The following is a 72,089-nucleotide window of genomic DNA, read 5'->3' as shown; positions in this document are numbered from 1 at the left end:
AGCTTAATACTTTGAAGAAAAAGCATAACTAAAAAGAGAAATACAAATCTTGTAATTTGATATTTTAAAACTTTTTAGTAAATGAACAAGAAAAAATACAAGACCTAGGAAATTTAAACAACTGAATGAACATTACACCCAACCTAATCAGAATAAACATTTTCAAGTGCATTTGAAATATTTAACAAATGGACCATTTGCTAATCTAAGTAGGTAATGTACATAGGTACATTCCAAGGAATTGGAATCCTAAGGAGTATATTCTTTGAATACAAGAGAAACTAGAAATCAACATAAGATTATTGGAAAGTCTCTAAGTGTTTTGAAATTAAACACACACTACTATATAACAGATGTGTCAAAAAAATCACAATGAATTATATTTTAAATTGAATGAAAAAAATCTGACATATCAGAAATTCTGAGATGCATTTAAAATGGTGGCCAAAGGGAAATTTTTAGCTCTAAATTAGTATATTGAGAACAAGGGTTGAAAATCAAGGTTCCAATCTACTATTTCGAGAAACTAGAAAATTAACTATGAATTAAACATATTTAAATATTCCTTTAAAAGTAGAAGGAAGTTAATAAAGATAACAGTAATTAAAATTTCAAAAAGCAGACATAATTTTTAAAAAAATATTCTATTTATTTATTTATTTATTTATTTATTTGAAAGAGAACAAGAGCAAGAATGAGAGAATGAGAGAGAGAGAAAGCACGTACCAGCAGGGGGAATGGCAGAGGGAGAGGGAGAAGCAGCAGCAGAACCCAAAGCAGATGCGGGGCTAGATCCCAGGACCCTGGGGTCATAACCTGAGCTAAAGACAGACACTTAACTGTTTGAGCCACCAAGGCACCCCAAAAAGCAGACATAATTTTAAAGAAAATAAACACAGGAAAAATTTTTTCTCAATAAAGATTAATGAAGTATTTTGTTAATAGCAAGATAGTAAAGAAAGATAAAGGATAGAAATTATCAATATCATAAGTAATAAAACCCAGATATTACAAATCCTAAAGATACTGAAAACAGAATTAATGTTTATTAACAAATTAATACTAATAAATTTTATAAGTTAGATAAAATAAGCAGATACCTTTAAAACCACGTATGACAAAACATGAATAACTCTATCATTTGAGGAGTCCAGGGCAAAATGAGGAGTTTCTTTGTTCAAAAATTAATAAAAAATTTAAAGATGGTGACAATAAAGCATTAAATTATGTGTAAGACATTTATAAGTGGATATGACTTCATAGGCTCTATGCCCATGAAGCTGGCCTTGCTTCCAAAACTGGCATAAAAATAGAAATTCTGATCATTCCTATACCCATTAAAGAAACTAAAGCCACAATTTTCAGCTTTCCAGAGATTTAACATGGAATAATCTCAATTAGCAAAATCACTTCCAGCAAATAATTAAAATAGAACACTTCATATTTTTTGTTTCTCAATAGGTAATAATTGGTATTGCATTGCAAAGAAGAAAAATTACAAGCCAATTTCTTCCTTGTGAATAGATGCACAAAACTTGAACATATATTATCAAATCAAATCCAGCAATATATAATACTTTATGACTAAGTGAAGTGTATTTCAGTGGCATAAGATAGTTTTCAACATAAGAAAAATCAATAATTGTAACTGACCACATTAACAAAATAAGTGACAAAAATCATACAATCATCTAAAGAGATGCAGAGAAGGCATTTGATAAAATTGAATGTCAATTCAATGACAATGATGAAAAAAAATAATCTCAACAAATAGGAATAGAAGAGATCCTCTTTCATCTGCAAAGCATGTCTACAAAAACCTATGGTTAACATGGTAACTAATAACGAAATATTGAACATTTTCCCTATGAGGGTGGAATAAGACAAATTGGTCCAATGCCATCAAGTCTATTCAAGTTTTATTGGAACTCCCAAACACTGTAAAAACTCAAGAGAAGAACATAAATTCTATAAAGACTGGATAGAAAAAAGTAAAACCATCATAATTTTCAGTAACATATTTGAGTATCTAGAAAATATAAAGGAGCCTACAAATGATTAGAATTTATAAGTGAAGTTAACAAGGTCACTGGATACAAGATCAATATTAAAAATAAATTGTATTTCTACATTCCAGGAATAAGGAATTAGAAAATGAGATATAGAGTTACATATAGGAGTTTCCAAGAAATTAGATGCTTAGGAATAAATGTAACACGACTGAAAACTACAGCCATTGCTAAGAAAAATTAAAGAAGACCTAAATAAACAGTGATGAATCAATTGGATACCCATTGGGGGGAAAAAATGAATCTGAACCCCTATCTTATGCTGTAAACAAAAATCAACTGGAAATAGGGCATACACTGAAATGTGAATGGTAAGCTATAAAGCTCTCAGGAAAAAATGTAGGAGAATACCATCAGGACCTTGGGGTAGTTAAAGGATATAGGAATGAAAAACACACTATAAAAGATAAGTGGTGAATTGGTGAACTTTATAAAAATTAAGATGTTCTATTCATCAAAAGAGATTTTACAAATAAAAAGTAAACCGAACACTGGAAAAAGTTATTTTTAGTGCATATATCACACAAACAACACATATGCAAGCTATAAAAAAATTCTAACATATCAATAGGGAAAAAGCAATAAAAAAATAATGGGACAGAAATATCAACAGACTCTGTATAAAAAAGAATGTACAAATTGCAGGTAAGCATATGAAAAGGCGATCAACAGAATTAGCCATCAGGAATACATTTGAAAGCCATAATAAAATACTACTACACACCCACAAGCCTGACTAAAATTAAAAGAACTAAGAATATCTAGTGTTGGCAAGGATGTATTGGAACTCTGGCTATCATACATTGCTGGAAGGAGTGTAAACTGATAGAATCATTTTGGGCAATTCTTTGGCAGAATCTACTAATGCTGCTCATGTGTGTACCCATATTACCCATCAATTATACTTCTAAGTATGCATGCAACAGAAATATTGCATATGCCTATCAAAAGCTGTGTAAAAAGTGGTCATTTTACATTTATTCATAATAGTACGAATCTAGAAACATTTCAATTGTCCAACTTGATAGTGAATAAATAATACCAAACTGTCTAATGGTATATAGATGGTACCTAGTAATGGGGGGAAAAAAACCAACACAACTACTAAACACATTATATCTAGCAGATATAATATTGAGGCAAAAAACATATATATTGTCTAGTTTCATTTATTCATGGTCAAGAATAGGCTAAACGAATCTATTGTGATAAAGATCAGAAGTGTAGTTACTCTTTATTTTGATAAAGGTCAGAAGAAAGTGTATTGGCCTTAAAAGGAAATGAGGTAGACTTCTGGGCTGGTGATAATAGTCTATATCTCAATCTGGATGGTGGTTATGTAGGGAAATAAATTAGTAAAAAATGACTTTTTTGTACTTCCCTGTGTGTTAAAACTCAGTTTCAAAAAGCATTCAAACTTGAGATTTGCAAGATGAGAAGTTAGAACCGATTCCAAGGGCTTTTGTTGTTGTTGTTCGGTTTGTTTTTTATTTTTGGCCTACAATTTGGAAGGATAGCATTGTCATTAATTGAGATAGGGAATGGTATGGATGGAACATTTATTATAAGTTAGATTGAAAGTTCACGTTAGGCATACTGAGTTTGAAATACCTATTAGATCTCCAATTCAATGTGTACTTGGTAATAGAGGCCTGGTGTTTAGGAGCAAACTGTCTAATGGTATATAGATGACATTTTTAGCCTTTAGACTGGATGCCATCACGAAAGGAATAAAGTAGATAGCAAATATTAGCAAGGATGGATCTCTGGTGTGCTGTCATGTCAAAGAGTGGGAAGAAGGGAAATGCAATGCAAGGTAATGGAAACTGAGAAGGTGCAACTGAGTGTTATGTCCTAGAAACCAAATAATGAAAGTGTATCAAGGAGATGAACATGATTAGCTTCATTAGATGTCATTCATAAGTAAGAGGAGCAATGAGAATTGAATATTAGTTAGCAATATGGATACTACTGATGACCTTAGAAAAAGCAGTTTTAAGTGACATAGAGGGAATGCAAATCTGAATGGAGTAAATCTGAAAGACATGTGTTTCAAGGAGTTGTAATGCAAAGGAGAGTGAGGGAAAAGTTATGCCACCCAGAAATGGGATGTAGCATTTTCCTTTTTTTATATGTTAGGAGAAATGACAGATATGTATATGCTGAGGGGAATGATCTAATAAAGAACTGATACAGGAAATAAAGAAAATTTGACAAAGCTGTATTTTTGGGTAGGCAACAGCAGACGGGATTTAGAGCACAAGGGGGGAGATTTGTCTCCAACTGGCTCGTGGGTAATTGATCTGGAGTAACATACAGAAAAGCAAAGTATGTGAGTGCAGATACTTGTAAGTGAGGAAATATGCTGTGGTTGTAGTCTGTGGAAGTTCTCTTCCAGTTGCTTAATTTTCTCAGTAAGGAAGCATATCATCAGCTGGAAGTGAGGAAAGGAGAGGAAGTTTAAGTGGTTTCAGGAAAGTACAAAAGATAAGCAATGGTCCTCCAAGAGAAGAGGGGGGTGGCTAGACTTTGACATGCATCTTGATGGTCTGATAGCATTCATGGCTCACCTGAAGTGTGTGGTCATGAATATGGTTTTGAATTTTTCTACAGTTATTACCAGCTCATGGGGTTTATATAAAGCAAGAGGAGAGATTAAACTGAGTAGTGATTTTTTTGGAAGTTAGCACAACACTCAGTTTCACAGGATAGAGTTATGGAACTGAGAGAAGAACAGATGCAGGATATATGGAAGGGCACGACTATAACTACTATCTATGAAACTTAAAATAGATGAAGAAAGGAGAAAAAAGCATTAAGTGGAGAAAGAGGGAAGTGTGGTAGGATCAGTTGACTCAGTCTATTGTAAATTGCTGTTGAAATATATTGCTGGGAAGGAAGATAATAAGGATTAGAACAGAAATAATCGATGTAGAAACTAAACAACAACAACAACAGAACAGATCAATGAAACCAGAAGCTGTTTCTTTGAAAAAAAATCAATAAAATTGATAAGTCTGGCTAGAGGCTGAAAAAAAGAGAAAGAACTCAAATAAATAAAATCAAAATAAAATCACAAATGAGAGAGGAGAAATAACAACCAACACCACACAAGTACAATCATAAGAAATTATTATGAAAAACTATATGCTGGGGCACCTTGGTGGCACAGCTGGTTGAGCATCCAACTCTTGGTTTCAGTCCAAGTTGTGTCCTAATAGTTGTAAGATCAAGCCCCAAGTCAGGCTTAGCATGGAGTCTGCTTGAGAGTCTCTTTCTTGCCCTCTCCCTCTGCCCTTCCTGCTCACGCTCTCTCTCTCTCTCAAATAAATAATCATAAAAAAGGAGAGAAAAGCTATATGCCAACAAATTGGACAACTTCTTAGAAGAAATGGATAAGTTCATATAAACATATAATCTATCAAAATTGAAATGGGAAGAAATAGAAAATTTGAACAGAACTAATAACAATATCCAGCAAGGAAACTGAGTCAGTAATCAAGAAAGTCCCCAAAAAACAAAAGTTCAGGATCAGATGGCTTTACAGGTTAATTCTACCAAACATTTAAAGAAGGTTTAACTCCTGCACTTCTTTAAACTATTCCAAAAATAAGAAAAGGAAGGAAAACTTTGAAATTGATTCTGTGAGAACAGCTTTACTTTAATACCAAAACCTGATGAAAAAAAAAAAAAAAACAACACTAAAAAAGGGAACTACAGGTCAATATCTTTGATGAACAAAAATGTAAAAATTCTCAATAAAATACTAGCAAACCAAATTGAACAATATTATTTAAAAAAATTATTCACCACAATCAAATGGGATTTATTCCTAGGTTGTTAGGGTGGTTCAATATTTGCAAATCAATCAGTGTGATCCATCACATTAATAAGAGAAAAGATAAGAACCATAGGATCATTTCAATTAGATGCAGAAAAAGTATTTGACAAAGCATAACATCCATTCATGATAAAAATTCACAATAAAGTATGTTAAGAAGGAACATACCTCAACACAATAAAGGCCATCTGTGAAAACCCCACAGCAAATATCATCCTTAAAGAACTGAGAAACTTTCCTATAAGGTCAGGTACAAGACACGATGTCTACTCTCACCACTTTTATTCCACATGGTACTTAGAGTCCTAGTCACAGCAATCAAACAACAAAAAGAAATAAAAGCTATCCAAATCGGTAAGAAAGAAGTAAAACTTTTACTGTTTGCAGATGATACTGCAAATAGGAAACCCAAAAGACTACCAAAAACTCCTAGAACTGGTAGATGAATTTGATAAAGTCACAGGATACAAAATCAATGTACAGAAATCTATTGCATTTCTATACACCAATATTGAAACAGCAAAAGAGAATTAAGAAAACAATCCTATTTACAATTGCACACAAATTTATAAGATACCTAGGAATAAACTTACCCAAAGAGGTGAAAGACCTGTATTCTGAAACTATAGAACACTGATGCAAGACACTGAAGGCTACTCAGAGAAGTTGGAAAATGGAAAGACATTCCATGCTCATGGATTGGAAGAACAAATATTGTTAAAATGTCTATACTACCTAAAGCAATTTACACATTTAATGCAATCCCCATCAAAATACTAACAGCATTTTTCAGAGAACAAACAATTCTAAAATTTGTGTGGAACCACAAAAGACCCCGAATAGCCAAAGCAACCCTGAAAAAGAAAAGCAAAGTGGGAGGCATCACAATTCCAAACGTCAAGTTATAATACAAAGCTGGAGCGATCAAAACAGTTTGATATTGGCACAAAAAGAGACACACAGATCAGTAGAACAGCATATAAAATTCAGAAGTAAACCCACAATTATATGGTCAATTAATCTTTGACAAAGCAGGAAAGAATATGCAATGGGGAAAAGACAGTCTCTTTAATCCATGGTGTTGGGAAAACTGGACAGCAACATGCAGAAGAATGAAATCAGACCACTTTCTTAAACTGTACACAAAAATAATTTGCAAAAATTCAAGATGGACTAAAGACCTAAACATGAGACCCAAAACCATAAAAATTCTAGAAGACTACACAGGCAGTAACTTTTTGACAGCAGCTGTAGCAACATTTTCTAGATAGGTCTCCTGAGGTAAGGGGAACAAAGCAAAAATGGACTATTGGGACTTCATCAAAATAAAAACCCTCTGCACAATGAAGGAAACAATCAACAAAACTAAAAGACAACTGAAGGAATGGGAGAAGATATTTGCAAATGACATATCCAAAAAGGGTTAGTATCCAATATACATAAGGAACTTCAAAGCTAAACAAAAAACCACAATAATCTAAACCAAAATAATAATTCAAAATAGGCAGAATAGACATTTCCCCAAAGGAGACACACAGATGGCCAAAAGATATTCATCATCATTTATCATCAGGGAAATGCAAATCAAAACTATAATGAGATAACCCCCTCACCTGTCAGAATGATTAAAATCAACAACATAAAAAACAACAGGAGTTGGCAAGGATGTGGAGAGAGGAACCTTTGTGTACTGCAGGGCATGCAAACTGGAGCAGCCGTTCTGGAGAACAGTACGGAGATTCCTCAAAAAAGTAAAATTAGATTCACCTTATGACGCAACAATTACATCACCGGGTATTTACCAAAAGAATATAAGAAAACTAATTCAAAGGGATATATATGCACTCTTATGTTTATAGCAGCATTATTTACAATAGCCAAATTACGGAAGCAGCCCAAGTGTTTATCACCAGATGAACAGATAAAGAAGAGGAGGTATAAACATACACAATGGAATAATATTAAGTCAGCAAAACAAACGAAATCTTGCCATTTGCAACTACTTGGATGGAGCTAGAGAGTACAATGTTAGGCGAAAATAAGTCAGAGAAAGCCAAATACCACATGATTTCACTAATATGTGGAATTTAAGAAAGAAAACAAAAGAATGAGATAAAAAAGAGACAAACCAAAAAACCAGACTCATAACTATGGAGAACAAACTGATGGTTACCAGAGGGGAGAGGGGTGAGGAATGGGTTAAGTAGGTTATGGGAATTAAGGAGTGTCATTGTCATGATGAGCACAGGGTGATGTATGGAAGTGTTGAATCACTAGATCGTACACCTGAAACAAATAGAACACTGTAAGCTAACTGGAATTAAAATAAAAGCTTGAAAAAAAAGAAATATATTGCTGGTATTTTCCCCTGACAATTTTTTTGCCTGAAGCCCCAGAAGGTTTTTAATCTAAGAGCCTATTAACTTTACCAGGTAATGTACCATAATTGACCAAAATTTAAATTTCATAGTGTTTTTCTTGTTGTGACAAATATTTATACACATATGCTACTTGCCTTGCTTGTTTTCTGTATCTAGAGTTTTTCTTTTGAATACTTTTCTCTCTTTCCCTCTCTTGTATTTTGTCTATGTTCTCTTGGCTCTTTTCACTCCTTATTCAAATGTTCCTTATTTTACTACTGGAGCTATTTTCTGTTGAATAGTTTGTAACTCTCTTTATTTCTAAAATGCCCCCCCCCACACAATTTCTTTCCTGAGTTTGGCCAGTTCTATTTTTTCCAACTTTCTCCATTTTGTCATTTCTATTCTTTCTTATTCTTATTCAAGCCATTTCTTATTTTTTCTGTCTTTGTTTTTATGGTGTATTCTCTAATCTGCCATTTCTAGTTTAGTTTTATGGTCTTCATACCTGAGTCCTGAGTTACAATTTTTCTCTGCTACATTTTTAGGAATATTTTCACCCAATGAAAAATTACATCTTCCTTTCTTTATATTATAGCCTAATGAGGATGTTGTCTGACTTTCTGATCACTTTTTTTTTTTTTAAAGATTTTATTTATTTATTTGACAGACAGAGATCACAAGCAGGCAGAGAGGCAGGCTGAAAGAGAGAGAGGAAGAAGCAGGCTCCCTGCCCAGCAGAGAGCCCGATGTGGGACTCGATCCCAGGACCCCGGGATCATGACCCGAGCCGAAGGCAGCGGCCCAACCCACTGAGCCACCCAGGCGCCCCCTGATCACTTTTTATATGTCTTGGATTCTCCTAAGTCAGCAACCACCCACATCCCTATGGTGAACTATGAGGGGTCTGGGTACTTATTAGGTTTCTTAGTTCAAGAACATACTCTTCTGTTGGTACTCAGAAGTATAAAGTCTGCAGTAAATGAGAACCTTTTTGCATGATGATGTGTCTTCTACTTTCTGTGACTCTTTTACTTTCTGAGATTCTTGCTTTCCATCGTTTTCTTCCTTCCTCCATTCACTGTCAGATCATCAAAGAAGATCTAATTTGGGCTGTCACACTGCCAACCTAAGCACTGCCTTCTCCAGATTGCCACCTCTGGTTCTACAACTTCCTACCTCTTCTCTCTCCCAACTCCTTCCATGGCTGTGGCTTTGATCCATGGGGCCTCAGACTCCCGTTGAGGTAAAGCCCTCTTTTGTTGGGGGGGGGGGGTAACATTATCATATTTCACCAACTGCAGGATCATACTACACAGTTTTCCTGCTTAATCTTCATATTATTTTCCCCAGTTATAAGTACGTGAACATTTGTGTGTTCCCTTTCTCTTAATTTTGCTCTATATGTGAGTTGTGAGTGGAATTACCAGATCTCTTTATGGATCTGTACAGTCCCCTTTGGAGTGTAAATCAAATCATCCACCTTCGGAGGGTGTGTGGAGACATTACTATTACTATTTAAGTATCCAGGATGATCCTAGGGAAATCTGAAGTCCAAAACATTATGTTAAAACTAAAATAATATTTTAAATTTAAAAAAAACCATAGATTATTTTCCTTTTCTCCTTTTTAAATCTACTTTTTTATATTCATATCGCTTAATGCTTGCAGAATATAAATTATATGTTGACACTACCTTCAGAGCCTAAGATCCTTAACCCATGAATGCTTTTGTAACTTTAGCTTATTTAGCATTTGATGCTAATAGATTTTTCAGCAAAGACATAAATTGATGTAGTCCTAGACTAGAGCTTTGCATTAGAGGCCAGCAGTTCCCTTCTGAGACTAAAATGGAGGTTAATCTTCTATTAATCTTACATGTTTTGCTTAGACAATTCTTTTGATATTTGATACTGAAGAGGTCTGCCCTTTGTTCTTAGCCATCCTCTTCAGGAAATTTCTCATCTGAATCACAGCACTATAATTCTCATGACAAACTGATATTCTGCATTGTGTTTTAAAGCTAATCTTTTCAGGTAACTTTTACTTGTAAAACATGGTTTTTGTTTTTGCTTTTGTTTTTGTTTTTTACAAGAATAAAAAAATCGTGGAGTTGTTCAGCTGTAATTTTTTAATATATTCTTAGTCCTTTTATATTCCTTGAATTTACTGGAGCTAGATGAATGATGGTATATCACCAGTTTAATTATTACCTGCTAAAAACAAACTTTTGTCTCAAATATATTCTACAATTTTAAGTGAACAACCAAAGCTATTTACAACTTTTTAACAAATATCCTGTCTATAATAAAATATGGTAAAATGTTATTTTTTAAAATCAACCTTTTATATGTAAATGTCACTTCTCATAACTAATAATCAAGACTAGCTTAATATTAAGTGTTATGCTTCAAGGAGACAATTATCTTTTAAATCAGGATATTTCTAAGTTGAGTTAATAGTCCCAAGACATATTAAAGTATTTAACTACTAAAGGCCAGGTATTTATTCTTCTTTAAAAATGGACAAATGGCTATTTCTTGACTTTCTTTTCTAAGGCTTTGTGTAAATTTTTATAATAATATTGCAGTGTTTTATTTCTTTTTAAAAGTAATTTCTTCACTATTTGGATATGTTTGTTCTTTAATTTTAGAATCTGCTTTGCATCTTAAAAATAATCCCATACCATTAAGTGGATTTGCATAATATATACATAAATAACATAAAGGGTACAGTTACGGTCATATTTCCATCTTCTTTATTTTATCAAATCATATTATGATGTTTTTCTAGAACCTACCATCAACACAGGTGGAAGGTCCAACACCAATCTATGAAAATTCTTTCCCTTAACTTGGGATAATTTAAGATTATTGGGAGCTGACAAACTTCTTCAGTCACATATGATAGCTCTAGACATTCAACTTTAAGAGTCAGGGAGAAGTCGCCTCCCTGTCCACAGTACCTATTTATCCTTTTATGGAACAGGACGGACTGTCAGCAAACATCTGCACTCTGCTATGCTTCTTTGGGGTGTAATGGGGTTATTTTGCTTAGCCACTTGACCAAATCAACTGCTCCTACAAAGGACGTAGGCACCCCTTGAATCCATATCCTGCTTACTAATGTTGGAGTCAGGAATATTCCTTACTCAGCCACACCCAGGCCTTACTGACTCACAGTCACCTTCTTTGGAAGGTGTTCCCTAAAGGTGTTATGTGAAAAGAATCAGGCATGTTTCAATTGGTATGTGTGTAACCCTTGCCCTTTCGCCTGTGCCAGTAATTCCTCAGGATTCCATAATTTATTACACTCTATGGAAATAAAAGGCTAAAAAATTATTTCCTGTAATGTAATCTAACATTCCAAAAATAGCTACTATAAATCCATGGATCTCACTTCCTTTTAGGGAAGACAATCCTAATATCAACCCCTGTTTCTTTCAAAGATGAGCTACATTGACTATCTTAAAGATGAAGATCTTTCCTTTGGATCTTTTTTGTTAGGTGTTATATTAGAATAACAAAGGAAAAAACCCATTCCTTAGTGCATCATGATTCATTTAAATCTTTTTTATTTAAAATTGTTTCCATTTTAAAAAAAGTTTTGTTGTTTGTATTAGTGGAAATGTTTTAAAAAACATATACTCTAACTCATAATTATTATTAAATAGAAAAGCTATGATTTGGGGACCAGTTATTTTCTGATTAATCAAATATTAAATCTTTTTTAACCAAAATAATATAACAGATGAGTTTTAAAGTTTTTCCACAGAGTGAATCATAAAATTTGCAAATAATAATTATATCTCCTGTTGCCAATAACTAAACAACTTATTCTTTTCCTTGCCTTGTTGCATTGGCTAACATTTTCAGAAATAGTGATACATAATAGTGAGGAAAGTACTTTTGTTCATTTCTGACTTTTATCAATATACCTTTTGTGTTTTATAGTTAATGATGCCATTGACTACAGGTTTGAAATTAGTATTATTTATCAGATTATTATTTAATCATTTTTCTCATTTACTAGATTTTCCTTATATCAAGAATACATCATGGATCTAGTTATACAGATATTCAGCATGTAAATATGACATTTTTCTTTGATATGACAGATTATCTAATAGATTGAAACAGGGTCTCCTACTACTCCACCATCTTGCCCCTCCTCCTAATAGATATATCAATATAGGCTTATTTATAAATTCTAAAACATAAGCCTTATATGAATAGTAAAACTTAAATGTCATGCTGAATTCAATTTGATAATTTTTTTAAAAGATTTTATTTATTTGTTTGACACAGAGAGAGAGAGAGAGAGACAGAACAAGCGTGGGAGCAACAGAGAGAGAGAGAGGGAGAAGCAGGCTCCCTGAGCAGGCTCAACAGGGAGCCTGACATGGGGCTTGATCCCAGGACCCTGGGATCATGAGCTGCGCTGAAGGCAGATGCTTAACTGACTGAGCCACTCAGGCACCCCAATTGGATCATTTTTATAAACATTTGGTCTAAATTCTGTTTTTCTAATGCTCTGTCATATTTTGGCATTATTATACCAGACCAAAAAAAAATGTTCTAAAATATTCTATTGTTTTTCTGTGCTATGGTTTTTAAAACCACATTATACGGTTTATTTATTTATTTATTTTGGTTTTTGGAGGATTTTAATAACTCATACCTTAAATTGTCTAAGCCTAGCACTCTGTTAAAGGAAGTTCTTTGACTTTTTCTATTTTATTTATGACTTTTAATTTACTCAAGCTTTCTGTATCTTCTTGGGTTGTTTTAGTAATCAAAATTTTCCTATAAAGTAATATTACCATCTAATCAAAGCAAGACTCAACCAATTTTAAGTACTGGTTATCATTTAAACAACATTCTTTGAAAAAGACACAGTTAAGTTAGTTGTCAGCAATAAAAAGTTAACTAGAAAATCACTTTTGTTTGGAAATTTAGGAAAACACTCATGGATCAGAAAGAAATCATTTTAAATTAGAAAATATTTTGAAATGAATAATGATGAAAATATTACTTATCAAAATATTACTTACTTAGGAAAAAAAGGTTAGTATTGAATTCATGTGTTAGAAAATATGAAAGGCTTAACAAGTTGAGCATCCAAATTAAGGATTGAGGATTGGTGTCAAAGTAATCTTGAGAGAGATAAACAGAGCTGGAAGTATCACCATCCCAGACTTCAAGATATACTACAAAGACACAGTAATCAAAAGAGTATGGTACTAGCACAATGGATCAGGATCAATGGTACAGGACAGAGAGCATAAAAGAAACCCCATACTTACATGGTTAATTAATCAATGACAAAGGAATTAAGAATATACAATAGGGAAAAGACAATCTTCAATAAATGGTGCTGGGAAAACTGGAAAGCCATATATAAAAGAATGAAACTGGAACTCTTTCTTATACTATACACAAAAATGGATTAAGGACCTAAATCTAAGACTTGAAACCATAAAACTCCTTAAAGAAATCATAGGGAGTAATCTCTGGACATTGGCCTTAAAAACATTCTTCTGTGTATGTCCTCTCAGGCAAAGGAAATAAAAGCAAAAATAAACTATTGGAACTACACCAAAATAAAAAGTTTTTGAACAGTGAAGGAAACTACCAACAAAATAAAAAGGAAATCTACTGAGTGAAAGAACATATTTGCAAATAATATATGTAATAAGGGGCTAATATCTAAATATATAAAGAACTTCTACAACTTAACACCAAAAAAAAAAAAAAAAATTCAATTAAAACCAAAGAACCTGAATAGACATTTTTCTAAAGAAAAATTCAGATGGTCAAAAAACACATGAAAAGATGCTCAACATCACTCATCATCCAGGAAATACAAATCAAAATCACAATGAGATATCATCTCATACCTGTCAGAATGGCTAAAATAAAATAATAACAACTGTTAATGAGAATGTGGGGGAAAAAAGGAACCCTCATGCATTGCTGGTGGGCAAATAAACTGGTGCAACCACTGTGGAAAATAGTACAGAGGATCCTCAAAAAATTAAAATTTCTACTCTTGCACATTTACCCCCCCCCAAAAAAACCACACTAATTTGAAAAAATATATGCACCCTCATGTTTCTTGCAGCATTATCTAAAATATCCAACAGGGCACCTGGGTGGCTCAGTGGGTTAAGCCGCTGCCTTCGGCTCAGGTCATGATCTCGGGGTCCTGGGATCGAGTCCCGCATCGGGCTCTTTGCTCTGCAGGGAGCCTGCTTCCTCCTCTCCCTCTCTCTGCCTGCCTGTCTGCCTGCTTGTGATCTCTGTCTGTCAAATAAATAAATGAAATCTTTAAAAAAAAAAAATAAATAAAATAAAATAAAATATCCAATATATGCAAGCAACCAATAGATGAATAAATAAAGAAGATGTGGTATACATATACAATGTAATGTTACTCAACCATAAAAAGAATGAGATCTTGCCATTTGCCACAAAACAGAGGGACCTAGGAAGTACAGTGCTAAGTGAAAAAAGGCAGATGAGAAAGACAAAGGCCATCTGATTTCACTTACATGTGAAATGTAAAAAACAAGATAAATGAACAAACAAAAACAGAAACAGACCCACAAATACAAAGAACTGGTGTTTGCTAGAGAGAAGGCAGCTAAGGAGATGGGAGAAATAGGTGAAAGGGATTAAGAGATGCAAACTTCCTGTTACAAAATGGATAAATCATGGGGATAAAGGTAGTATGGGAAATATAGTCAATAATATTCCAGTGGCTTTGTATAGTGAAAGATGGTGACTACACTTATCATGGTGAGCCTAGCTTAATGTATGGAGTTGTCAAGTCACTATGTATTAATATACATTAATATAGCATTGTAAACCATACTTCTATAAAAAATAATTTTTTTAAAAAGGATTGGATTGTCAAATCAGCCAGACACAAATAAGAGATCAAACTTTATCAATAATATTGAGGATGCAAATAATCAAAAAGCATAGTCAATCTGTGGAGAAGTCTAGCACTTCAAGCTGAGCATTCTCAGGTCTTTTTTTAAAACTATATAAGAAATTCTCTAATGCAGAACACCCATGTTGAAGGAACTTCTTAGGTCATAAACCATCTCTGCTTTATACTCAGATAGTTATAGCTTACATGATATTTTTCAGGCAATTATGTCCTACAAATCTATAGATTCCAGGTTCTCTGGAGCATTTCTAAATGGCCAGGTACATCCTGCTAACAGCCTTTCATAACAAGACCTCTCCTTCTACAAAACCATTTTGTCTATTTGCTATGAAGTCTGTCACTGGTATGTTTACACAGAGATTAAACTAGGGTGTTTGCCTTCTTTCTTTTCCAGGGCATCTCCTCCTCTGGCCAGGAGAGCAGATGCATTGCAAACCTGGTGTTTTAATCATTTATTTCCCAAGACACCAGTCAGAACAATGCAATAAGGTTAAAAACAAAAACAAACCCTCAAAACTCAAAAAGTAGAAAAACACAGAAGGATTAGTGGTATAGAAACAAAGGTAAATGGACAAAGTAAATAATGCCAAACAAACGGACCCTGGTTAATTGAAAATATCAATAAAATTCATAAACTTCTGGCAAGATTAACAAAATAAAAACAAAGAAACAAGACAAAAATAATCACTGTCAAAAGACCTAAGTACAGATATGAATACAGGTTATACGGATGATAAGAGCCTATTTGCTACCGTTTTTATGCCAATATATCAGAAATCTTAAATTGAATGGACACAATCCTAGAGGAGAATCTTTAACCATGCATGTAATAAAGAGAAACATGAGGAAAAGGATTGATTGGAGCTCTGAAAGTTATTAGCTGAGAATTTAAGACTGAAAAGTGAGAATAAGGGTAACAGATTGGAATGACTTCTGCTCAGTCAATGTAGAAATGAAACAACTAACAAAAATCAGGAGGCAAAGGAAAGAGAAAGTGGAACATGGAATCAGCTGTGATAGCAAGACTCAAAGGATACCACTTACAGCTGAGAAATCAAGTACTTGGAACAGTAACATATTCACAAATATACACTTAAGTAAGATCATACTGTTGAGTAAAATTATGTAATTAAATTACCAGTGGAGGGTAGAAGTTATGAGTTAATTTTCTTGTAGCTCATAGTAGGGAGCAGACACTTAAGGACTAAAAAAGGAGGGGACTGAGGGCATTTGATAAAAGTAAAATTGTAAAGTACCAGTAAAAAAGAAATAGCAGACAGTTGGAATAAAAAGCAAAGAAAACAGGACACCTAGTGAAAGATAAATGCTTAAAAAATAAGATAGACTTCTGGCTTCCAGTCTGACTTTTGTAAAGAGCTTGAAAATTGTCCTTCTGTCCTCCCAACACCCAAAACAAACAAAACCATCAACTCTTCTTAGATCCATTAGATTATTGATGTCACAGGGTAAACTATCACCCCGAAAAATAAACAGAAAGGTGAATACAGAGAATCACGGCTTACCAGGAGCAGAGAGGCCCAGAAGCAGAAGCTCACAATGAATACCAGAAACTGGTAGGCTATAAACTGACTAATTGCTAGAGGCTGCGAATGAGCCAGTTTGAGAGATTAAAAACCCCTGAGAGCCCAGCCTTACAAAGTTAAATGTAGTTTTACAATATGATCCAACATTCATGCTCCTAGAAGTTTCCCTAATGAGTTGAAAACTTAAGTCAAAACAAAACCTACACACAATTTATAGCAGCTTTATTTATATTTGCTAAAAATTGGAAGCTACCAAGATGTCCTTCAATAAGTGACTGAATAAACAAACTATGGATCCATTCCATAGAATGGAATATTATTAGCAATAAAAAGAAATGAGCTATCAAACCACTAAGAGATATGGAGGATATTTGATGTTCCTCATTAAATGCTTATTGCCAAGTGAAAGCAGCCATTCTGAAAAGGCTACATCCTGTGTGATTCTAACTATGTGACATTCTGCAAAAGACAAAACTATAGAGACAGCAAAAGCATTGGTGGCCGTCAAGATTTTGAGGGGTGAGAGAGAGGAATAAATGCATAGAGCACAGTCGAATTTTAGGGCATTGAAACTATTTTATATGGTAATCCATTGGTGGATACATAACATATATTTGTCGAAACCCTTTGAATAGACAACATGAAGAGTAAGCCGCCCTAGTGCAAACTTCAGAATTTAGTTAATAATAATAACCAATTTTAGTTAATTAATTGTACCACATACACCACACTAATGGAAAATGTTAATAATAGGGGAAATTACGTGCAGGAGAAGAGGGGATATATATAGGAACTCACCTAATGTCTGCTCAATAGGTCTATAAACCTGTAACTTTTGAAAAATAAGGTCAATTAATTTAAAGAAAACCAGACTAAACAATGTAACATACTCTAAAAGGACTCAAACATACCTGTCAAATCAGTGAAGATAACTTGTTTTAAATCACATGGATTAAAAACGAGGTTTAAATAGACAAAGAATGACGAAAATAATGTTAAGGGATATGACTCATAACGAAGATAGAGCAGTGCACCTATAACAGAGAATCAGAGAATCAACCTTCATACAAGTGAAATAATAGGAGATGGGGGAGCGGGTAGTAATTAACTACCCCATTGGTTATAAATGTGAAGCCAGCAAAATACATACACTAGCTCTTTGCTTCAGTTCCAGTCTTCTCCAGGGCTTCCTAATTGGTATTTTCCATGTGACATCTGAAGCTTCTGGAGTTTTTGAGACCATCTTCGGGTAAAAAACAATTTAGAAATTCAAAATTAGGTATGAGCATACTTATTTTGAATGAGAAAAGAAATGACAATAAGATATTGAAGCCGAGGAAATCCAAATCCCTTTTTACTAAGGTCTTATGGAAAATTACTATAAATGCTTATACAGATATGCTTCCTGATTGCAGCCTGGCTTTCTTCTCCCTTCAGAACAGCTTTTAACTCTCAATGAAACCCAATATGCAAAATGCTGAGTAAGTGAAAACACAGTAAGTCTGCGTCTGTCATGTGACTATTATTCTCCAATAACTATAAGTCCACAGGACATGAGGTTTCAGGAGCACCTGTTAGCCCCAAGCTTCATGATCCCGGTGTCCTGGGATCGAGCCCTACATCCAGCAATCTGCTCAGCAGGGAGCCTGCTTCCTCCTCTCTTTCTGCTTGCCTCTCTGCCTACTTGTGATCTCTGTAATCAAATAAATAAATAAAATCTTAAAAAAAAAAGACATATAATATTTGAAATGTCTATTAGATATCCAGGTAGAGATATTTAGAAGATGTAAGCATTTGGAATTCAGAGCTGAGGTAAAGACTATACACAAATGTGTATGTGTGTGTGTGTGTGTGTGTGTGTACACTTAAAATCACATAAGAAGAAAGTTCAGTTAGAAAGGAGTTCTCAAGGCTGAACTTTGAGTCATTCCACTTTTAATGGGCAGGTAGAGGAGAAGGACAGATTGAGAAGGAATAGTCAACTAAGTAGGGGAAACCAGAAGAATGTGGAAAAACTAAAAACTAAAAGAAAAGCATTTCAAGAGTGAGGAAGAATCTGAAATGGTTAAATACTGCTGAAATGGAAAAACATGGTCCCTGGTGACCTCAGTGGCAACAGCTTTGGATGTTGTATGAATTGAGAGGTCCAGTAAGATGTGGCAATAGGATGAGGTGCCCTTGATGGGAGCACTTCCTGTTCTTCCTCTTCCCAATGTGGAAGTTGAATCAGAGTGCAATGGGGTGGGGGGAGATGAGGAAGTGGAGGCAGATAGTGAAGATAAGATTTCTGCTGGGAAAGGGAGCAATGAAATAAGGCTCTAACAAGAAAGGGGTGGAAAGTCAAATATGAACTTTAAGTTTGGGATGGGAAAAAAAATCAGAGATAGAAATGGAAACTATTGAAAGAACGGATGTTACAGAGGAGTGAGAGAAGTAAAGTCCTCTAGAAGGCAAGAGGTGAAAGGACCTAGGGCAGTAGCTACAGTGTAGGTGTCTGGTTCGACCAGGGCATGCCTTCTACTGTAAGGGAAGGAAAGAGAGTGCCAGACATCCTGCTGACCAAAAGGAAGTTCACACTTCTCTGGCTCATTCAGTAGACCTAGTCCATGCTAGTGTAGTCAACTCTCTTCCAATAACACCTTTTAGTTTGACTCAGTTTTCTTCCTTGGCTAGTAGCCAAGAGAGATACACCCCACCCCCAAAGAAATAGTAAGAGTCTTAGGAGATACATTGCCCTTTCAAACTGCAACTATGGCCTCCCCCTGCCCCCAAATGGTAGGTTGGACGCCCCTCCTGTTTGACTTAAGAGATGAACGCTTTTCTATATAAAACTAGAATAAACGAGCATATGCAGGGTTTATGACAGACACGTTAGTAAGTATTGTATAACTAACATGAGATTTGGGCTAAGGTATAAAGAAAGGACAATATTTTTGTAAGAAAGAGTGTCTTTATACTTGAAAGGTCAAGCTCCATTACTTTCTGCTATATATAACCCTGAAAATAAGGATTTAGTGATTAACTCTCTCAATCCTCTAATCTGATTATTAACTTTGGCAGGTGTTTCTCTTAGAGCATTATAGCAATGTATTTAAATTGCAGTGATCTGTTTGTTCTCAATTACAAACTTCATGTTTGAGTGAAAAGGAAGTCTGTAATCTAGCTGTCCAGGTACTGAACTGAGGTCATGAGCACATGTTATATATAATAAACCCGACTTCGGGCCCCACTAATATGTAAGAGAAATACATTTGTACAGGGAATGAGACCAGTGGATCAGGATTCCAATGGCCTGAACTAACTGTATAGACATGGCGCCATCATATATTCACCTTAAGTTTCAGTGCTCATTTGCAGAGTGGGAAGCATAAAGTATCACCCTCAGTGGTGATTGTGGGAGATGTAAACTCTCAATAAACATCATATTCATTATTATAGTGCTTGCTATTCCCACATGATATACAGGAGTTAGGGGCAATTTTCTATGTCTCTCCTCCCTTCTTGACATGCCACTCTCTGGTGGATTAGTAGCCCAGGCTAGAATTCTGGGCAGGTGGTGGTGAAGCCATACTGTGCTAGGAAAGTCTTGGATAAAATAGTCCAAACTTTGTCCCAACATTTTGGGTGCCCTACATAGTTAAGTATGCAGCAGTGTGAGTAAGAGAAAAGATGGTTTGCCTCTTAAGTAGGCATGATAGCTGGATGAACATACATCTAGGTAGAAGAGAAAGGGGTTTTTTGAGATTCTGCCTTTCTACAGAAGGCAATGCTTTGCTAGAATCACAACACCTAAAAACAACAACAACAACAACAACAACAAAAAAAAAAACTGACCTAAGCAAGCAGCTGTTTAAGGAATGAGTCTCTGTCCCGCAGGCATAAAAGTTACAATGTTAGATATGTTTGTGTGGATTGGCTTTTGTTTTGAACTGAGCTCTTACCAAAATTTTATTTCCTCCTCTATAATCCCATAAAACCTAGTACATATCTTTAATATTGTACTGAAAATGCGATATTGCAGTTGGGTTGTGATGTCTACTCCTCTACTCTATTATGCTAGGAGATCCCTTTATGTATTTGTCTTTGAATTCCAAAACGCCTAGCAGAAGGTTTGGCACGTATTAAATAGTAATTCTGCTTATTTTTAAAATATATGGATGAAGAAATGATCACGGTAAGAGACACATTAAATACCCTATTATCTCGTTCCCCTAAGGAGAACAAGAATAATAAAATTAGGCACAGGGAATGTCTCATCCTCTTAACCTGTTCCACCTTATTATACACTGCTCACAGATGCACTCTCTATACGACAGAGGGCGCACTAGAGTAAACATTTCCTACGTGACCCAACTCGCTAGAAAAACACCTTGCAGGTGAAAGAGTTGCCTAAACTTGAACAAAATCCTCGTGATCCCTAATCTCTCAGAAGAGATGAACTGCCTTTCTTATCAAACGTGTAAAATTCTTGTTCGTGCCAGATGGACTCACTTCAGATTTTATTTTGACGGGACTTCGCTAACATGCAGCAAGAATTTTGCTTATTGAGGAGTTAATCAATAAGTGACTATGATATATAATATATATTCCCAAATCACCGGTTCAGTTAATTCACCTCATTCATTTATGAGCTAGACATGCCACTTCTCTCTGAGGTGTCTGACAGGGAGGAAGACCATCTGTCTTAATCCTCTTGTTAAACTCATAATCACCGTCCAAGCCTGTGTGGCTCTCAGAAGATAGAACATCTTACTTGAGACTTGGGACTTCTAGGAACTAATGTGTTCCAAACCAACTTAGTCTCCATTTTGGGGGAGGGCATGTGGGAGATGGTGAGAAAGACCTAGAAGCAAGGATCTGACACACGCACAGGTGTTCCTGAAGCTTCCGTGTGTTTTCATTCTGATATTTAACGTTCCACTCTGAGGTCTCCATGCAGTAAAAGGAGTCCAGGTACGGGGATGTAAGGAAGAATACAGGGCTGAATACCAAGAACTAGTCTTCAGCTCTGTCAACAACGAAGGTAAGGAAACATGGCAAGATCTCAATACAGAATTCTGTAAAATGAAAATAGTGGAATGGAGAATATTTATAGTTCCTTCAACATTCAGATTATAAGAACTCCATGCCTTATTTCACAGAACTCCGAACTATTTTGAAACTCTATTTTTAGCCACAGCCACTAAAGTTAATACTTGGTGTAACAATGACAAATCAATCTGGGTGACTGTTCTTTGTGGTTCCCTCCAGCCTTCCACTTCCTGTTGATTTTGGATAAAGGACTTCTTTTCCTTTGCTATGTGGTAAACTTTTGGCCTAGATACTGGTTTAAGATATGGATGCACTGTGACAGCCTTATGGAGGCTGGTTGCTGTGATCACATGGCTCCTTCCACATGATGCTAAAGATGAATTCAGTAATTTAAAATAATCCCAGAAAATTTAGATTCCCCTTACATTGGAAGATATGTTTTTCATGGATATAAAGATACTCAAGTGGTTTGCAATTAAGAGGCATAATTTCCTTCCTGATAACTTGGCCTGATCATCTCAAACTTCTAACTGGCCCCATTTATTGAATTCTTCTTCCCTGTCTCTGCTCAGTGGTCACAGGGGTGTGAAAGATGCACCTGATTTGGCATAGAATAAAGGAAGGTAATTAACATTTCTTGAGTGCCTCTGAACATGAATTTTCCCTGTGTCCATAGACTCTACACCTGGGGGGTGAATGGCCTGATTTTGGCCCTTTCCCCATTCTCCTTCCCCTCCATGGGAATGCAGCATCCTGTGTCCTTACTAGGACTAAGGCCTCTGCTCTGATTCAAAGAACCCTAAGCTCATTTCCCCAGAAGAAACCATCCCAAAGTTATATATGATTGTGTGACACCTTCCTAGGCAGAGATGGCACCACAGAGCTCAGCCAAAGAGGAGAGCTGATGAGAGCAATGTCACAGGCTTTCATCCTACGAGGCCAGTTCATGTTGCTCTTTCCTGGCTGTAGTTCCATCTTAATGTTTTGGGCCAAGGCTCTCAATTGGACTCAAAACATGGACAATCTGTCTGGATCCTGTGCCTGTGTATAAGGCACTGAAGCCTATCTTTTTGAGTGCTGAGGCCCTTGTCCTTTAATCCTCACAACACGCATGTAAAAATACACTCATTATCCATTTTACAGATAAGGAAACCAAGGCTTAGAGAGTTTATGTGACTGTCCAAAGGAGCAAGGGATAAAATTCATTTTCCCATTGCATCCTGCAATTTTCCAAAATCACCTCCTCTAATATAAGATTCTTCTTTTTATATGAAGCTTAAAGATGATTAAGAAGTACCAGCACATGAGAACAAAGAACAAAAATGACAATAGTCAACGCTGAATGGCAAGTTTGAATCAGTCCTTGAATTTATTTTAGTCCACATGGGAGATATATTTAGTCATATTCAGAAGAATGAAAATCATATTCAGAAGAATGAAAATTTGAAGCTGAATTAACTTTTCTCCTGAAAGTGATACTGGCTGTTTGGTAAAACTTTCCTTCTCTCTTAACGTTTGGGAAGGGCTCATCTGATTCTCCTATGAATGTGTCTTTCCAAAACAGCTGGCTGTTGCAGTGGCTCACATGCTAAAGCCAGTGCATGCCAGCTCCAGTGAACTGATTGTACCTATCTATTTCCAGTTCTGGTTGTTTGAAATTGGCCGTATCGGGAGTACTGACAAACCATGGAAATCAGTAGACTATACAAATCAGCAAACACTTCTAAGTTCCCCTCCTGAGAGCTGGTTGTTAAACATTTGTCCTCACATCTTGGACTGTTAATCATAGATATCTGGTAACCTGACAGCATCAGTGAACACTGAATATTTCCGGGACAGGCTAGTTTTCTTAGGAATAGGATTCTACGGCATGACATCAGAATAACTGAAAACTGGCACAAGGGATCTAGTGTGCAAAATGTCCCGGACTATTAACTCTCTGTGAGCATAGGGTTTCTCAGAAACTTTGACGGGGAACTCCTGAAAACTCCTTCCAGGTCCTCAGGAGAAGCCAGGAATAATTGTTCTCTGGAGAATATTAAATACAACAAGAGGAAAAGGGGGAGGAAGACACATTCATCAAGAGAATCCATTAAAATGTTCACCAAAAGTATCTTCAGTATTTCATGTGAAATCCAAGCATAAATAGCTTGTTTTGTATGAAGAAAAAATCAGACCCAGGCTAATATGTCAGAGGAGCAATGAACGTTCATGCACTGACGATTAGGAATGGGCAGGAAGGGATCCCCTACAGCCACCTTCCTATGGAGTTTCAAGTTCCAGCTCAAAAAACACAGCCACAATACTAACACAGGGCTGATGAGGGGTGGGGAGGATATAAAATGATACAATCATTTTGGAGAAGTGGCAGTTTTTTTAACATTTATATATATTTTACCCACAAGTAATTAAAGCTTAAACAAGTATGTACGGACTAAGCAGCTTTATTCATAACAGTCTCCAACTAGAAACAACGCAATGACCAGTAACAGGACATTTGTAGTATTCATACGTTGGACTCAGCATTTAAAAGAAATGAACTATTCAATAACATGGTGCGTCTTGAAAACAGTAGTGGAGCAAAAGAAGTACAAACAACACACACTTTATGATTCCATTTTTCAAGAACAGGCAAGACTCTGGTGGTAGGTGGTTGCCCCTGCCTGGGATCAGGAGGACTGACTGGGAGAGGGTATGAGAGAATGTTCTGGGGTGCTGCAAGAGTTCTAATTCTTGTCTGGAATAGTGCTGTACACTTAAGATCTATCATGAGCCTTTTATTAAATGTAAATTAAATCTTGACTGAAAAAAGTACGTATGCATAAATGTAAATAAATACACATAATTGACTTTCTAATCTTTCTAATCTAATCTAATCTAATAATTCGTTGCAAGGAATTAGGCTCTCCTCAGCTGAATTTCACACTTGCTCTCTGCCTTCAAATACTTGGACTCAGTGCTTTCATCATGGAGATTCAGGCTTCCCTGTGATGCTGCAAGTTGGAACCTTGTGCAATCACCCCCAGGTCATTTCCCTCTAGCTTGTGGACTTCCTATCACTCACATAATGTCACGTCTAGTCACTCCCTCAAAGCTAGAAGAAAGTTTGGGAGGCAGGTTCTACCTGGTGGGGAATCGCCCCGCCCATCCCCCAGTCCCCGCACTTTCCTTCACAGGGCTGTGATAGGTCACAGCCTGTGGGGCATGAATCAGCCTCCCCAGCTTCACGCAGGCATGCTCCGCCCCTGTCCGGGGTCCGAAGGACAATCACCCTACATAAAGCAGGCACCCACCGCATCGGCACCCAGGCTGCCTGGAGACTGGACCTTGTGCACCCTCTTCCTGCCTGCACATTCAAGAAACGCCTCGCCCTGAGGGCCACTCAAACAGGACAGCATGGACTTTATCACCGACTTAGGGGTTACACTTGTGTGGTTGGTCCTGTTGATGAGCGGGCGGGGAGTCAATGCTCAGAGCTCTCCAGGTACTGCCCTTTCCAGGGACCCCTCCTCTTTGCGCCGGGCTTTTGCCCTGGGGTAAGCAGGGGTGGTGCTGCAACTGTGGGGTTCCGGACTGCACCCGCTCTCTCTGCCCTGCTCTCTCTGCCCGCTCTCCCCAGACCCCTGTCGCACAGGACGTCTGGGAGCCGCGGGAAGATATACTCCTGCAGAAGTTTGTACTTTTCTCTCTGCAACAACCCTTGTGCGGGGAAGCAGAGGGACAGAAGTCCTCGGGAAGCCTCTACCTTCCCGGAGACGTGGCAGGCCTCCTTCCCTCTCTCAGGCACTCCTTCTGCTCCTCCAGAAGGAAACAATGCCGACATCTGCCTCCTACCCCCTGACGAGGGGATCTGCCGAGCCCTGTTTCGCCGTTACTACTATGACAGGTTGACACAGACCTGCCGCCAGTTCTTCTATGGAGGCTGCGAGGGCAATGCCAACAATTTCAGAACTTTGGAGGACTGCAATGAAGCTTGCTGGAGGATAGACAGTAAGTGGCCTTGCTCAAGCTCAGATCTCCTCGCTGCTAGTAACTTAATTTCCCAGATCCCATTTTCTACAGTAAGTTTTAGCCTTTATTTTCTCAAACATTAAGTAAGGCTCGCTTATTATTTCCAGAAAGTAATCCCATGTTTACACTGGCTAACAAATTTCTCTCCTAAGTGGCATTTATCATAATTCAGGGTCTGTGCAGGCTCAGAGCAAGAGTTCATCGTAGGGCATAATAATGCAGGGGTGTGATGTATTGGGTACCACATAAGTACTTTTCTTTATCCTTAGTTCTAAACCCATGTGTTTTTTTTTTATGCCTCCTGGAGAGCCCTGTTTCCTCCTGTCGGTTATCCATCAATCTGACAAACTTTTCAGCAGATTTTATTGTTAAGATGTGATTTAGCTAACTGTAACTTTTCCTTTTGTCCCCTGACACCCAAACTTGTTTTGGGTTAGTACAGGGATATAGTAGAGATCCATGATCATGGTTTCTATTTCATTTTAATCATATTTATTATATCTGGTAAGGCCAGTAACAAAACATGGGACTTCGCCATTCAAGGAACTAAGCCAAAGAAAAATGTGTATGTATTCCTATGAATAAGTCTGATTAACTTCCTATGTAGAAAAATCAGAACACCCTGAGAGAACAGAAAGACTTTCCACTGTATTTGGCTGACTCGGGTCTGAGGCTGCTACTTTAAAAAAAAAAAAAAAAGAGCTAAATAACTGGATGAAAGAAAAGTCTTCTGGGGATTTACTATCCCGGTACTAAATGTGATACCGTTTTCTCCCCAGTTGTTTCTGAAAATGCAGTAAAGTTCTGAAGTAATGCTAAGGAAGTATTACTTACTAATTACTTCAGTAACTTATTAATTAGTAATACTGAAAGTAAGTAATACTAAGTATTACTAAAGCTAATTTTTGACTAGCATTTTTTATGCCCTCCTTTTCCTAGAAGTTCCTCATAGATGCAGGTTGGAAGTCAGTAAGGGGCAGTGTGGAGTACGCACAGGAAAGTACTTCTTCAACCTAAGTTCCATGACATGTGAAAAATTCATATCTGGCGAGTGTCCCAACAATAAGAACAGTTTCCCGGACAAGGATACTTGTATGGCCTACTGTGCACCAAAGAAAAGTAAATACTATTTTTATGGGGTTTCTGTTTCATTTAAGATTTTAGGATGGAAGAAAAGTAATACTTTGATGTGTAATTACATGCCTTGTGTTCTGATGATTTCACATATAGTAGGGTATCAAACCTACTATATATATATATATAGTATTATTATTATTACCCCATTTACATACGAGAGTACAGGCTACCAGAAGTTAATGACTTGCCAAGTTCTCAGGGCTAGGAAGTCACAAAGCTGTGCATGATTTAAGTTTTTGCTTCCTGTTTGGGATTGTTTCTTTAGGATTATTTCTCATCTTCTCAGTTTACATATAAAAATTACAGTATTCTGGGGGCGCCTGGGTGGCTCAGTCTGTTAAGCATTCAACTCTTGATTTAGGGTCAGGTCATGATCTCAGGCTCCTGGGATCATGCCCCAAGCATGGAGATTAAGTTTTCTCTCTCCCTTTCCTCTGCCCTCTTCACTCTCTCTTGCTCTCTCTCTCAAAATAAATAATACCGTTAGGGAACCTGGGTGGCTCAGTTTGGCTCAGGTTTTGATCCCAGAATCCTGCATCGGGCTCCCAGCTCCCCGAGGAGTCTGCTTCTCCCTCTGACCTTCCTCCCTCTCATACTCTCTTTCAATGCCTCTCTCTCAAATAAACAAATAAAATCTTAAAAAAAAAAAAAAAAAGGAGAAATCTTAAAAAAGAAATCACAGTATTCTGAATGCCATGAATTCAGGTTTATATGGAATCACTTGTGTATAGGATGTAGTAGAACATATCCAGACCTCAGATGGTGAATCTTGAAAATTTCTGTCTAAGGTTTTTGGTTAGATTTCTGTAACCTTTAGTAATTGCAAAGTGTAGGACAAAGACCTCTCCATCCTTCTTTTTTCTGCTCCTATTTCTTACCTACATCCCCCCCCCACCTCCTCAGTCCCTGAAATAACAGGTTACTTGGGCAATATTTCTGTAGAGAGAGGCAATACAGGCATTCTCCCTAGGCATAGCAGAGACACACATACAGAAAGACACATAAATTTAACAAACAAGGAAAACTTGCTCTGGAAGAGATTTGAGGAAGCTCTATAATTGTCCTGTACGCAGAATCTCGAGTTAATGAGAAGATGGTTTTGTTGCTTGTGTTTCCTTAAATGTTTTATATAAAGAAAAATGTTCCAATGACTACTTGGGAATTACATAAATGTATACTTAATTAATGATGGAAGGAGAACTGATGAAAACGTTTAAAATAAATCTACCAACACAAGGAAGTTTACTAAAGCATGTCATACATCAACCCTTGAAACACAACCAATTTCTACTTGACCGTATCTGCTTTTTGGGTTTAATTTCTTAACACATTCAAATGATACAAGGACATAACTTCAGAAGAAATTCTCTCCAGTTTATAAAAATTTTAGAATTAACAAACTAGAGCATGCAAGCTTTCTTGAAAATTGAGACACACTTTTTAAATGGTTTGGTATGATATTCTGAATTCAGAATGAAGTTTCAGTAATTAATTTTGGTATTATTACATTTCTAATTTTGTTTTCCCTTTCATCAAGGTCCATCATTTTGCTACAGTCCAAAAGATGGGGGCGAATGCTCTGGTAATGTAACTCGCTATTATTTTAATCCAAGACACAAAGCCTGTGAGGCCTTCACCTATACTGGCTGTGGAGGGAATGACAATAACTTTGATAACATAGAGGACTGCACACGTGTTTGCCTAAAAGGTAGTAGATTTTTTCTTATTCAATTTTTAAATTAACTTTATAAATAATTCATTAGCAAAATTATATTTTTATGTATCTGTTGTCCTAATAGCCATTTCTCTGGAAGAGATTTGAGGAAATCTCTTATGTATCCGTTGTCCTAATTGCCATTTCTAGACCATTTCTATGTAAATGGCACTTTAGTACCAGTCAGTTTTGTTAAATACTTGTAGTGGCTAGCTTCAACAGGTAGTAGCTGTATCCTTGCATTTTAAAGGTAGAAAGTTATTAACTTGAGTGGATAGTGAGTAAAACTGACTTTATAATCATTAAAAATAGTTGAGGTGAGTGTGTAAGCATATTGGAAATGTTGATTTAAAGTGAGTCTATGGACTGGAGATATGTGATATTTTTATTTTGTTGACTTTAGCTAGAAAGAAAGAAGGAAAAGAATGAGAAGATACCCGACACTATTTTGCCCATGGAAGATAACTAACTTGGAAGAAGTAATTTTAACCTTTTCCCCTGTATGTCATCTTGTGGATGCTACTGGCTCTGTGGTTATATCTGAAGAATAATATGGTGATACAGGGAAATGAATCATTAATGATTTATACATCAGTTTTTATTGCTACAGGTTACTTTTTCATGTATTTTTACACATAACCAGCTGCTATTCAAATGTGAATCGATTATTTTTAATTTACCATTCACCTATATTTTAATGTAGTTGAATTGCTGCTGTGCCTAAGATATAAAAGCAAATAATGACTCACTCATTTCTTGGAGTTGTTCTTCCTGATTTCAGCAGTGATCATAACTGAAAAGAAAAGACGATATAGTCATGTTCTCTTAACACATATGATCATAAAAAGGACCAGCAAATACATTTTATTCTGCATTTAAAAGTTGGATTATATTTTAGGTCCAAGGAAACAAACTTGCAGATTTACCAACAGTTTAGAAAATATTACAAGTGCTATTATATAGACATCACTAACTTTTATATCTACTGTGTCACTTAGAGGATAATAAGATAACTTTTGAATAAAAAGTTGGTAAATTGATTAAAATCTGAAATGCTTTCTTCCAGGATAAAATTCTCACCTCTTTTCATCTACCTTTCCACCCATCCATCCCCACTCACATTATGTATTTCTTTATACATAATAGATCTTCATTACTTCCAAAGACATAATAGACAAAACACTAAAATTGTTAGAGCTTTTGAACTGAATATTCAAGGCATTTACTTAAATTAACCACAGACTATACATGAATTTGATAATTTAAATTCTACTAATGAATTATTCTTGATAAATATGATCATTCCAGTTAAACAGTTTTTTCTTTCCACTGTAATAAAAATGTTTTAAAAAATTCCTACATTTTCATGGTAAGGTCCATATATTTAAAAGTATACCCCCCAATCTAGCAAACTTATAAGTGCATTTGCATTTTGCTTGAGCAATCCCTCTTTTAAAAATCTATCTCGAAGGTATTGTGAGAAAAATACAAAATGGTATAATCCTGAGGGCATTCATTGATGTATTATTTAGAAAAACCAATAACAGGAAATAAACCAGATAATCATAACCAGGGGATTAAAGATATGAATGTAAAAATAAACAAAATACCTATATATGGATATCATCTGATCCTCAGAATACATTTTTAAAAAGGGTCTAGAGCAACATGAATAAATACACACATTACAGAGGACATAACAATATTAAAATAGTTACCTTTAGCAGGAAGGGGAAAACAGGATGGGACAGGCATTTATGTGAATGTACCTCATTATATGGCTGTGATATTAGACCATGTAAACATTTTATATAATAAGAAAACAAAATATAAAGAATAGAAAGCATTCCTTGTACAACTGGAAACAAACCAAAACAACTCAACCCAAATGAATAACAAATAATGGCCTAACTGCAGAAATCTGTAATTATTTCTGGTGACTTTCAAAGCCAGTATTTTGACTCTCTTTTAAGGGATATAATCTAAGGGTCAAGTAAATTCTGAAGAAATCTGAAAATGCATTTAGTAATCTTTTTTTTTTTTTTAAAGATTTTATTTATTTGGCAGAGAGAGACACAGTGAGAGAGGGAACACAAGCAGGGGGAGTGGGAGAGGGAGAAGCAGGCTTCCCGCTGAGCAGGGAGCCCGATATGGGGCTCTATCCCAGGACCGACACTTAACCAACTGAGCCACCCAAGCACCCATGCATTTAGTAGTCTTATTATTAACACTGATATTTTTATTTTGAACTTAACACAGAATGCTACATTTTACTATATATTCTGTATGAATATATAAGAATTTATTTCTTTAGAAGTCAAGATTTTTAGTGTTAAGTGAAAAAGTATGGAAATTAAGAAATTAATCTCTTTCGATTTTAAATTGGAATATAAGTATTAGCATGAAATCAAAATTTATTTTCTCTTTGGGAAAAAAAAAAAGTATTTTCCACCCTCCCACTGAAATATCCTTGAAGCAATGACAATTCAGTAGCAGTAAGTGTACCTCCCATTCACACGGTGGTCTCTAAATATGATTTCTCAGTAGAAGGAACCAGGGAACCAGGGTTCTTAGGAGAAATCACTGAATCCAGGTCTGGAAGAGGAAATACATAAGATGAACCTGGGCCATCTTATTCCAGAGAATAAGGAAGCTATTTGAATCATGTCACAAAAACAGGAGAGTAACATTAAGGGCCTTTCAGTGATCTAAAATAGGGTGATATGAACATAAAAACAAATAATGACTGGAATATATATGAATATATTAAAATGAATACAGAATGAGTTAATAATTACACACCTCCTTGGTCACTTTTGGAGGTTGTTAGGGAACTCTCTCATTACTTTGAAAAATGATAAATTAAAAGAAAGAATAAAGCATTTATTCTATTTTGTTTATCCTTAAAATTTTGCCAGGAAACTAAATAGTGTATGAAAGTCATTCACAGAGAATCTCAATCACACACACACACTGAAATGTTAGAAGGGAGCTCTCATGAAAGTATACATCTGGACAATGATCATCCTTGGATGCTGAAATCAAGACATGAAAGGTTGATGCAGGAATTAGGCTATGTCTCTGAATCCATGGATAATTTTAACATTAATAAAAATGTGCCACCAGACATTATTTACTTCTTGATATGATGCAGTAAGTATTACACACCTACTCCCCATGAAGGACTCTTGAAGAAAGAAAAAGGAAAACAATGAAGTTAACCAAACCTTTAGATCTTACTATCATATTGCCAGATCATGAGGTGATACTGGGGATGAAGGCACAATTTACAAGAAACCAGGGAAGGTCAATCAGCCAAATCCATAATGTTGGACACTGTATAGGACAGATACGTTAGGTTCTCCAAGAAACTACTGACATTTTTAAAAGGAGTGGGAGGAGGAATGCTTTTATAGCTTTTATATGGGATGTAACCAAAAAGCAGCATTAACATTAAAAGGTTTTGGTTGAGTAAGGCCTGCATTTGGACTACTTTTGGTGGGTTTTGAGAATGATCGTAGCCGAAGGATCTTATGTGCTCGGGGACTGTCCAGTGAGTGATTTGGAGCCTTTGAGAATTCTGGGGGTTCTTGGTTTATAGGGAAGTTTGATTTGGTACTTGCTGCCTTTAACTTCCCTGCAGCCAAAGCCCTCAGGGGGATTGCTCACCCTACATTCAGTGTACAGCTGTAGCTCTCTGTTCAGGTTGGGTAGGAATTCGAGCCTTCAGAAAACAACTTTCTAATACCCCAAATGTCTGCCATTTTATTTTAATGAGGAAATATATAAACCTGGCATAGGTCATCCTGCCATCTAAGGGAAATTCCTTCTTGCCACAGCCAGTCTGAAGACAAGTCACTGCTGTGGTTTCACCAGACAGACTGATTAAAAGGAATGTCTCATTGTGGGACACAAAAAAAGACACACAAAAATGGGCTGGCTTTTAATAAAATAGCCTTTTATTGAGAAAAAAAATTACTCTGGACCACCACTCATTCCTCCTCTAGGCACACACACTGTCACATGTTGAAACCCAGAAACTGCAATGGAGCCTTTCAGATTGCTTGGATCACAGTATCTCCAAGTATACATGCTCTCTGCCAACAATCTTGGAGACATTTATTTAATGATATTATTCAGTAAGAGAATGTCCTCTGGAGTGTCTGCCCATGTATTATTATAGTGGCTGCACAAGCTTATCTTTATAGGCTTCATATTTCTAGTAAAATATAGGTCTTGTGAGAAAACAAGCAAAGGTAGAAAAGTGAGAAAACAAGCAAAGGTAGAAAAGTACAGCTTATAGTTTTAAGATATTCTTTGTCTAGATATTCTGTTTTAAGACTAGAATGGAGGCAAGCAAATGAAGGAATTGGAATCATCCCAAAGCATTTCTCCCTTCACTCTGTATTCAATTTGTCACCAAGTATATGTATTCAAGTCTATGGTAATGCTGCTATCTTATTCCAGGAAAATTAAAACATTGTCCCAAGTTGCCCTTCTGCCTCTTTGCTCCCTATCCAGTCATCCACACTGATGCCACAGTATCAGGTTACTCCTTTTAAAACTCTTCAGTGGTTCCCACTGAATCTTCATGTTAACTGTCCAAGCTCCTAGTGTGCCATTTAAGACTTCTTACAAGTGGACCATGACATTCCTCTCCAGATTTATCTCCCCCATTCTACCATCACCTATAAGCTACAATTCAGTTGAACTAAATTATGGTCAATTTCCAAAGTATGTCATATTATTTTGGGTTTTTGTTGTTGTTGTTGTTGTTGTTGTTGTTTTGTTTTTGTTTTTTGTATCGTAGTGAACAAATTTTGTGCATGAGAACAATCCAGGGAGTCAGGCATATGGCAGGTTACTATGCCTCATGCCCAGGAGTTTTGATTTAGTTGGTTTGAGTTGGCAAAGATGTACATTACAATGACTCCAGCTGATGAGGAGGTATACATGTGTCATACTTTGAGGAACACTATTTTATGCCCTTGTAAGTTTTTTTTTCCTTTTCCTTTGAAACAAATATCTTTCCTTCCTAACCTCTTGACAAGCTGAATCTTCTGGACCTACCTCAAGTAGGTTTAATCATTTGCCCTGTGGGCTTGGCTGTATCTAGTACAGCTTCCTGGTTGCACTAATACAGCATATAGTTATTTTCCAAGGAGTTTTATTGTTAGGATGTTCAAGTTTTTCATGCAAAATTAGTAGATTATATTTTGATTTTAAAATGTGTCATTATACATATTGTATACTATATAAAAAATTAAAAGTATATAAAAGGATAAAAATTAAAATGATCCAGAATTTCAGCACTAGGTGATTATCAACCACATTTCTGTTTCTTTGAAGTGGAAGTAGCTTAGTCAAGAGGTATAAACATGCTAATGGTCTCAGTATATACTTACCAATTACATTACAAAATTATATCAGTTTATCACCATCTAAGAATAAGAATATATGCAAATGCCCAACACACTGGGTTTTAAATGAACAGAAAAACAAATCCCTCTTTGTCATAATAAAATGGTATCTCATCATTACTGTAATTGATATTTCCAGGATTGTTGCTAAGGTTGAACCTTTAAAAATTTTATGTTTTCTTTCACTAAATGTTAATACTTCCCTTTAAACTTAGCTTAAAATTTTTAACATAAAAATAGAGCTTACATTATACAATTTAATTTTAATCATGAAAGTTTTCAAATATACAGAAAAGTACAGAAAACTATATAATCAACCTACTTTAAAAAAACATGATAGGAGTTTCCCAAGTCTGTTTCAGGTGCTTTTTCTATTTTAACAGAGCTCAAGACTCAAAATGCACCTCTTTCTTATTTCCCCTCACTTTCATGAGAAGCAACTGCTTTCCTGATGTTGGAGTGTATACTTTCTGTGCATATTTTAATGCTTGTATTATAAATATAATAACCCAGAGCAATATGAAGTATTATTCTATGTGTTTTAAAGTTACTTATATGGTGTCAAACCGTGTGTATCCATTGCCATCATGCCTTTTCACTCTTAAGTTTTGGACATACTCTATAAATCTATCTTGTTTCATGAAGATCTGCCACATTTATTTTCTGGTATTCCATTACATAAATATAGCACAGTGCGTTCATTTCCCTGTTGATGGATATTTAATTTAGTCCCAAATTTTGGTTATAACAAATAATAATATTTATATACATTGCTCATTGAACATATATGTGTATGTGAAAGTGAAATTGCTAAAGACGGATTCATTAGAGCTACTATATTTTGCCAAATTGCTCTCCAAATATTTGTAGTCATCAATGTCTAAGAATTTATATTTCAAGTTTTTTACAACATTGTGCATTACTCAGGTCTTTATTGCCATTCATATAAGTGAGAATTTGTACTTCATTACTGCTCTCATTTTTACTTTCTTGATTAGTAATGGGATTGAGATTTTTTTTTTAATGTTTTCTTGGCTATTCTCCTTCTTATATAAATTGCCACTTTATACTCCTTTCTCACTTTTCCATTTGGCTCTGTGTCTTTTATTGTTAACTTACGTATTTTTTTAGGCATCCTGAGTAAGAATTCCTTGTTAGTTATATGAATTACAGATACTTTCTTCCAGTTTGTGGAAAAAGTGATGTTATTTGGTTTTTCCTCTGCCTGTTGGATTATGATCTTACATTATTGCATGAAATGTGAGAAAGCCGCATTAATTTAGTAGTTTCTCAACTCTTAAATTGATTATGTGACCTTGTTACAGGAAAGCTCAGAGTATGATAGTTGTGGCAAAGTCCAGTAGATCAGGAGATACTTCCTCAGTAAAACACAGTAACATTTGAACAAAGAGGTAAGAAAGGTTTTATGTGCAATAATAAATATTACATTGAATATAAAAAGCAGTATTAGAAGAAATATTGGCTAAGAATTTATCCAAACTCATTAAAATACATATGACTATACATTCAAAAAGCTCTATATATCCCAAACAGAACAGAAAACTAAACAAACAAAACACAACTGGGCACATCATAGGCAATCTTCTGCAAGCTAAAAACAGACTGACAATCTTTGTATACCTAGAAAAACAGACATAATACTTCCAAATAAGCATCAAAAAGACTAATGACGGACATTTCAACAGGAACTATGGAAGTCAGAAAATGAAAGATTAACATTTGAAAGCACTAAAGGAAAACAAACAAACCCGCAAACTGATAGTTTATATCCAGTAAAAAATCCCTCAAAATCGAAGGAGAAGTAAAGATGTTTACAGTTAAACACAGCTGAGAGAACTTGTTGCCAGCAGATCTCCACTACAAGAAACATTTCTGGGAGTTCTGAAGGAAAATGATCCCAGATGGAAGCACATAACTGCAAAATGGAATGAGAGCACTTGAAGATGTAAACATGGAAAACTAGAAATGAGCCTGGAGTGGGAACGTGACCCATGGATGGTATGCTGCCGCCAGGTTGCAGTGAGCTGCACCAGAAGGTGACCTTGGGGATGACCCGCTGCCTAGAATCTTCCCCAGGTGTGACAGAAGTCACTACTATAGAAAAGCCACCTGCCAAGTGTCATAGGATTTCCTCAGGGGAACAAAAACAATAACCATGTGCTACCTGAGAATGTGATGCATATTTATCTGATGACCAGTGGCCTGCACATGACATGGAATGTGAAGCTGGATGAGCACACTATTCCACTGGGCAGCATGGCAAGTGACTGCATCGCAAACCTGACTCAACCCAACCAGTCTTCTGAGTATTCAACCCCCTAGTGCACCAACTCTGGCAGACCTGGAAGTTGATGCACCTGAAGCTGGTGAGAACCAGCGAGAAAAAACTCACTTTGATTCTCCCAGTGTGGTTTTTGAGCAGGATCCTTGCAATATGAATGAGGAGGTTTGCCTCATCTACAAAAGAGGAAAACTAACATTCATGAGACCCTGAGATCTGGTTCCTGGATAGAGCATTATCCTGCATTTTCTCACAAATACCTTTACCACTTACTCTCGCCTTATTATCATGCACCTGGGCTTGCCGCAATGGTAATATGCCTTCCCCAGCTATGGCATTAGTTCACAGGCCAAAAATTGGTTCAACATGTATAAACCTATCACCTACAACCCAAACCTCCTTGCAGAAGAGACCAATTCCTTTGCGAACAAGCTGGATCCCAGAAAAGTATTCAAAAGCAAGAAAAACACCTTACTCCCTAAAAACAAAGGGCTTATCCAGCCTGCAGGTGGCCAGAAAGGGCCCTCAGGTCCTCCCTCCTCCTCTAAATCCTCTTTTAGCCCTGGAAACCCTGTCCAAAAATGAGCATCCCCACCAGCCCCACGGTGATGATTTCCATGCACAGATGGCCCAAGCCTCAGATTCTGCATGTGGCACCACAGGCCTTTTCCTATATAAGTGAAGCCAAATCCTAGGCCTTTTACTCCCACTGTCATTAGCCAGGAGTTCAAGGGCATAGTCAGGTCTCCCTTATCCTTTCCCAGCCCCTGCCTCTGAAAACTGTGGAGAGGGGCACCTCGTTGGCTTAGTCATTAAATGCCTGCCTTCGGCTTAGGGCATGAGCCCAGGGTCCTGGGATAGAGACCTGCATCGGGCTCCCTACTGTGTGGCAGGAAGCCTGCTTATCCCTCTCCCACTCCCCCTGCTTGTGTTCTTTCTCTTGCTGTGTCTCTTTCTGTCAAATAAATAAATAAAATCTTAAAAAAAAAAAAAGTTGAAAGCTGTGGAGAGTTTCAGAACTTGTTTAAGTAACTAAGTAGATCTGTTAAGAACTTTCCTCTCTTTCCACCCCCAACCCTCTACACCCTTCAGCGTGATTAGAGAAATCACCCAGAAAAACCATTGGTTTTGAGCCATGAGGCATTAACTGTGCTGTTCAACTGGTAACCACTGGCCACCCATGGCTATTTAAACTATATTAAAAGTTCAGTTCCTCAACTACATTAGCTAGTGTTAACCACTTATGTGGCTAGTAGATTCTATATTAGACAACACAGACCTAATTGAACATTTCCATCATCACAGAAAGTTGTGTTGGGCAGCACTGCATTAGAATATTTTCATACTGCCCTTTCTCAGTTTGTTTTTGTTAGAGAATGGAGATTCCTTAACCTGATGGTTCATAATGTTCCATAAAATTCTTAAAGATACAATCGTATATGTTCTTTTTATTTTTATTTTAAGGAATTCTTACTCTACTCGTTTTTCAGTTTCCTGTAGTTTGTTTTTTCCAGTAAATAACAGAACAAAACAAAAACCTACAAAATTATAAATGAACATTCTGTTTAAAACCATTAACTATTATATCTTATGCATATAAAATCTTATATTTAAAATATAGGAAATTGATGGCACCAAAGGTGTTTTGGTTAATGGAATTAAACTATTTTAGTTTCTTGTATGCTTTGGGAAGTATTATAACTCACCATGTAGAATTCATATGGTGATATTAAGAGTAATCAATGAAATAACAAATAAATATATATATATATATATATATATATATCTAGAAAACCAATAGAGGAAAGAAGGAATAAAAAACGGAACGATGATTAATCCAAAGGAAGGCCAGAAAAGAGAAATGAAGAAACAAAAATGAAACAATTAGAAAACCATGATAAGATGGTTGACTTAATCTCAAACATCTCAGTCACAGTAAATGACTAAGTACTCCAGTTAAAGGGAGAATGGCCAGATTAGATTAACAAACAAACAAAAAAAAACAAATAAAAATTTAAAATCTAATGCAATACTATTTACAGGAGACATACTTTATATATAGTTACAAATATCTGAAAGCAGAAAAAGGTGAAAACACGTAACATGCAATGAAAAATCAAAATAAAGCTGTTGTAGCTTATCAATAGAAGAGAAAGAAGACTGACAAGAGTAAACAAAGTGTATGAGGAACATTTCACAGTAATAAAAGGTTAACTTAATCAACAGGAGGAAATAACAATTATAAATGTTTACACATCTATTAAAAAGCTTAATACTTTGAAGAAAAAGCATAACTAAAAAGAGAAATACAAATCTTGTAATTTGATATTTTAAAACTTTTTAGTAAATGAACAAGAAAAAATACAAGACCTAGGAAATTTAAACAACTGAATGAACATTACACCCAACCTAATCAGAATAAACATTTTCAAGTGCATTTGAAATATTTAACAAATGGACCATTTGCTAATCTAAGTAGGTAATGTACATAGGTACATTCCAAGGAATTGGAATCCTAAGGAGTATATTCTTTGAATACAAGAGAAACTAGAAATCAACATAAGATTATTGGAAAGTCTCTAAGTGTTTTGAAATTAAACACACACTACTATATAACAGATGTGTCAAAAAAATCACAATGAATTATATTTTAAATTGAATGAAAAAAATCTGACATATCAGAAATTCTGAGATGCATTTAAAATGGTGGCCAAAGGGAAATTTTTAGCTCTAAATTAGTATATTGAGAACAAGGGTTGAAAATCAAGGTTCCAATCTACTATTTCGAGAAACTAGAAAATTAACTATGAATTAAACATATTTAAATATTCCTTTAAAAGTAGAAGGAAGTTAATAAAGATAACAGTAATTAAAATTTCAAAAAGCAGACATAATTTTTAAAAAAATATTCTATTTATTTATTTATTTATTTATTTATTTGAAAGAGAACAAGAGCAAGAATGAGAGAATGAGAGAGAGAGAAAGCACGTACCAGCAGGGGGAATGGCAGAGGGAGAGGGAGAAGCAGCAGCAGAACCCAAAGCAGATGCGGGGCTAGATCCCAGGACCCTGGGGTCATAACCTGAGCTAAAGACAGACACTTAACTGTTTGAGCCACCAAGGCACCCCAAAAAGCAGACATAATTTTAAAGAAAATAAACACAGGAAAAATTTTTTCTCAATAAAGATTAATGAAGTATTTTGTTAATAGCAAGATAGTAAAGAAAGATAAAGGATAGAAATTATCAATATCATAAGTAATAAAACCCAGATATTACAAATCCTAAAGATACTGAAAACAGAATTAATGTTTATTAACAAATTAATACTAATAAATTTTATAAGTTAGATAAAATAAGCAGATACCTTTAAAACCACGTATGACAAAACATGAATAACTCTATCATTTGAGGAGTCCAGGGCAAAATGAGGAGTTTCTTTGTTCAAAAATTAATAAAAAATTTAAAGATGGTGACAATAAAGCATTAAATTATGTGTAAGACATTTATAAGTGGATATGACTTCATAGGCTCTATGCCCATGAAGCTGGCCTTGCTTCCAAAACTGGCATAAAAATAGAAATTCTGATCATTCCTATACCCATTAAAGAAACTAAAGCCACAATTTTCAGCTTTCCAGAGATTTAACATGGAATAATCTCAATTAGCAAAATCACTTCCAGCAAATAATTAAAATAGAACACTTCATATTTTTTGTTTCTCAATAGGTAATAATTGGTATTGCATTGCAAAGAAGAAAAATTACAAGCCAATTTCTTCCTTGTGAATAGATGCACAAAACTTGAACATATATTATCAAATCAAATCCAGCAATATATAATACTTTATGACTAAGTGAAGTGTATTTCAGTGGCATAAGATAGTTTTCAACATAAGAAAAATCAATAATTGTAACTGACCACATTAACAAAATAAGTGACAAAAATCATACAATCATCTAAAGAGATGCAGAGAAGGCATTTGATAAAATTGAATGTCAATTCAATGACAATGATGAAAAAAAATAATCTCAACAAATAGGAATAGAAGAGATCCTCTTTCATCTGCAAAGCATGTCTACAAAAACCTATGGTTAACATGGTAACTAATAACGAAATATTGAACATTTTCCCTATGAGGGTGGAATAAGACAAATTGGTCCAATGCCATCAAGTCTATTCAAGTTTTATTGGAACTCCCAAACACTGTAAAAACTCAAGAGAAGAACATAAATTCTATAAAGACTGGATAGAAAAAAGTAAAACCATCATAATTTTCAGTAACATATTTGAGTATCTAGAAAATATAAAGGAGCCTACAAATGATTAGAATTTATAAGTGAAGTTAACAAGGTCACTGGATACAAGATCAATATTAAAAATAAATTGTATTTCTACATTCCAGGAATAAGGAATTAGAAAATGAGATATAGAGTTACATATAGGAGTTTCCAAGAAATTAGATGCTTAGGAATAAATGTAACACGACTGAAAACTACAGCCATTGCTAAGAAAAATTAAAGAAGACCTAAATAAACAGTGATGAATCAATTGGATACCCATTGGGGGGAAAAAATGAATCTGAACCCCTATCTTATGCTGTAAACAAAAATCAACTGGAAATAGGGCATACACTGAAATGTGAATGGTAAGCTATAAAGCTCTCAGGAAAAAATGTAGGAGAATACCATCAGGACCTTGGGGTAGTTAAAGGATATAGGAATGAAAAACACACTATAAAAGATAAGTGGTGAATTGGTGAACTTTATAAAAATTAAGATGTTCTATTCATCAAAAGAGATTTTACAAATAAAAAGTAAACCGAACACTGGAAAAAGTTATTTTTAGTGCATATATCACACAAACAACACATATGCAAGCTATAAAAAAATTCTAACATATCAATAGGGAAAAAGCAATAAAAAAATAATGGGACAGAAATATCAACAGACTCTGTATAAAAAAGAATGTACAAATTGCAGGTAAGCATATGAAAAGGCGATCAACAGAATTAGCCATCAGGAATACATTTGAAAGCCATAATAAAATACTACTACACACCCACAAGCCTGACTAAAATTAAAAGAACTAAGAATATCTAGTGTTGGCAAGGATGTATTGGAACTCTGGCTATCATACATTGCTGGAAGGAGTGTAAACTGATAGAATCATTTTGGGCAATTCTTTGGCAGAATCTACTAATGCTGCTCATGTGTGTACCCATATTACCCATCAATTATACTTCTAAGTATGCATGCAACAGAAATATTGCATATGCCTATCAAAAGCTGTGTAAAAAGTGGTCATTTTACATTTATTCATAATAGTACGAATCTAGAAACATTTCAATTGTCCAACTTGATAGTGAATAAATAATACCAAACTGTCTAATGGTATATAGATGGTACCTAGTAATGGGGGGAAAAAAACCAACACAACTACTAAACACATTATATCTAGCAGATATAATATTGAGGCAAAAAACATATATATTGTCTAGTTTCATTTATTCATGGTCAAGAATAGGCTAAACGAATCTATTGTGATAAAGATCAGAAGTGTAGTTACTCTTTATTTTGATAAAGGTCAGAAGAAAGTGTATTGGCCTTAAAAGGAAATGAGGTAGACTTCTGGGCTGGTGATAATAGTCTATATCTCAATCTGGATGGTGGTTATGTAGGGAAATAAATTAGTAAAAAATGACTTTTTTGTACTTCCCTGTGTGTTAAAACTCAGTTTCAAAAAGCATTCAAACTTGAGATTTGCAAGATGAGAAGTTAGAACCGATTCCAAGGGCTTTTGTTGTTGTTGTTCGGTTTGTTTTTTATTTTTGGCCTACAATTTGGAAGGATAGCATTGTCATTAATTGAGATAGGGAATGGTATGGATGGAACATTTATTATAAGTTAGATTGAAAGTTCACGTTAGGCATACTGAGTTTGAAATACCTATTAGATCTCCAATTCAATGTGTACTTGGTAATAGAGGCCTGGTGTTTAGGAGCAAACTGTCTAATGGTATATAGATGACATTTTTAGCCTTTAGACTGGATGCCATCACGAAAGGAATAAAGTAGATAGCAAATATTAGCAAGGATGGATCTCTGGTGTGCTGTCATGTCAAAGAGTGGGAAGAAGGGAAATGCAATGCAAGGTAATGGAAACTGAGAAGGTGCAACTGAGTGTTATGTCCTAGAAACCAAATAATGAAAGTGTATCAAGGAGATGAACATGATTAGCTTCATTAGATGTCATTCATAAGTAAGAGGAGCAATGAGAATTGAATATTAGTTAGCAATATGGATACTACTGATGACCTTAGAAAAAGCAGTTTTAAGTGACATAGAGGGAATGCAAATCTGAATGGAGTAAATCTGAAAGACATGTGTTTCAAGGAGTTGTAATGCAAAGGAGAGTGAGGGAAAAGTTATGCCACCCAGAAATGGGATGTAGCATTTTCCTTTTTTTATATGTTAGGAGAAATGACAGATATGTATATGCTGAGGGGAATGATCTAATAAAGAACTGATACAGGAAATAAAGAAAATTTGACAAAGCTGTATTTTTGGGTAGGCAACAGCAGACGGGATTTAGAGCACAAGGGGGGAGATTTGTCTCCAACTGGCTCGTGGGTAATTGATCTGGAGTAACATACAGAAAAGCAAAGTATGTGAGTGCAGATACTTGTAAGTGAGGAAATATGCTGTGGTTGTAGTCTGTGGAAGTTCTCTTCCAGTTGCTTAATTTTCTCAGTAAGGAAGCATATCATCAGCTGGAAGTGAGGAAAGGAGAGGAAGTTTAAGTGGTTTCAGGAAAGTACAAAAGATAAGCAATGGTCCTCCAAGAGAAGAGGGGGGTGGCTAGACTTTGACATGCATCTTGATGGTCTGATAGCATTCATGGCTCACCTGAAGTGTGTGGTCATGAATATGGTTTTGAATTTTTCTACAGTTATTACCAGCTCATGGGGTTTATATAAAGCAAGAGGAGAGATTAAACTGAGTAGTGATTTTTTTGGAAGTTAGCACAACACTCAGTTTCACAGGATAGAGTTATGGAACTGAGAGAAGAACAGATGCAGGATATATGGAAGGGCACGACTATAACTACTATCTATGAAACTTAAAATAGATGAAGAAAGGAGAAAAAAGCATTAAGTGGAGAAAGAGGGAAGTGTGGTAGGATCAGTTGACTCAGTCTATTGTAAATTGCTGTTGAAATATATTGCTGGGAAGGAAGATAATAAGGATTAGAACAGAAATAATCGATGTAGAAACTAAACAACAACAACAACAGAACAGATCAATGAAACCAGAAGCTGTTTCTTTGAAAAAAAATCAATAAAATTGATAAGTCTGGCTAGAGGCTGAAAAAAAGAGAAAGAACTCAAATAAATAAAATCAAAATAAAATCACAAATGAGAGAGGAGAAATAACAACCAACACCACACAAGTACAATCATAAGAAATTATTATGAAAAACTATATGCTGGGGCACCTTGGTGGCACAGCTGGTTGAGCATCCAACTCTTGGTTTCAGTCCAAGTTGTGTCCTAATAGTTGTAAGATCAAGCCCCAAGTCAGGCTTAGCATGGAGTCTGCTTGAGAGTCTCTTTCTTGCCCTCTCCCTCTGCCCTTCCTGCTCACGCTCTCTCTCTCTCTCAAATAAATAATCATAAAAAAGGAGAGAAAAGCTATATGCCAACAAATTGGACAACTTCTTAGAAGAAATGGATAAGTTCATATAAACATATAATCTATCAAAATTGAAATGGGAAGAAATAGAAAATTTGAACAGAACTAATAACAATATCCAGCAAGGAAACTGAGTCAGTAATCAAGAAAGTCCCCAAAAAACAAAAGTTCAGGATCAGATGGCTTTACAGGTTAATTCTACCAAACATTTAAAGAAGGTTTAACTCCTGCACTTCTTTAAACTATTCCAAAAATAAGAAAAGGAAGGAAAACTTTGAAATTGATTCTGTGAGAACAGCTTTACTTTAATACCAAAACCTGATGAAAAAAAAAAAAAAAAACAACACTAAAAAAGGGAACTACAGGTCAATATCTTTGATGAACAAAAATGTAAAAATTCTCAATAAAATACTAGCAAACCAAATTGAACAATATTATTTAAAAAAATTATTCACCACAATCAAATGGGATTTATTCCTAGGTTGTTAGGGTGGTTCAATATTTGCAAATCAATCAGTGTGATCCATCACATTAATAAGAGAAAAGATAAGAACCATAGGATCATTTCAATTAGATGCAGAAAAAGTATTTGACAAAGCATAACATCCATTCATGATAAAAATTCACAATAAAGTATGTTAAGAAGGAACATACCTCAACACAATAAAGGCCATCTGTGAAAACCCCACAGCAAATATCATCCTTAAAGAACTGAGAAACTTTCCTATAAGGTCAGGTACAAGACACGATGTCTACTCTCACCACTTTTATTCCACATGGTACTTAGAGTCCTAGTCACAGCAATCAAACAACAAAAAGAAATAAAAGCTATCCAAATCGGTAAGAAAGAAGTAAAACTTTTACTGTTTGCAGATGATACTGCAAATAGGAAACCCAAAAGACTACCAAAAACTCCTAGAACTGGTAGATGAATTTGATAAAGTCACAGGATACAAAATCAATGTACAGAAATCTATTGCATTTCTATACACCAATATTGAAACAGCAAAAGAGAATTAAGAAAACAATCCTATTTACAATTGCACACAAATTTATAAGATACCTAGGAATAAACTTACCCAAAGAGGTGAAAGACCTGTATTCTGAAACTATAGAACACTGATGCAAGACACTGAAGGCTACTCAGAGAAGTTGGAAAATGGAAAGACATTCCATGCTCATGGATTGGAAGAACAAATATTGTTAAAATGTCTATACTACCTAAAGCAATTTACACATTTAATGCAATCCCCATCAAAATACTAACAGCATTTTTCAGAGAACAAACAATTCTAAAATTTGTGTGGAACCACAAAAGACCCCGAATAGCCAAAGCAACCCTGAAAAAGAAAAGCAAAGTGGGAGGCATCACAATTCCAAACGTCAAGTTATAATACAAAGCTGGAGCGATCAAAACAGTTTGATATTGGCACAAAAAGAGACACACAGATCAGTAGAACAGCATATAAAATTCAGAAGTAAACCCACAATTATATGGTCAATTAATCTTTGACAAAGCAGGAAAGAATATGCAATGGGGAAAAGACAGTCTCTTTAATCCATGGTGTTGGGAAAACTGGACAGCAACATGCAGAAGAATGAAATCAGACCACTTTCTTAAACTGTACACAAAAATAATTTGCAAAAATTCAAGATGGACTAAAGACCTAAACATGAGACCCAAAACCATAAAAATTCTAGAAGACTACACAGGCAGTAACTTTTTGACAGCAGCTGTAGCAACATTTTCTAGATAGGTCTCCTGAGGTAAGGGGAACAAAGCAAAAATGGACTATTGGGACTTCATCAAAATAAAAACCCTCTGCACAATGAAGGAAACAATCAACAAAACTAAAAGACAACTGAAGGAATGGGAGAAGATATTTGCAAATGACATATCCAAAAAGGGTTAGTATCCAATATACATAAGGAACTTCAAAGCTAAACAAAAAACCACAATAATCTAAACCAAAATAATAATTCAAAATAGGCAGAATAGACATTTCCCCAAAGGAGACACACAGATGGCCAAAAGATATTCATCATCATTTATCATCAGGGAAATGCAAATCAAAACTATAATGAGATAACCCCCTCACCTGTCAGAATGATTAAAATCAACAACATAAAAAACAACAGGAGTTGGCAAGGATGTGGAGAGAGGAACCTTTGTGTACTGCAGGGCATGCAAACTGGAGCAGCCGTTCTGGAGAACAGTACGGAGATTCCTCAAAAAAGTAAAATTAGATTCACCTTATGACGCAACAATTACATCACCGGGTATTTACCAAAAGAATATAAGAAAACTAATTCAAAGGGATATATATGCACTCTTATGTTTATAGCAGCATTATTTACAATAGCCAAATTACGGAAGCAGCCCAAGTGTTTATCACCAGATGAACAGATAAAGAAGAGGAGGTATAAACATACACAATGGAATAATATTAAGTCAGCAAAACAAACGAAATCTTGCCATTTGCAACTACTTGGATGGAGCTAGAGAGTACAATGTTAGGCGAAAATAAGTCAGAGAAAGCCAAATACCACATGATTTCACTAATATGTGGAATTTAAGAAAGAAAACAAAAGAATGAGATAAAAAAGAGACAAACCAAAAAACCAGACTCATAACTATGGAGAACAAACTGATGGTTACCAGAGGGGAGAGGGGTGAGGAATGGGTTAAGTAGGTTATGGGAATTAAGGAGTGTCATTGTCATGATGAGCACAGGGTGATGTATGGAAGTGTTGAATCACTAGATCGTACACCTGAAACAAATAGAACACTGTAAGCTAACTGGAATTAAAATAAAAGCTTGAAAAAAAAGAAATATATTGCTGGTATTTTCCCCTGACAATTTTTTTGCCTGAAGCCCCAGAAGGTTTTTAATCTAAGAGCCTATTAACTTTACCAGGTAATGTACCATAATTGACCAAAATTTAAATTTCATAGTGTTTTTCTTGTTGTGACAAATATTTATACACATATGCTACTTGCCTTGCTTGTTTTCTGTATCTAGAGTTTTTCTTTTGAATACTTTTCTCTCTTTCCCTCTCTTGTATTTTGTCTATGTTCTCTTGGCTCTTTTCACTCCTTATTCAAATGTTCCTTATTTTACTACTGGAGCTATTTTCTGTTGAATAGTTTGTAACTCTCTTTATTTCTAAAATGCCCCCCCCCCCACAATTTCTTTCCTGAGTTTGGCCAGTTCTATTTTTTCCAACTTTCTCCATTTTGTCATTTCTATTCTTTCTTATTCTTATTCAAGCCATTTCTTATTTTTTCTGTCTTTGTTTTTATGGTGTATTCTCTAATCTGCCATTTCTAGTTTAGTTTTATGGTCTTCATACCTGAGTCCTGAGTTACAATTTTTCTCTGCTACATTTTTAGGAATATTTTCACCCAATGAAAAATTACATCTTCCTTTCTTTATATTATAGCCTAATGAGGATGTTGTCTGACTTTCTGATCACTTTTTTTTTTTTTAAAGATTTTATTTATTTATTTGACAGACAGAGATCACAAGCAGGCAGAGAGGCAGGCTGAAAGAGAGAGAGGAAGAAGCAGGCTCCCTGCCCAGCAGAGAGCCCGATGTGGGACTCGATCCCAGGACCCCGGGATCATGACCCGAGCCGAAGGCAGCGGCCCAACCCACTGAGCCACCCAGGCGCCCCCTGATCACTTTTTATATGTCTTGGATTCTCCTAAGTCAGCAACCACCCACATCCCTATGGTGAACTATGAGGGGTCTGGGTACTTATTAGGTTTCTTAGTTCAAGAACATACTCTTCTGTTGGTACTCAGAAGTATAAAGTCTGCAGTAAATGAGAACCTTTTTGCATGATGATGTGTCTTCTACTTTCTGTGACTCTTTTACTTTCTGAGATTCTTGCTTTCCATCGTTTTCTTCCTTCCTCCATTCACTGTCAGATCATCAAAGAAGATCTAATTTGGGCTGTCACACTGCCAACCTAAGCACTGCCTTCTCCAGATTGCCACCTCTGGTTCTACAACTTCCTACCTCTTCTCTCTCCCAACTCCTTCCATGGCTGTGGCTTTGATCCATGGGGCCTCAGACTCCCGTTGAGGTAAAGCCCTCTTTTGTTGGGGGGGGGGGGTAACATTATCATATTTCACCAACTGCAGGATCATACTACACAGTTTTCCTGCTTAATCTTCATATTATTTTCCCCAGTTATAAGTACGTGAACATTTGTGTGTTCCCTTTCTCTTAATTTTGCTCTATATGTGAGTTGTGAGTGGAATTACCAGATCTCTTTATGGATCTGTACAGTCCCCTTTGGAGTGTAAATCAAATCATCCACCTTCGGAGGGTGTGTGGAGACATTACTATTACTATTTAAGTATCCAGGATGATCCTAGGGAAATCTGAAGTCCAAAACATTATGTTAAAACTAAAATAATATTTTAAATTTAAAAAAAACCATAGATTATTTTCCTTTTCTCCTTTTTAAATCTACTTTTTTATATTCATATCGCTTAATGCTTGCAGAATATAAATTATATGTTGACACTACCTTCAGAGCCTAAGATCCTTAACCCATGAATGCTTTTGTAACTTTAGCTTATTTAGCATTTGATGCTAATAGATTTTTCAGCAAAGACATAAATTGATGTAGTCCTAGACTAGAGCTTTGCATTAGAGGCCAGCAGTTCCCTTCTGAGACTAAAATGGAGGTTAATCTTCTATTAATCTTACATGTTTTGCTTAGACAATTCTTTTGATATTTGATACTGAAGAGGTCTGCCCTTTGTTCTTAGCCATCCTCTTCAGGAAATTTCTCATCTGAATCACAGCACTATAATTCTCATGACAAACTGATATTCTGCATTGTGTTTTAAAGCTAATCTTTTCAGGTAACTTTTACTTGTAAAACATGGTTTTTGTTTTTGCTTTTGTTTTTGTTTTTTACAAGAATAAAAAAATCGTGGAGTTGTTCAGCTGTAATTTTTTAATATATTCTTAGTCCTTTTATATTCCTTGAATTTACTGGAGCTAGATGAATGATGGTATATCACCAGTTTAATTATTACCTGCTAAAAACAAACTTTTGTCTCAAATATATTCTACAATTTTAAGTGAACAACCAAAGCTATTTACAACTTTTTAACAAATATCCTGTCTATAATAAAATATGGTAAAATGTTATTTTTTAAAATCAACCTTTTATATGTAAATGTCACTTCTCATAACTAATAATCAAGACTAGCTTAATATTAAGTGTTATGCTTCAAGGAGACAATTATCTTTTAAATCAGGATATTTCTAAGTTGAGTTAATAGTCCCAAGACATATTAAAGTATTTAACTACTAAAGGCCAGGTATTTATTCTTCTTTAAAAATGGACAAATGGCTATTTCTTGACTTTCTTTTCTAAGGCTTTGTGTAAATTTTTATAATAATATTGCAGTGTTTTATTTCTTTTTAAAAGTAATTTCTTCACTATTTGGATATGTTTGTTCTTTAATTTTAGAATCTGCTTTGCATCTTAAAAATAATCCCATACCATTAAGTGGATTTGCATAATATATACATAAATAACATAAAGGGTACAGTTACGGTCATATTTCCATCTTCTTTATTTTATCAAATCATATTATGATGTTTTTCTAGAACCTACCATCAACACAGGTGGAAGGTCCAACACCAATCTATGAAAATTCTTTCCCTTAACTTGGGATAATTTAAGATTATTGGGAGCTGACAAACTTCTTCAGTCACATATGATAGCTCTAGACATTCAACTTTAAGAGTCAGGGAGAAGTCGCCTCCCTGTCCACAGTACCTATTTATCCTTTTATGGAACAGGACGGACTGTCAGCAAACATCTGCACTCTGCTATGCTTCTTTGGGGTGTAATGGGGTTATTTTGCTTAGCCACTTGACCAAATCAACTGCTCCTACAAAGGACGTAGGCACCCCTTGAATCCATATCCTGCTTACTAATGTTGGAGTCAGGAATATTCCTTACTCAGCCACACCCAGGCCTTACTGACTCACAGTCACCTTCTTTGGAAGGTGTTCCCTAAAGGTGTTATGTGAAAAGAATCAGGCATGTTTCAATTGGTATGTGTGTAACCCTTGCCCTTTCGCCTGTGCCAGTAATTCCTCAGGATTCCATAATTTATTACACTCTATGGAAATAAAAGGCTAAAAAATTATTTCCTGTAATGTAATCTAACATTCCAAAAATAGCTACTATAAATCCATGGATCTCACTTCCTTTTAGGGAAGACAATCCTAATATCAACCCCTGTTTCTTTCAAAGATGAGCTACATTGACTATCTTAAAGATGAAGATCTTTCCTTTGGATCTTTTTTGTTAGGTGTTATATTAGAATAACAAAGGAAAAAACCCATTCCTTAGTGCATCATGATTCATTTAAATCTTTTTTATTTAAAATTGTTTCCATTTTAAAAAAAGTTTTGTTGTTTGTATTAGTGGAAATGTTTTAAAAAACATATACTCTAACTCATAATTATTATTAAATAGAAAAGCTATGATTTGGGGACCAGTTATTTTCTGATTAATCAAATATTAAATCTTTTTTAACCAAAATAATATAACAGATGAGTTTTAAAGTTTTTCCACAGAGTGAATCATAAAATTTGCAAATAATAATTATATCTCCTGTTGCCAATAACTAAACAACTTATTCTTTTCCTTGCCTTGTTGCATTGGCTAACATTTTCAGAAATAGTGATACATAATAGTGAGGAAAGTACTTTTGTTCATTTCTGACTTTTATCAATATACCTTTTGTGTTTTATAGTTAATGATGCCATTGACTACAGGTTTGAAATTAGTATTATTTATCAGATTATTATTTAATCATTTTTCTCATTTACTAGATTTTCCTTATATCAAGAATACATCATGGATCTAGTTATACAGATATTCAGCATGTAAATATGACATTTTTCTTTGATATGACAGATTATCTAATAGATTGAAACAGGGTCTCCTACTACTCCACCATCTTGCCCCTCCTCCTAATAGATATATCAATATAGGCTTATTTATAAATTCTAAAACATAAGCCTTATATGAATAGTAAAACTTAAATGTCATGCTGAATTCAATTTGATAATTTTTTTAAAAGATTTTATTTATTTGTTTGACACAGAGAGAGAGAGAGAGAGACAGAACAAGCGTGGGAGCAACAGAGAGAGAGAGAGGGAGAAGCAGGCTCCCTGAGCAGGCTCAACAGGGAGCCTGACATGGGGCTTGATCCCAGGACCCTGGGATCATGAGCTGCGCTGAAGGCAGATGCTTAACTGACTGAGCCACTCAGGCACCCCAATTGGATCATTTTTATAAACATTTGGTCTAAATTCTGTTTTTCTAATGCTCTGTCATATTTTGGCATTATTATACCAGACCAAAAAAAAATGTTCTAAAATATTCTATTGTTTTTCTGTGCTATGGTTTTTAAAACCACATTATACGGTTTATTTATTTATTTATTTTGGTTTTTGGAGGATTTTAATAACTCATACCTTAAATTGTCTAAGCCTAGCACTCTGTTAAAGGAAGTTCTTTGACTTTTTCTATTTTATTTATGACTTTTAATTTACTCAAGCTTTCTGTATCTTCTTGGGTTGTTTTAGTAATCAAAATTTTCCTATAAAGTAATATTACCATCTAATCAAAGCAAGACTCAACCAATTTTAAGTACTGGTTATCATTTAAACAACATTCTTTGAAAAAGACACAGTTAAGTTAGTTGTCAGCAATAAAAAGTTAACTAGAAAATCACTTTTGTTTGGAAATTTAGGAAAACACTCATGGATCAGAAAGAAATCATTTTAAATTAGAAAATATTTTGAAATGAATAATGATGAAAATATTACTTATCAAAATATTACTTACTTAGGAAAAAAAGGTTAGTATTGAATTCATGTGTTAGAAAATATGAAAGGCTTAACAAGTTGAGCATCCAAATTAAGGATTGAGGATTGGTGTCAAAGTAATCTTGAGAGAGATAAACAGAGCTGGAAGTATCACCATCCCAGACTTCAAGATATACTACAAAGACACAGTAATCAAAAGAGTATGGTACTAGCACAATGGATCAGGATCAATGGTACAGGACAGAGAGCATAAAAGAAACCCCATACTTACATGGTTAATTAATCAATGACAAAGGAATTAAGAATATACAATAGGGAAAAGACAATCTTCAATAAATGGTGCTGGGAAAACTGGAAAGCCATATATAAAAGAATGAAACTGGAACTCTTTCTTATACTATACACAAAAATGGATTAAGGACCTAAATCTAAGACTTGAAACCATAAAACTCCTTAAAGAAATCATAGGGAGTAATCTCTGGACATTGGCCTTAAAAACATTCTTCTGTGTATGTCCTCTCAGGCAAAGGAAATAAAAGCAAAAATAAACTATTGGAACTACACCAAAATAAAAAGTTTTTGAACAGTGAAGGAAACTACCAACAAAATAAAAAGGAAATCTACTGAGTGAAAGAACATATTTGCAAATAATATATGTAATAAGGGGCTAATATCTAAATATATAAAGAACTTCTACAACTTAACACCAAAAAAAAAAAAAAAAATTCAATTAAAACCAAAGAACCTGAATAGACATTTTTCTAAAGAAAAATTCAGATGGTCAAAAAACACATGAAAAGATGCTCAACATCACTCATCATCCAGGAAATACAAATCAAAATCACAATGAGATATCATCTCATACCTGTCAGAATGGCTAAAATAAAATAATAACAACTGTTAATGAGAATGTGGGGGAAAAAAGGAACCCTCATGCATTGCTGGTGGGCAAATAAACTGGTGCAACCACTGTGGAAAATAGTACAGAGGATCCTCAAAAAATTAAAATTTCTACTCTTGCACATTTACCCCCCCCCAAAAAAACCACACTAATTTGAAAAAATATATGCACCCTCATGTTTCTTGCAGCATTATCTAAAATATCCAACAGGGCACCTGGGTGGCTCAGTGGGTTAAGCCGCTGCCTTCGGCTCAGGTCATGATCTCGGGGTCCTGGGATCGAGTCCCGCATCGGGCTCTTTGCTCTGCAGGGAGCCTGCTTCCTCCTCTCCCTCTCTCTGCCTGCCTGTCTGCCTGCTTGTGATCTCTGTCTGTCAAATAAATAAATGAAATCTTTAAAAAAAAAAAATAAAATAAAATAAAATAAAATATCCAATATATGCAAGCAACCAATAGATGAATAAATAAAGAAGATGTGGTATACATATACAATGTAATGTTACTCAACCATAAAAAGAATGAGATCTTGCCATTTGCCACAAAACAGAGGGACCTAGGAAGTACAGTGCTAAGTGAAAAAAGGCAGATGAGAAAGACAAAGGCCATCTGATTTCACTTACATGTGAAATGTAAAAAACAAGATAAATGAACAAACAAAAACAGAAACAGACCCACAAATACAAAGAACTGGTGTTTGCTAGAGAGAAGGCAGCTAAGGAGATGGGAGAAATAGGTGAAAGGGATTAAGAGATGCAAACTTCCTGTTACAAAATGGATAAATCATGGGGATAAAGGTAGTATGGGAAATATAGTCAATAATATTCCAGTGGCTTTGTATAGTGAAAGATGGTGACTACACTTATCATGGTGAGCCTAGCTTAATGTATGGAGTTGTCAAGTCACTATGTATTAATATACATTAATATAGCATTGTAAACCATACTTCTATAAAAAATAATTTTTTTAAAAAGGATTGGATTGTCAAATCAGCCAGACACAAATAAGAGATCAAACTTTATCAATAATATTGAGGATGCAAATAATCAAAAAGCATAGTCAATCTGTGGAGAAGTCTAGCACTTCAAGCTGAGCATTCTCAGGTCTTTTTTTAAAACTATATAAGAAATTCTCTAATGCAGAACACCCATGTTGAAGGAACTTCTTAGGTCATAAACCATCTCTGCTTTATACTCAGATAGTTATAGCTTACATGATATTTTTCAGGCAATTATGTCCTACAAATCTATAGATTCCAGGTTCTCTGGAGCATTTCTAAATGGCCAGGTACATCCTGCTAACAGCCTTTCATAACAAGACCTCTCCTTCTACAAAACCATTTTGTCTATTTGCTATGAAGTCTGTCACTGGTATGTTTACACAGAGATTAAACTAGGGTGTTTGCCTTCTTTCTTTTCCAGGGCATCTCCTCCTCTGGCCAGGAGAGCAGATGCATTGCAAACCTGGTGTTTTAATCATTTATTTCCCAAGACACCAGTCAGAACAATGCAATAAGGTTAAAAACAAAAACAAACCCTCAAAACTCAAAAAGTAGAAAAACACAGAAGGATTAGTGGTATAGAAACAAAGGTAAATGGACAAAGTAAATAATGCCAAACAAACGGACCCTGGTTAATTGAAAATATCAATAAAATTCATAAACTTCTGGCAAGATTAACAAAATAAAAACAAAGAAACAAGACAAAAATAATCACTGTCAAAAGACCTAAGTACAGATATGAATACAGGTTATACGGATGATAAGAGCCTATTTGCTACCGTTTTTATGCCAATATATCAGAAATCTTAAATTGAATGGACACAATCCTAGAGGAGAATCTTTAACCATGCATGTAATAAAGAGAAACATGAGGAAAAGGATTGATTGGAGCTCTGAAAGTTATTAGCTGAGAATTTAAGACTGAAAAGTGAGAATAAGGGTAACAGATTGGAATGACTTCTGCTCAGTCAATGTAGAAATGAAACAACTAACAAAAATCAGGAGGCAAAGGAAAGAGAAAGTGGAACATGGAATCAGCTGTGATAGCAAGACTCAAAGGATACCACTTACAGCTGAGAAATCAAGTACTTGGAACAGTAACATATTCACAAATATACACTTAAGTAAGATCATACTGTTGAGTAAAATTATGTAATTAAATTACCAGTGGAGGGTAGAAGTTATGAGTTAATTTTCTTGTAGCTCATAGTAGGGAGCAGACACTTAAGGACTAAAAAAGGAGGGGACTGAGGGCATTTGATAAAAGTAAAATTGTAAAGTACCAGTAAAAAAGAAATAGCAGACAGTTGGAATAAAAAGCAAAGAAAACAGGACACCTAGTGAAAGATAAATGCTTAAAAAATAAGATAGACTTCTGGCTTCCAGTCTGACTTTTGTAAAGAGCTTGAAAATTGTCCTTCTGTCCTCCCAACACCCAAAACAAACAAAACCATCAACTCTTCTTAGATCCATTAGATTATTGATGTCACAGGGTAAACTATCACCCCGAAAAATAAACAGAAAGGTGAATACAGAGAATCACGGCTTACCAGGAGCAGAGAGGCCCAGAAGCAGAAGCTCACAATGAATACCAGAAACTGGTAGGCTATAAACTGACTAATTGCTAGAGGCTGCGAATGAGCCAGTTTGAGAGATTAAAAACCCCTGAGAGCCCAGCCTTACAAAGTTAAATGTAGTTTTACAATATGATCCAACATTCATGCTCCTAGAAGTTTCCCTAATGAGTTGAAAACTTAAGTCAAAACAAAACCTACACACAATTTATAGCAGCTTTATTTATATTTGCTAAAAATTGGAAGCTACCAAGATGTCCTTCAATAAGTGACTGAATAAACAAACTATGGATCCATTCCATAGAATGGAATATTATTAGCAATAAAAAGAAATGAGCTATCAAACCACTAAGAGATATGGAGGATATTTGATGTTCCTCATTAAATGCTTATTGCCAAGTGAAAGCAGCCATTCTGAAAAGGCTACATCCTGTGTGATTCTAACTATGTGACATTCTGCAAAAGACAAAACTATAGAGACAGCAAAAGCATTGGTGGCCGTCAAGATTTTGAGGGGTGAGAGAGAGGAATAAATGCATAGAGCACAGTCGAATTTTAGGGCATTGAAACTATTTTATATGGTAATCCATTGGTGGATACATAACATATATTTGTCGAAACCCTTTGAATAGACAACATGAAGAGTAAGCCGCCCTAGTGCAAACTTCAGAATTTAGTTAATAATAATAACCAATTTTAGTTAATTAATTGTACCACATACACCACACTAATGGAAAATGTTAATAATAGGGGAAATTACGTGCAGGAGAAGAGGGGATATATATAGGAACTCACCTAATGTCTGCTCAATAGGTCTATAAACCTGTAACTTTTGAAAAATAAGGTCAATTAATTTAAAGAAAACCAGACTAAACAATGTAACATACTCTAAAAGGACTCAAACATACCTGTCAAATCAGTGAAGATAACTTGTTTTAAATCACATGGATTAAAAACGAGGTTTAAATAGACAAAGAATGACGAAAATAATGTTAAGGGATATGACTCATAACGAAGATAGAGCAGTGCACCTATAACAGAGAATCAGAGAATCAACCTTCATACAAGTGAAATAATAGGAGATGGGGGAGCGGGTAGTAATTAACTACCCCATTGGTTATAAATGTGAAGCCAGCAAAATACATACACTAGCTCTTTGCTTCAGTTCCAGTCTTCTCCAGGGCTTCCTAATTGGTATTTTCCATGTGACATCTGAAGCTTCTGGAGTTTTTGAGACCATCTTCGGGTAAAAAACAATTTAGAAATTCAAAATTAGGTATGAGCATACTTATTTTGAATGAGAAAAGAAATGACAATAAGATATTGAAGCCGAGGAAATCCAAATCCCTTTTTACTAAGGTCTTATGGAAAATTACTATAAATGCTTATACAGATATGCTTCCTGATTGCAGCCTGGCTTTCTTCTCCCTTCAGAACAGCTTTTAACTCTCAATGAAACCCAATATGCAAAATGCTGAGCAAGTGAAAACACAGTAAGTCTGCCTCTGTCCTGTGACTATTATTCTCCAATAACTATAAGTCCACAGGACATGAGGATTCAGAAGCTCCTGTTAGCCCCAAGCTTCTCCACAACCACGAATGACTTCATTCTTGACAGTTGTGGCTTCTCCTCTGGGTAACTAAGGAAAACTTTAATTTCTGGAAATTCCTTCCCTCATGGTCTAGCTGCTTTAAAAACTTTCATTCCCCACCCCAGTGTTTTGTCTTTTTAGTGTTGGCCTTCAGTTCCAGGTTATAATCCTTGAGTTCCATATTGTTCTAAAGGGATTATAGGGTGGAGGGGGGGAGGATGAGCTTCAGGTCTGTTCATTTAAGGAGATGATGGGGAATATGAGTCCTTAGAGTGAAGTAGCTACAAGATATTGTTCTCAGGGCTTTTCCTTTATTAGTTTGATCTTCTCTTAAATCTATCTCCTGATTAGGATGATGCTGAACTTGTCTTTGTTTATCCAGAGTTGTAAGAAAACTAAAACCAAAACCTTACCCAGATTTATTATACGATAGGTTCCAGGACTAGGAAAAACAACCAATTCTGACACTTAATTTCATTTCATATCTTTAGGAGGTACAATATATCTTGAACATTTTTTTTTCAAGGAGATTACATCAATGATATATTTTCTGAAAAGCTTTGAATGTCTGTCTTCATATATGAGGAGGAACATAATTGGGATATCATTCCCCACCAGCTCATATAGACATTATTCGACTGCCTTTCTCATTTTATTTTACTACTTTTTTTTTTTTTAAAGATTTTATTTATTTATTTGACAGACAGAGATCACAAGTAGGCAGAGAGGCAGGCAGAGAGAGAGAGAGGAGGAAGCAGGCTCCCTGCTGAGTAGAGAGCCCGATGCGGGACTCCATCCCAGGACCCTGAGATCATGACCTGAGCCGAAGGCAGCGGCTTACCCCACTGAGCCACCCAGGCGCCCCTTACTACTTTTTTTTTAATGTTTCTTTTAAAAATGTTTATTTAAATGTTAGTGCAATACTGGTTTCAGGAGTGGGATTAAGTGGCTCATCAATTACATACAATACCCAGTGTTCATCATAACATCATAACAAGTACCCTCCTTAATATCCATCACCCATCTAGCCCATCCCCCACTCGCCTCCATCTGCCAGCCCTCGGTTTGTTCTCTACCATTAAGAATCTCTTATGGGGGCACCTGAGAGGCTGTGGGTTAAAGCCTCTGCCTTTGGCTCAGGTCATGATCCCAGGGTCCTGGGATCGAGCCCCACATCGGGCTCTCTGCTCGGCGGGGAGCGTGCTTCCTCCTCTCTCTGACACCCTCTCTGCCTACTTGTAATCTCTGTCTGTCAAATAAATAAATAATTAATTAATTAAAAAAAAAAAAAAAAAAGAATCTCTTATGGGGGCACCTGAGAGGCTGTGGGTTAAAGCCTCTGCATTTGGCTCAGGTCATGATCTCAGGGTCCTGGGATCAAGCCCTGCATTGGGCTCTCTGCTCAGCAGGGAGCCTGATTCCCCCTCTCTCTCTGCCTGCCTCTCTGCCTACGTGTGATCGGTCTCTGTCAAAGAAATTAAAAAAAAAAAAAAAAGGTAATCTCTTATGGGTGGTGCCTGGGTGGCTCAGTGGATTAAACCTCTGCCTTTGGCTTGGATCATGATCTCAGGGTCATGAGATCGAGCCCGGCATTGAGCTCTCTGCTCAGCAGGGAGCCTGCTTCCCACTCTCTCTGCCTGTCTTTCTACCTGCTTGTGATCTCTCTCTCTCTGTTAAATAAATAAAATCTTTAAAAAAAAGTCTCTTATGGATATTTCCCTCTCTTCTTTTTCCTTCTCTCATATGTTCATCTGTTTTTTTTCCCTTAAATTCCACACATTAGTGAAATCATGGTATTTGTCTTTCTCTGACTGACTTATTTCACTTAGCATAATATACTCTAGCTCCATTCGTGTATTTGCAAATGGCAAGATTTTGTTCTTTTTGATGGTTGAGTAATATTCCATTGTGAATATATATCACATTTTTTTTATCCATTTATCAGTCAAAGGACATTTACACTCTTTCCATATTTTGGCTATTGTTGATAATGCTTCTATAAATATCAGGTGCATGTATCCCTCTGAATCTGTGTTTTTTTTTTTTTTTTTTAAGATTTATTTATTTATTTATTTGACAGAGAGATCACAAGTAGACAGAGAGGCAGGCAGAGAGAGAGAGAAGCAGGCTCCCTGCTGAGCAGAGAGCCTGACATGGGACTCGATCCCAGGACCCCGAGATCATGACCCGAGCCGAAGGCAGCGGCTTAACCCACTGAGCCACCCAGGCGCCCCTGAATCTGTGTTTTTGTATCCTTTGCTTAAACACCCAGTAGTTAAATTGCTGGATGGCAGGGTAGTTCTATTTTTAACTTCTTGAGGAATCTCCATACTGTTTTCCAGAGTGTAGGAGAGCTCTCCTTTCTCCATATCCCCGCCAGCATCTGTCATTTCCTGACTTGTTAATTTTAGCCATTCTGACAGGTGTGAGGTGGTATCTCATTGTGGTTTTGATTTGTATTTCCCTGATAATAAGTGATGTTGAGCAACTTTATCTGTCTGTTAGCTAGCTAGAAGTCTTCTTTGGAACAATATCTATTCATGTCTTCTGCCCACTTTTTTTTTTTTTTTAAAGATTATTTATTTATTTATTTGACAGACAGAGATCACAAGTAGGTAGAGAGGCAGGCAGAGAGAAAGGAGGAAGCAGGCTCCCTGCCAAGCAGAGAGCCCGATGCATGGCTCGATCCCAGGATGCAGGGACCATGACCTGAGCTGAAGGCAGAGGCCTTAACCCACTGAGCCACCCAGGTGCCCCTTCTGCCCACTTCTTAATTGGATTATTTGTTTTGGGGGGTACTGAGTTATATAAGTACTTCATAGATTTTGGAGACTAACCCTTTATCAGATAGGTCATTTGTAAATATATTCTCTCATTCCTTATGTTTCCTTTTAGTTTTGTTGGTTGTTTCCTTCACTGTGCAGAAGCTTTTATCTTGGTGAAGTCCCAGATGTTCATTTTTGTTTTTGCTTCCCTTGTCTCTGGTGATGTATCTAGTAAGAAGTTGTTATGGCTGAGGTCAAAGTGGTTGCCGCCTGTGTTCTCTAGGATTTTGTTGTTTTCCTGTCTCACATTTAGGTCATTCATCCATTTTGAATTATTTTTGTGTATGGTGTATTTTGGGTATAGTAAGGAAATGGTCCAGTTTCATTCTTCTGCATGTGGCTGTCCAGTTTTCCTAACACTCTCTGTTGAAGAGAATTTTTTTCACTGACTATTATTTCCTGCTTTGTTGAAAATTAGTTGACCATATAGTTGTGGGTCCATTTCTGGGCTCTCTATTCTGTTCCATTGATCTATGTGTCTTCTTTTGTGTCAGTACCATACTGTCTTGACTACAGCTTTGTAATAGAGCTTGAAGTCTGAAGTTGTGATGCCACCAGCTTTGGTCTTCTTTTTCAATAGCTTTGGCTACTCAGGGTCTTCTGTGGTTCCATACAAATTAGCATTGTTTGTTGCAGCTCTGTGAAAAATGCTGATGGTATTTTGATAAGGGAGTGCATTAAATGTGTAGACTGTTTTGGTAGTATAGACATTTTAATAGTGTTTGTTCTTCCAATCCATGTGAATGGAAGGCTTTTCCATTTCTTTCTGTCCTCTTCAATGTGTTTAATAATTCTTCTATAGTTTTCAGAATACAGATCTTTTACCTCTCTGGTTAGTTTATTTCTAGGTATCTTATGGTTTTTGGTGCAACTGTAAATGGGACCGAATTCTTGATTTCTTTTATCTTGCTGCTTCATTATTGGTGTATAGAAATGCAACAGATTCCTGTACATTGATTTTATATCCTGTGACTTTGCTAAATTCATGTATTAGTTCTAGCAATTCTTTGGTGGGGTCTTTGGGCTTTCTACATAGAGTATCGTGTTGTCTGCAAATAGTTAAAGTTTGACTTCTTCCTGGCCAGTATGGATGTGTTTTCTGATTGCTGAGGCTAAGAATGCCAGTACTATGTTAAATAGTAATGGTGAGAGTGGACATCCCTGTCTTGTTCTTGACCACAGAGGAAAAGCTCTCAGTTTTTCTCTATTGAGGATGATATTAGCTGTGAGTCTTTCATATATGGCCTTTATTATGTTAAGGTATGTTCCATCTTTACCTATTTTGTTGATCATTTTTATCAAGAATGGATGTTGCATTTTGTCAAATGCTTTTTCTGTGTCTACTGAGAGGATCATATGGCTCTTATCCTTTCTTTTATTAATACAGTTTATTATGTTGATTGATTTGTAAATACTGTACTACTCCTTGTAGCTCAGGAGTAAATCTCACTTGATCATGGTGAATAATTCTTTTTTAAATTTTATTAACATATAATGTATTATTTGCTTCAGGGGTACAGGTCTGTGAATCATCAGTCTTACACAATTAATAGCACTCACCATAGCACATGCCCTCCCCAATGTCCATAACCCAGCCACTCTTATCCCCCCCCACCTCCCAGCAACCCTCAGTTTATTATGTGAAATTAAAAGTCTCTTAGAATTTGTCTCCCTCCTGATCCCATCTTGTTTCATTTTTTTCCCTCCCTGCCCCCCACAACCCCCCACCCTGCCTCTCAAATTCCTCATATCAGGGAGTTCATATGATAATTGTCTTTCTCTGACTGACTTATTTTGTTTAGAATAATACTGTCTAGTTCCATCCATGCCATTGCAAATGGCAAGATTTCAATTTTGATGGCTGCCTAGTATTCCATTGTATATATATACCACATCTTCTTTATCCAGTGAATAATTCTTTTAATGTACTGTTGGATTTAATTTGCTAGTATCTTTTGAGACTTTTTGCATCCATGTTAATCAGGGATTTTGCCCTGTAATTCTCCTTTTTAGTGGGGTCTTTGTCTGGTTTTGGAATCAAGGTAATGCTGGCCTCATAGAAGAAATCTGGAAGTATTCTTTCATTTCTACTTTTTGGAATAATTAGAGAATAGGCATTAACTCTACCTTAAATGTCTGGTAGAATTCCTCTGGGAAGCCATTTGGCCCCGAACTTTCATTTGTTGGGAGATTTTTGATTACAGATTCAATTTCTTTGCTGGTTATGGGTCTGTTAAAATTTTCTATTTCTTCCTGTTTCAGCTTTGGGAGTTTGCATGTTTCTAGGAATTGGTCAGTTACTTCCAGATTTTCCAGTTTGTTGCATATAATTTTTCATAATATTCTCTTATAATTGTTTGTATTTCTGTAGTGTTTGTGGTGACCTTTCCTCTTTCATTTGTAATTTTATTTGGATCCTTTCTCTTTTGTTTTTGAAAAGTCTGGCTAGGGGTTTATTAATTTTAGTAATTCTTTCAAAGAACCAGCTCTTAGTTGCATTGATCTGTCCCACTGTTTTTTGTTTGTTTGTTTCTATATCATTTATTTCTGCTGTAATCTTTATCACTCCCTTCTTCTTCTGGCTTTAGGCTCTATTTGTTGTTCCTTTACTAGCTCCATTAGGTATAAGGTTAGGTTGTGTATTTGAGCCTTTTCTTGCTTCTTGACGTAGGCCCATATCGCATTACACTATTCTCTTACAACTGCTTTTGCTGTGTCCCAAAGGTTTTGGACTCATGTTTTCATTTTTCATTTGCTTCCATGTACTTTAAAAAAAGAGAGAGATTTGGGGCGCCTGGGTGGCTCAGTGGGTTAAGCCGCTGCCTTCGGCTCAGGTCATGATCTCAGGGTCCTGGGATCGAGTCCCACGTCGGGCTCTCTGCTCAGCAGGGAGCCTGCTTCCCTTCCTCTCTCTGCCTGCCTCTCTGCCTACTTGTGATCTCTCTCTCTGTCAAATAAATAAATAAATCTTTAAAAAAAAAAAAAAAAAAAAAAAAGAGAGAGATTTATTTCTTTTAGAGAGAGAGAGAGAGAAAGAGAAGGAGACAGAGAAGGAGAGCACATGTGTTGGGGGAGGGGCAGAGGGAGAGAATTTTCAGACTACCTGCTGAGCATGGAGCCCAACATGGGGCTTGATCTCATGACCCATGAGATCATGACCTGAGCCAAAACCAAGAGTTAGATGCTTAATTGACTGAGCCATCCAGGTGCCCCTTCCATTACTTTTTTTTATTTCTTCTTTAATTTCCTAGTTAACCTACTCACTTTTTAATATGATGCTCTTTAACTTCCATGTACTTGTGGTCTTTCCAATTTTTTTTTTTTCTTTGACTTCAAGTTTCATAGTGCTGTGGTCTGAAGATATGTACTGTATGGTCTCAATCTTTTTGGGGGTGATTTGTGACCCAGTATGTGTGATCTATTCTGGAGAATGTTCCATGTGTACTTGAAAAGAATGTGTATTCTATTGCTTTAGGATGAAGTGTTCTGAATATATCTATTAAATACATCTGGTACAGCGTGTCATTCAAAGCCATTGTTTCTTTGTTAATTTTCTGCTTAGATGATCTGTCCACTGCTGTAAGTAGGGTGTAAAGTCTCCTACTATTATTGTATTAATATCAATGAGTTTCTTGATGTTTGTTATGAACTGATTTATATATTTGGGTGCTCCCAAGTTGGAGGCATAAATATTTACAAGATATTTAGATTGTATTGATGCATTGACCCCTTAATGATATAATGCCCTTCTTCATCTCCTGTTATAGTCTTTGGTTTAAAGTCTAGTTTGTCTGATATAAGCATGGCCACTCTGGCTTTCTTTTGACATCCGTTAGCATGATAAGGATGTCGTATCATGGCTCTCCATTCCTCACTTTCAATATGCAGGTGTCTTTAGATCTAAAATAAGTTTCTTGTGGGCAGTATATAGATGGAGATTTTTTTTTAATACATTCTGTTATCCTATGTTTTTTTATTGAAGCATTTATTCCATTTACATTCAGAGTGATTATTGAAAGATATGAACTTAGTGTCATTGTGTTATCTGTAAAGCTGGTGTTTCTGGTAATGTTCTCTGTTCCTTTCTAGTCTTTAATAATTGTGGTCTTTTTTTCCCCCACTCAGAGTCTCCTTTAATACTTCTTGCAGGGCTGGTTTAGCGGTCATGAACTCTTTTAGTTTCTGTGTGTCTGGGAAACTCTTTTTCTCTCTTTCTATTCTGAATGACAGCCTTACTAGATAAAGTATTCTTGGGTGCATATGCTTTTGCCACTTAGTGTCCCAGAGGAGAATTCTGCATATGTCCAGCTTGGTTCAATCATATTTCAGCAAACTATGAGCCTTCCCATCCACGTATTTAGGAAAGCTTTCTATCAAAAGCATGCCTGTAATTCCAAGATGGCATTTTTCTTCTTGCTTTGTCTATTTACCACTCTCTCTTCTTTTGCTCCCAGGAAAAGCTTACATAGCTCTTCCTGTTCTTTAGTCACTTTATTTTCTCAGTTTCATTTCTACCCTTTCTTTTCTTTCTTCCATTTTCACTGAAATTCTGATATTCATTTTGTAGTTTCATTAAAATCTTAACTTGTCTTGCCTTTTACCTTTCTCTTCCAATTAGGTTTTATTTGGCACAGTTTGTTCAACTTAGCTGGGTTTCTTCTTTTTCGCAAAGGCTGTATTTTCAAATATTTTTCCTGTCATAAATCATTTTTAGCAGTTTGTTTTACTTTGAGTATTTAAAACTATGTTCCTTCAACATGAGTTTATTGTGTGGTTTCATAGATCCTTTGCTGGCTGTATATTTTATGCCTCTTGGTATGAGAAGAAATCACTTAAGCCCATTAAAATAGTGTGTACAGACTTCCCTTGGTTTTATTCACTGACAGTCTGTTTAGTGTCTAGATTCCACCTCAGAGCAGCAGCTGGAGATGGAGCTCAATGCAGAGAGTAGTGATCAGAGTTTAGCAGATAGTAAATGACAAAGATTTGCTAGATTGATTCAAGGTGTTCTTATGTTCCCACTTCAAGTTGCTTCCTGACATTCTGAACTGGAATAAAGAAATAAAGAGAAAACAGAAAACCTCATGCTGTGGCTCTTCTCCATCCAGGCTTGCCAACAGCATTTATTTGGAAAACTGTAATTCCTATGATCCAATGTTCTGTGGTCATCCTTTTTCTCCTCCCTTCTCCATTTCCTTTTGGGAGTCACAATCTCTAATAGGCTACATATAAAAACAGTGTTCCTGGAGTACCTGGGTGGCTCAGTGGGTTAAATCCTCTGCCTTTGGCTCAGGTCACGATCCCAGAGTCCTGGGATTGAGCCCCACATTGGGCTCTCTGCTCAATAGGGAGCCTGCTTCCTCCTCTCTCTCTCCCTGCCTCTCTGCCTACTTGTGATCTCTGTCAAATAAATAAATAAAATCTTAAAAAAATAAAATAAAAAGAGTGTTCCTGATGAGAGATTGTGATAGACTGCTTCCAAGATAACCCCACGACTCCCCTGTTCCCTAGTATTCTCCCCCTTGTGTAGCTCCTTCCCACACTGGATCAGGATCGGTTTGTGATACCAACAGCATATAGCAGAAGTGATAGGATGTAACTTCTAGGATTCCAAAAGCTACCATGTTGAGTGTTCTCTCACTTTCTTTCTCTTTTCTGGGTTACTTCTTCTGGATGAGGCTAGTTTCCACATCTTACAGACATTGAGGTAGACCATGGAGAGAACCATTTGCTAAGGAACAGAATTCTCCAGAACCAGTCAAGCACTGAGATGACTGATTCCCTGACTAATACCTTGAATGTAATCTTATGAGAGATACTGAGCCAAAATCACCCTGATGACTGCTTTCAGATTCTTGATGCTCAGAAACTATGCAAGATAAGAAATAGTTGTTTAAAACTGCTTAATTTTGAGATACCTTGTTATAAAGAAATAGATAACTAATACATGAATGAAGGAAGATTTTTGGCTTATCTCAGAAATTAGCACTCACAAAGTTTATGGATTGTTGACAAGTTTTGTGGTGGTTTAGCAAAAAAAAGAAAAAAAAAAGAAAAAAAATCCTTAAACTAAGAAACAGAGAGTAAAGGAAGAATGAGGGATCTTTCATTCAGAAAAGAAGAATTTCCTCTTTTCTAGTATGGCTGCACAAATGGGCAACAGTTTGTTTTTAATTTAATCCCTTTAGTTTTGCAGTTAGTGCAAATATCTTTCAGACCCTGGAAACAGTTTGTTTTTTTGTTTTTTTTGTTTGTTTGTTTGTTTGTTTTTTAGCAATTTTAGTTTTCAGCATCATTCTGATATTCATTTTGTATTTTCATTACAATCTTAACTTATCTTGCCTTTTACATTTCTCTTCCAATTAGGTTTATTTTTCTAGATCTGCATAGATATTTTGTGTTTATTTTTCTATATCTTCATAGATATTTTATGACTATTTGGTAAAATATATAATAGAACTCATTAAGCCAACTCCGTTTTGAACCAGAATTTCTATAATAAATTAATTACATTATTTCAATTATTTTAAGTTGATTGATACTCATTTCATGGATCAGGCTATGGTATCTTGGTAAATGTTCACCATCTATGCCTGTCAATTTTTCTATTTCTTTCTTCAACTCCATCAGTTTTTGCTTCATTTATTTTGAGACTCTTATTTGGTGCCTTATTTAGCATCATTACAAGTTTCTGGTAGATTGATCCTTTTATCATTACGTAATGTCCCTTTTTCTTTCTACCAATTTTCTCTTCTCTGTAATCTATGAAATCAGACATTAATATAACTATTCTTTTTTAAAAAAATAATGTTTATAGTGACAAATGGGAATTACATTGTGATGAGTATATCATAACATTTAGACTTGTTGAATCACTATGTTTTTACCTGAAACTAATGTAATATTGTGTATTACATTATCCTTCAATAAAAAAAAAGATAAAATTAATGTTTTAAGTGGTATATTTTTTCTATCTTTTTACTTTTAACCTACCAATAACATTGGTGTTTCTTGTAAACAGTATATAGTTGGGTTATTTTTTTTAAGATTTTATTTGTTTACGTATTTATTTGTCAGAGAGAGGGAGAGAGAGAGCACAAGTAGGTAGAGTGGCAGGCAGAAGCAGAGAGAGAAGCAGGCTCCCTGCTGGGCAAGGATCCTGATGTGGGACTCAATCCCAGGACCCTGGGATCATGACCAGAGTCAAACGCAGCAGTTTAATCGACTGAACCACCCAGGTGTCCCTAGTTCAGTCATTTTTTAAAAGGTACTGTTACACATGAAAAAGTGCTCCACATCACTCAGCATCAAGGAAATAGAAATCAAAACCACAATGAGATACCATCTCACACCAATGAGAATGGCTAAAATTAACAAGTCAGGAAATGATAGATGCTGGCAGGGATGCGGAGAAAAGGGAACCCTCCTATCCTGCTGGTGGGAATGCAAGCTGGTGCAGCCACTCTGGAAAAGAGTACATAGGTTCCTCAAAAAGTTGAAAACAGAGCTACCCTATGACCCAGCAATAGCACTACTAGGTATTTACTCTAAAGATACAAATGTAGTGATTAGAAGGACATGTGTACCCGAATGTTTATAGCAGCAATGTCCACAATAGCCAAAGTATGGAAAGAACCTAGATGTCCATCAACAGATGCATGCATAAAGAAGATTTGGTATATATATACAATGTAATACTATGCAGTCATCAAAAGAAATTAAATCTTGCCATTTTGCAACAACATGGATGGAACTAGAGGGTATTATGCTGAGCGAATAAGTCAATCAGAGAAAGACAATTATCTATGATCTTCCTGATATGAGGAATTTGAGAGGCAGAGTGGGGGCTTGCGGGGTAGGGAAGGAAAAAAATGAAACAAGATGGGATCAGGGGGGAGACAAACAATAAGAGACTCTTAATCTCACAAAATAAACTGAGGGTTGCCCGGGGGACAGGGAGAAGGAGAGGGTAGTTGGGTTATGGACACTGGGGAGGGTATGGGCTATGGTGAATGCTGTGAAATGTGTAAGCCTGACGATTCATAGACCTATACCCCTGGGGCTAATAGTATATTATATGTTAATAAAAAAAATAAAGCCACTTTGTCTTTTACTCATTATTTAAACCATTTACATTTAACATAATTATTAACATGCTATAATCAATTTGCCATTTATCATTTGTTTTCTGTTTGTTTCTTATTTTTCTTTCTCTGTTTCTCTTTTCTTGTCTTCCTGTGAGATATTTCAATGATTTTTCTTAGGATTTCATACTGATTTATTTAAGGTATTTTTAAGTGTATCTTTTTTGCATAGTTTTCATAGTGATTGCTTTGAGTATTACAATATATACAATCTACTGGTATCATTTTACCACTCGAAGCAAAGTGTGGAAAGTTCATTTCCAATTAAGTTCCTTGACTTTCTCCATTTTAAAACATAATTGTCTTGAGTATCAGGTAGTAATACTATAGTTTTTATTTCAATCATCAAATATTATTTACAAAACTGATGAGAGAAAGAATTGGCTATTATATATACCCTTAGTTCTTCTCTTTCTTCTATTCCTTCTTTTTTCCTGGTACCTAAGATTCTTTCTTTTATAATTTCCTTTCTAACTGAAGAACTTGTTTCAGCCAGCCTTTAAAGGTAGGTCTGCTAACAAAAACAAACTAACATAAACAAAAACAAAATTTAAAAAAAAGTGAAATCTTTTAGTGTTCCTTTTTCTGACATGTCTTTATTTCTGTTTAATTCCTACATGATAATTTCACTGGATATAGAATTTGCAGCTGCAAGTTATTTTATTTCAGCACTTTAATAATGTCCCAATTCTTTCTGGTCTCCATAATTTCAAACAAGAAAAGTTTTGTCATGCAAACTGATACTCCCTATGGGCAATATGTCCTTTTTTTTTTTTCTGGCTGCATTGAAGACATTTTCTTTGTCTTTAGTTTTCAGAAGTTTAATTATGGTGGTGTGGATTTCTTTGACTTATCCTATTTGAAGTTTGCTTTTTGAATTTGTAGCTTTATGTTTTTTTCCAGATTTGGGAGGTTTCCATCTATTATTTCTTCAAATACTCTTTCAGCCTCATTCTTCCTCCTCTCTTCCTGGGATTCTTATGATATGAATGTTGTTATCTTTTGTTATACATCTGAAGGTCTCAGGCTCTGGTCGCTTTCTTTCTTTCTTTTTCTTTCTTTCATCTATTTTCAGACTGGGCGAATTTTATTAATCTCTCTCAAATTCACTGATTCTATGCTCTGTCATTTCCACTGTACTACTGAGTCCATTTTTTTGTGTTGTTACTATATTTTTCATTTCTATAATTTCCCTAAAGCCACTTAAAGTTGACTGATCAATTCTCCTTTGTGGTGTCAAAGGGATTTCCATTAAATTCCACAGAGCAGTGAGCCTATGTGGGCTGCCTTCTGTTGCTAAGTGAGAGGTCAGGGAATAATTAGTCTGCTTTGTCTCTTTTTTTGTTTGGAGGAAAGGACATAAGACTTCCTGTTGCTGTGTCATACCTCTAGTGCTGGCTTAGACTGCCTTCTCACCATCTTTCAGCGTTTTCATTTGGTTGTCCTTATGATAATTCCAGGGATGGTATTTGACCCTCACTAGAGAGGAGCAGAGAGAAATAAGTCTTTGCCATTTTATAAGTCTCATACATCTATTCTTAACTTCTTTCTTGATTCCTTCCTTCCTTCCTTCCTTCCTTTTTAAGACTTTACTTATTTGAGAGAGAGCACAAGCCAGGAGAAGGGACAGAGGACGAGAGAGAAGTGGACTCCCCACTAATCAGGGAGCCCAACATGGGGCTCGATCACAGAACCCTGGGATCATGACCTGAGCTGAAGGTAGGTAGTTAATGGACTGAGCCACACAGTCACCCCTATTCTTGATTTCTTAACCAACTGAGCCACACAAGCGTCCTTTTTTTTTTTTTTTTAAGATTTTATTTATTTATCAGAGAGAGAAAGAGGCCCTATTCTTGATTTCTTGACAGACTTCCCTCAACATGGTATCTGATATAATCAGTACCTAGTATAGTTGAAACTATCTATTTATTTAGAAAATGTGCAGTGCTGGGTTATTCTGGGTTATTCTGTGTGTAGAGATGCAGGGGCAAAGGGAGAAAGAGAAGCAGACTTCCCACACTGGGGAAATCCTATGAGCAGGGAGTCCTACGTGGGGCTCATTCTCAGGACTCCAGGATCATGACCTGAGCCAAAGGCAGACACTTAACCAACTGAGCCACTGAGGCGCCCTAGTTATACGCTATTGATTATTTATTGCTCAGAAAGAAAGAACATTGTTCAGTGAAAGAAATTTCCTAAGACAGTCAGATTAGCTCTATCTAAAAATTTTGAATGATTTGTCTATACAAAACTTCAAATAGCGGTAAGAAAAGTCAATGAAGAAGATCATGAGGACAGAGAGGAATGGAGAGAGAGAGAGAGAGAGAGATTGGGAAAAGCCCATCTGCAGAGTTTCCTTCCAGTTACCAATGGTATGTCTTCATAGAATAAGCACCCATCATCTGTACCCTCTGTCTCCAGAATGTCACTTGGGTAAGTGTTTGTCCCTCACAAAGAGAAAGGTCTCATTAATACATCACACTGCCAAAATAATGCACTTCATCCAGAAACTCTAATGGGATACTATTTGGAAATCTTAAGCTATTCTTTTATCTTGACCTTTCCCCCTACTTAGGAACTAGATTGTGTGACATCCTCAGGAATGGGAGTTTACAACAGAATATCAGGAAAACGTTTTGTAATTTCAAAAGCCTGGGCCTTGAGATAACTCAGAACATTGAAAAAGAATGTGGTAAAGCAGAATTAGACTTCCTACTCCTAGAAGAAATGCAAAACTTTAGATAGCCTCATATGTCATGGAAGCAGTATGGTGATTCTAGTACATTCAAGAATGGGACAGGGACATCAGGAACAGAGCAAAATCTGGCAATACCTTACAGACAGGACTCAAGGATGATTCAAGGGGATTTGTATGACTTGCAGTTGGGGACTAGATCAGAATAAGGAAGTCTCAGAAAGAGCATACACAGTTGTTAATAAACACGGGAGTCAGGAGTGCCCTCTCTAATGCTCTGGAATTACATGAGCCCCCAGCATCTTAGATACAACCCCAGGAAAAGTTTAGGTGAATTCTCATTTGCTGGGATTATATTTTTGTGACCTGGTTAGAGAGAAAGTTAAAAGAAATGTTACCATTAACTTTGAAGCCTTCTAGTGTGCCTCTTCCCTCAAATATAACTACTTTCAAAATTCTGTTTGTTATTCTATTGTTTTTCTTTTTAACATACCACATATACATGTATCCCTAAATAAATTTTTAGTTTTTCATGTTTTCAAATTTTACATAAATGTAATCATACTGTATCTATTCTTCAGTAAAGTTTTTCATTCAACATTTATGTTCCTGAATTTCATCTGAGGTGATACACTTGAATTCATTCATTGTCACTGCTGGATAGTATTCTATTTTATGAATATATGGCAATTATTCATCCATTTTCTTTCCAGAGAGCATTTGGATTATTTTCAGATTTTTTGCCATTACAAATGATATTACTATGAACTTTCTTAACATATCCTCCTATGAACATATGTAAGACATTTCTAAAAGCAAATCTAAGAATGGAATTGCTTGGTATTCATTAGGGTAGACCCGCTGCTGCTAATAAACTATTTCAAAAATCTTAATAACTGAACACTATAAACATTACTTCTCACTCACGCCAAGGTACCTGTGAATATTGTTGGTTGGTTCTCCTGGGCAGACTGCAAGTGGTAATGCTGCCATCCTCTACACTTGGCCCTACAGTGGCCTCAGAAAGGACCATGGGGAAGACAACAGATCACCACTTTGGTTTGGGAATGCCACTCACAGTATTCTGTTCACATTCTGTTGGTCAGAGCTAAGCATACAGACTACACTAGATACCAGGAATCTAGGAACTTGTAGTTCTTGTCCCAGGCTGGCAGCAACTTCACAACAAATCTGTAGTGGTTATGTTACTAAGTTCTGCTACAGCTACAGTTGTAAAATGTGTTTATGTTCAGTTTTGCAAGAGACTTGCAATTTGTTTTCTAAGAGCTGGTAACAAATTGCATGTGCATTAGCAGCACAAGAGGTCCAGGTTCTCAGTATTTTTGACCATATCTGATATTCTGCAATTCATTTCACTAAACAGATTACGAATCTATAAACTATT

At 35.7% G+C, this 72,089-nt stretch overlaps 1 protein-coding gene, 1 long non-coding RNA gene and 1 pseudogene across 4 annotated transcripts; 2 read left to right on the top strand and 1 right to left on the bottom strand.

The window, feature by feature from the left end:
• The first annotated feature begins 24,995 nt into the window (after positions 1–24,995).
• LOC131829382 (tissue factor pathway inhibitor 2-like) lies at positions 24,996–35,885 on the top strand. 3 transcript variants are annotated; one of them, XM_059171134.1, is made up of 5 exons: positions 24,996–25,286; positions 25,607–25,792; positions 26,753–26,932; positions 28,488–28,658; positions 29,072–29,416. In XM_059171134.1, exons 1-5 carry the CDS (start codon positions 25,199–25,201, stop codon positions 29,131–29,133), a joined length of 687 nt encoding a protein of 228 aa, XP_059027117.1. In that variant the 5' UTR covers positions 24,996–25,198; the 3' UTR covers positions 29,134–29,416. The 3 variants fall into 3 exon arrangements, with proteins under 3 accessions (XP_059027117.1, XP_059027120.1, XP_059027118.1); XM_059171137.1 differs by lacking the exon at positions 29,072–29,416 and adding an exon at positions 35,791–35,885 and having other exon boundaries at positions 24,997–25,286; XM_059171135.1 differs by having other exon boundaries at positions 25,003–25,286; positions 29,068–29,416.
• Positions 35,886–36,096: 211 nt separating this feature from the next.
• On the top strand, positions 36,097–36,971 carry LOC131829381 (tubulin polyglutamylase complex subunit 2-like; annotated as a pseudogene).
• Positions 36,972–56,223: 19,252 nt separating this feature from the next.
• Positions 56,224–56,663, bottom strand: LOC131830387 (uncharacterized). Its single transcript, XR_009353135.1, has 3 exons — positions 56,576–56,663; positions 56,337–56,459; positions 56,224–56,257 (listed from the first exon to the last, which is right to left on the bottom strand). It is a non-coding gene; the product is annotated as an uncharacterized LOC131830387 (long non-coding RNA).
• Positions 56,664–72,089: the final 15,426 nt, after the last annotated feature.

This window comes from Mustela lutreola, chromosome 4 (assembly GCF_030435805.1).
Source record: "Mustela lutreola isolate mMusLut2 chromosome 4, mMusLut2.pri, whole genome shotgun sequence".
In the NCBI taxonomy this organism is placed as follows: Eukaryota; Metazoa; Chordata; class Mammalia; order Carnivora; family Mustelidae; genus Mustela; species Mustela lutreola.
The sequence above is the reverse complement of the archived record's forward strand: the minus strand, read 5'-3'. Positions and strand labels throughout refer to the sequence as shown.

What these genes read in the sequence shown, in the direction of transcription:
- LOC131829382 (XM_059171134.1), top strand. Translation starts at nt 25,199, where the DNA reads ATGGACTTTATCACCGACTTAGGGGTTACACTTGTGTGGTTGGTCCTG. An exon ending in CTACTGTGCACCAAAGAAAA is followed by an intron (nt 26,933 to 28,487) that starts GTAAATACTATT and finishes CCTTTCATCAAG; the next exon opens with GTCCATCATTTTGCTACAGT. An exon ending in CACACGTGTTTGCCTAAAAG is followed by an intron (nt 28,659 to 29,071) that starts GTAGTAGATTTT and finishes GACTTTAGCTAG; the next exon opens with AAAGAAAGAAGGAAAAGAAT.